Genomic DNA, 72,089 nt, shown 5'->3' with positions numbered 1-72,089 from the left:
TTCAAACATATTACAACTACCTGGAAGAGAATATATTGCGCAGCTTACAAACTAACGAAGAAACTAGAAGGAAACAACATACAATACTTAGCAATCACACAAAACAACTAATCAAGAAACGCACAGAATTAATACAACTTAAAAACAAAACTAAAGATCAAAAAAAGGAACTCACTAAAATGTTTAAAATTACTAACAAAGCAATAAAACAGGACTACAATAATTACAGGGAAGAGATAATTACAAGGAACATACATACACACAGAAGTACCAAAAGAGCTTACAAGGAAATGTCTCTACATAAAAATTGGATACAAAAATTAGAGAACAGCTCAGGCGAGACCAAATCAAGGAAGGAGATATTAGAACACGCAACTAAGTTTTATAGAGAACTCTACAGCAAGAAAGAAAATACACCGTTACAGCAAGAACACAATATCACCAGCAATGGGTGCAACATAGTTAAACCAATTGATGAAGATGAAGTACTCTCTCACATAAAGAAACTGAAAAATGAGAAGAGCCCAGGCCCAGATGGGCTAACAAATGACTGCCTTAAACTAGGAGCTCCAATTTTACTTAAACACTTAAAAAAGCTATTTAATATGATACTAGAATTTGAAATAGTACCAAAACAATGGTGCTCTTCTGATATAGTACTAATATATAAAAAAGGAGACCCATTAGATATTGGAAATTACAGACCCATTAGCCTACTGACAAGTGTCTACAAGCTCTTCACATCGATTATACTGAAAAGAATTGCTATAAAAATCGACACCGCACAACCAAGAGAACAGGCAGGCTTCCGCTCAGGCTTTAGCACAACCGATCATATACATGTAGTGGAACAACTAATTGAAAAATTTAATGAATTCAGGAAACCACTATATGTTGCTTTTGTTGACTACAGCAAAGCCTTTGACAGCATCAGTCACAACTCAATCTGGAACGCATTAAAAGTGTCAGGAGTAGACCGAGTAGAACAGAAATACATAAATATCATCAAACACATATACTCAAATAGCACAAGCAGAGTTAAACTTGAAAGAAGAGGAGATTATATCAAAATTGAAAGAGGAGTAAGGCAAGGCGACCCTCTGTCACCCAAGCTTTTCATTGCCGTACTAGAAAATATTTTTAAAAACATAAACTGGACTGGACATGGTATTAACATTGATGGATGTCGCCTAACGCACCTGCGGTTTGCAGATGACATAATCATATTTGCAGAAAGAGCTAAACAACTAGAAAATATGTTACAGACACTAGACAAGGAAAGCGATGAAGTAGGCTTACAAATGAACAGAAGCAAAACGAAGGTAATGACTAATAGCCTTGACACCCCCATCAATGTAAAAGGAAATACAATTGAATATGTAAAGAAATACATATACCTGGGCAAGCAAATTTCCTTTTCACGGACTAATAACGAGGAAGAGGTAGATAGAAGGAAAAATATTACATGGCGAAAGTTTTGGTCATTCAAAGAAATCCTGAAAGGAAAATTTAGTATGAAGATAAAAAGAATAGTAATGGACACATGCCTTCTGCCTAGTTTATTATACGGATGTCAAACGTGGACTTACACCAACAAGATCAAACAAAAAATAAACACCACACAACGAGCCATGGAAAGAAGCATACTGGGAATAAACAAAATGCACAAAATTAAAAACGACACTATAAGAATAAAAACAAACGTCAAAGATGCGCTCACACAAGCCCTTAAGCTCAAATGGCAATGGGCAGGACATATTTCAAGATATACAGATGACAGATGGACAACACTAACAACAAGATGGAAAGGACCATTACCAGCCAAGAGGAAAGTTGGCAAACCAGTCAAACGGTGGACTGATGACATAGTAGAGGTTGCAGGAAAAGACTGGATGTACAATGCCAAACACAGACGTTTATGGAAGAAATGGGAGGAGGCCTTTACCCAAACGGGATCCATACCTCACGAAAGGAGGAAAAACAACAGAAACAACAGCATAAAAACATATTTTAACAGAAACTAAAAAAGAGTTATGGAAATAAAGAGGCTATAATAATAATAATAATAAGCCCGCAGGGCAGCTTGTGGCGAGCTGTTGGGGAGTAACGACCCCACGGACCCGAGTGCTCCCGAGAGTCGGTCAGGGTCTCCGTCTCCGGCGTGTCTTCATCGGTCGGAGTGGACCCCAAGGGGACCCGCAGGACTCTCAGCTCTGGCTTGCCTTCATTGGCCGTCCAGAGAGGAGTCGTTAGAGCTATATGCTCCAGGGGTGGAAGTGAAAGATGCATAAGACGCGAGTTGGCACAGTGGCTGTTAACAGCCACTGGGTAGAAAGCGGTGCACACCTCTCGACACCCCTGAGCCGCTCCCACCGATGTTGCTCCTGGTCGTCTTCGCGACGGCAGTTTCAGGGGCCCATCTAGTCGGCGGCAAGTCACCACCTGCCTCGATAACGTGTGTTAGCATTGTTATGGCAGGTGTCCGAACTCTTTACAATAGCCCAGTCTCATTGTCCACCCAAACTTCAATCCATAGACCGGTATACTATTCACTTTTGCTACAATAGTCCCAATGCCTGCTGCGACCGGTTCATGGGTGTCTATTGTTGCGCCTGTGAACGGGTTCCAGCAGGCGTTCTACATGACATTAAAGCTCTCCAAGGGGCCTCTACGTGTTGGATCTGTGTCCCCACGCAAGCCTATAAAAAAAAACCGGGATTATAGGCCCGTGATATCCAAAAGGAGATACAAAAATAATAATAATGTCAGTATAAAAAATAAACATACAATTGAAGTTACGTGTTTTTATCTAACATTAACCTGGCCTTTCTTCAGGATTTCCCCGATCTGATCAGAGCAAGTCCGCCGAGGTCTACCCCTTCCAACTCCCACTTCCACTTCTCCCCCATACACTCTCTTTGTCAGCCTTCTTTCACTCATTCTTTCCACATGTCCAAACCATCTCAACATACCTTTCTCAATGTTTGTCACTACATCTACATTCAGTCCACACTTTTCCCTTATCACGCTGTTCCTAATTCTATCTTGCAATATCACACCACACACACTTCTCAACAAATATAAATAGATGGTAAATAGCTCCTCTTTCCAACCTCTGGTAACTAGTAGTCCATTGATATGACAGCTAAGGCCAAAACAGGCATAACCTAAAAAACGGCTTTAGTATTTCATTTTAAAACAAATATTTTGAGTAATGTACGATTCCCACCGACTGGGTAGAGTCAGGCAGCGCCGGAGCGCATTTTCAATGTGCCTAAACAAGTAAACATTATGTGGGTAAGGCAGAAGCGATTGAGTCCGTCTGGACGCGTCCGCGAGTAGCGGACCGGCTTGCGACCGTACAAATGTGAAATGCGCTTCGACTGCGCCCGTTCGGTGGGAATCGTACTTAATACGGCATCTCATTCATTAAACAATACTTACATCAAAGCGAATTTCACAAAACCATATTGTGGAAGTCGGTATGCATCTAGAAGTCAAGTTGACATTCTTGACAATGATTGTTTTTTTTATTCGTCATTCTCGCCAGGTTAAGACCATAGGCCAAACTGCCTCGTCTTCGGTAGGATCATAGATATAAGAATATATACAGATGCCTTCCAAGCGAGCTGTCAGTGGGACCACTTTTTGTTTAGTGTACGATTAACAAAGCGACCCACTTTGCTGTAGCGATGTCGATAAAGTCATATCGATAAACTATCGACATTTCTTGCAATTTTAATTATACTTCAAAGGTTTAACTATACCTTCTTCTTCGACCTAGCGTTTTCCCGGCCTAGCGCCAGGGTCCGCTTTCCTGCTAAGCCTTCTCCACTTTGCCCGGTCTTCGGCATCCTCGGGTGTGAGATTGTTCTCTCCCATCCAAAGGTTTAACTATACCTAAAATGAACAAAAACGCTTTTATTCTTTATTGTGGTTATCAGATCACAATTTTATAGTCACGCCCCAGGAGAGAACCAAGGGAAAGTTCAGATATTTAATTAAAATACATAAATACCTACTAAAATAGGTGGTCCGCAATAATTGAAATATTTTATTACATCATAATATATTCATTATCCATTAGCATTTCAATTATGCTTATGTTTAACGAAGATATTGAAGCTTTAATTAATCGCTATTTCGTTCCGCTGTGTAGCGTTTATCGATATATAACATGATTGATGATGATTTTTAAAAGAGCAAGGAGAGAGAAATGATACTAGTTGCTGCGCCGTGAAAGAGAACCAAGGGCCCAACCTTTTCTGTTCTCTTTCACGACGCAGCAACTAGTATCATTTCTCTCTCCTCGCTCTTTTAAAATGCCGTTTGTCAAAAAAGGACAACCATACTGTTGACAAGATGGACTTCAAATCAAGTGTTGCCTTTCTTGATGCGCCCAGGCTGTGTATGTGTGCGCAAAAGCGTATATGTGTGCTCTTTTAGGGATGTGAAAAGTCGATTTTAATCATGTTATATATCGATAAACGCTACACAGCGGAACGAAATAGCGATTAAGTGAAGCTTCAATATCTTCGTTAAACATAAACATAATTGAAATGCTAATGGATAATGAATATATTATAATATAATAATATAATTCAATTATTGCGGAACACCTATTTTAGGAGGTATTTATGTATTTTAATTAAATATCTGAACTTTCCCTTGGTTCCCTGCTGGGGCGTGACTATAAAATTGTGATCTGATAACCACAATAAAGAATAAAAGCGTTTTTGGTCATTTTAGGTATCGTTAAACCTTTGAAGTAAAATTAAAATTGCAAGAAATGTCGATTGTTAATCGTACACTAAACAAAAGTGGCAACAGTGACAGCTCGCTATGACACCGTCTATATATATTATAAGTCTATGAAGAGAACAGACAGAGTAGGGGGCTTGGGTAGGATTAAAAGTGGTAACACACTATCGCACCGCACCACGTAAAGTGGAGTCCAGAGGAGATGGGCAAATCGACCGATTTGATAAGGAAATAATTGACGCCAATCTCATCTAGCGTCCACACGTACACAAATTTAATCACCAATTTACATTGCATAGATACTAACTTCATTTTTAAGTCCGCACCTGCTGATTTGATCGGACAATTTCATCAGATTGGCGAAAAATTGTACTGTCGAGACTCCACTTTACGACGCTCAGCCATTTCTCGGTAACTCTCGGTCATGAATTTATTATAGTATCTTAACTGGATCTGGCATGAGGGGTGGGGGAAATGACCGAACGGGATAGTCTTATGTATCTTTCAGTAGGAGTAGCAGCGAAAGCGCTATTATTGTTTGTCCTTTTCACAGTCTCACATTTTTTGTTTTTTCCCACCGTAAATTTAGTAAATATACCTTGTCAAGCAGAACTTGTCAGTAAAAGAGGCGGCAAATTTGACAAAAGTAGGCGCGAAGGGATAGCGTCTCATAGAAAATTTGAATTTCGCGCCTTTTTCTACTGACAAGGTTTGCTTGACCAGCTATACCTACAATATACAGAGCGGCTACCGCGAAAACCGAAATTCGCAGAGTGCAGGGATCTTTCTCTTTTACTCCAATGAAGGCGTAATTAGAGTGACAGAGAATAATCCCCACAATTTGCGAACTTCGATTTTCGCGATTATAGCCCAGATTAACTTTCACGGCTTCGGCAAACATTGCCATTCGTCCAGGGAATGGCTGCCAAGGAGGGCCAAAAGATGAAATGGCGATGGCGCTAGGTCCAATGGCGTAAAACAAAAATACAAAACTGATAGCAAGTTATGGAGCCCATCAGTAAGTTACTAATTATACTTCTATGACTTTGGAGATATGCATATTCGGCTCGGAGTAATTAACAATGGAGCCGCCATTAACAGGCCTTCCCCTCTGTCGAAAATAGGCGGCCAATGGTCAACCTCATGTCAACCATATGTATGGACTGACGTTTATCTGACATGACGTACCTATACATTTGATGTGCCCCTCCCCCGCAAAAAACGGCAGACTATTTTGTACCGAAAATTTTAGACATGGCGTCTCCGTTGGTTATATCCTCCAAGATATTCGGGGACTGTTTTTCGGGTAATACCATAGACTTATAATATATATAGACGGGGTCTCAGCGAGCTGTCACTGTTGCCACTTTTGTTTAGTGTACGATTAACAATTTAACACCACCTTGCTGTAGCCATGTCGATAAAGTCATATCGATAAACTATCGACATTTCTTACAATTTTAATTTTACTTCAAAGGTTTGACGATATCTAAAATGAACAAAAACGCTTTTATTCTTTATTGTGGTTATCAGATCATAATTTTATCGTCACGCCCCAGCAGGGAACCAAGGGAAAGTTCAGATATTTAATTAAAATACATAAATACCTACTTAGATATGTGTTCCGCAATAATTGACATATTTTATTATATTCTAACATATTTATTATTCATTAGCATTTCAATTATGTATATGTTTAACGAAGATATTGAAGCTTCAATTAATAGGTATTTCGTTCCGCTGTGTAGCGTTTATCGATATATAACATGATTAAAATCGACTTTTCACATCCCTAAAAGAGCACACATACACGTTTTTACGCACACATACACAGCCTGGATGCATCAAAAAAGGCAACACTTGATTTGAAGTTCACTTTGTCAACAGTATGGTTGTCCTTTTTTGACAAATGGCATTTTAAAAGAGCGTGGAGAGAGAAATGATACTAGTTGCTGCGCCGTCAAAGAGAACAGAAAACGTAGGGGCCTTGGGTAATACGATACGACTCGACCAGGTAGGATTTTTTTCTTCTTGCTGAACAGTCACTATTAAGCCCCCTCCAGACTATGCGCGTGTATCGCGGGCGAAGCCGCGAACGCGAGTGTGGAGTCGATTTCGCTGTCTGCGAAAATCGACTCCACACTCGCGTTCGCGGCTTCGCCCGCGATTCACGCGCATAGTCTGGAGGGGGCTTTAGATTCTCAGATATCAGAATCTGAACAATGTCAATTATAATGAAGTTAAAGTGCATGTTCAGATATTTTTGAGCGACCTTGGCTGCTCCGATATATATCTAATGGAGACTACAAATTCATGAAGCAAATGTACAGTCGGCATCTAATAGATAGTGAAGGCTAAAGTAGCTAACACACTACCGCACCGCACCAAGGTCATTGTGGGACGCACCCATAAGTAAAAGGGAGAAAGCGATATCTCTTTCTCCCTCTTACTTATGGGTGTGTCCCACAATGACCTTGGTGCGGTGCGATAGTGTGTTAGCTACTTAAAGTAGCCAAATATATCGTTTGTTGCCATAGAAGTGAGAGGAGGAGAGCGTACTTGCAGTGTTGCCAGATCTACTGATTAAGCAGTAGATCTATCTGATTTTAAAAATATCTACTGATCTACTGCTTTTTGCTACTGAGCTACTGATTTTTCGAAAACGAATGATTATTCGTAGTGACCGGATCATCTAGTTACTTTATACCGTCGTATCGTATCGTCTAGTGAACAGTGCTCGATAAAAAAGCGCCGCACTTAAAAACCGCCTTCGTGTGAATACATATATTTGGTCAAGCAGGTATTGTCAGTAGAAAAAGGCGGCAATTTTGAAAAATGTAGGCGTGAAGGGATATCTTCCCGTAGAAAATTTGAATTTCGCGCCTTTTTTTACTGACAAAATTTGCTTGACCAGCTATACATGATTATCCATTTGTATCATTCAAACGCTTTATTAACGCGCGGTGAAAAAGCTCCCGTGCGAATGGGGCCTAAAACGGAAAAAAAAAATTCTATGGGAGGTTGGTGTCAGGTCAGAGCATATTTTTTTGTTCAATTTTACCTATTGCAGACATCACTTTTTAAATCTACTGCTTTTTTTCCCCTATTTACTGCTAAACCGATTTTTTTTCTACTGAATATTTCAGATTTCATCTGGCAACACTGCGTACTTGGGACAACCAAATGGGAGACACCCGATTGGACGTCCCGTCCTAGGTATCAGTTGAAACAACGTAGTATAGCTCAAGACCTGCTCAAACTCTGGCATGGCGACTGGCGAGAGCTGTCGCAAGACCGAGAGAGGAACGCTTGGCGTGATCTGGAGTCGGAGGCCAGGGCCTAATTTTATAAAGCTACAAGTTACAATTTACAAGCGGAAGTCTCTTTCTAACACATAGGGTCAGAAAGAGACTTCCGCTTGTAAATTGTAACTTGTAGCTTTATAAAATAGGCCACAGGACTCACTTTTGGTCGTTGCGTCACCGTAGTACGCAACGTAAGTAAGTAAAGTTAATATCTAGGAAGAAAAATGGGGACTACCTACGTTTGTATGAAAAGGCGGTTTATGGGCGGGTCGTTCACTTTCGTCTTAAGGCGGCGATTAATCTAATGAACGGTTTCGAAAATGGGCTTATGAAAATAATGATAATTTATGTTGAAAAGTAAGTAAATAAATACGTGTATGAAAAAATACTATTTGCCTTTTATCAAATCACATCATTTATTGATAAATTTATTTACTAGGTTATCTAAATAAAATAACGGTTACAATTATATAATTAGGAAGTCCATCACAGTTATGAACTCTGGTAGGGTTGAATGCTGATGACGGTTAATTTTTGATTACATAATAATGTCGGTATTTAAGTAAACACAATACAAACTTACGCGAGCGGAGCCGCGGGCCCGTCTAGTTCTATTTAATAGTGAACAGTTAAAAATACAAATATGTAATAAACTTAAATAAAGTAATTTTATTTCTTCCTAAGTTTGTTTTTGAGAATATCACGTGCTTTGAAAGTTAAATAAAATGATATATCATCATTATTCATTATCATCAAGAAATTGAAGTCAAGTTTCGACCTCCAGTCTCAGCATCTTTTAGTGACTACCTATAGTCTTAGTTGAAAGAACGATATAATAACGAAAGCCAATACCGCTGCCGCAGTGGTCTGGTTCACGAGTATGTTGGTTTCATATGACGATTCTTATGGCTCCTCTACACAATGGGCCAGCGCCGGCCACTCCAAGGGACGCAGCCATGCGGTAGAATGAAATAGCAATACCACTTGCTCCCTCTAACGCATATAAATGCGTCCCTTGGAGTGGCCGGCGTTGGCCCATCGTCTAAAGGAGCCATTATATAAATGCATCTATCCTTCGAGCAACACCGGCTTCCTACATGTCGGAAGGGAGGGGCCCAAGCGATATCTCGCCGTACAAATCTTTCTGCCATTTTTCGCGGGGGGAAAGGTGCACACCGTGCACACAGTCGCATGAGTCGCATTTCTCACACACTTACATACAAAATCCAATCTGTAATGACGACACAAATACATAGAAAATGACACACGTCAAAGATAAATCTTGCAAACCTCGATCTCTTTTTGTGTACGGACGAGTGAGTAGTGTCACAACATGCACACTAACACATTTTCGTTGAAGTATGTCATTGTATTCTGAGAGATGAGAAGTCGGATTTGTCGCTCGACCGATCCGCAATTTGTACTGAGCGAGCAAAATCGATAAATCCAACAATTACTTGAGACTAAAATATAATAATTGTATTTAAATGTAATTTAACGTATGATATGTAAAAAAAAAATTACATGTGAAATGTAACACTTTCTTTTTATAAATTTTCTTAATGTCCCCGACCTCTTTTTATAACAAAAAACCGAGCAAACAGGCATTTTTGTGCAGCAGTGTTCACGCGCGCGTCTGGACTCGGTCTAGTGAAAAATCCAAGTGCAACTAGTTTTATTACCCGCGCTAGATTAAATTGACGCGCTAATCTTGTACCTCGGCAGAGGGGAAATAGTGCGAATGCCGCCTCCCTTCCGTGTTGCTCGAAGCATCTATCAAAATAACAACGTGCTTTTATTTTATTGATATTCTGTGCAAAACGATAACCCGGAAACGAAATAGAATTATCAGAAATGCCTTTGGTATTTTTCAATGAACGTTTATAATTATGAGGTGTTATAACTTATAAGTCTTATCGGCGTGGCTTTGATGAAATGAAATAGTAGTCTTAAATATTTTATTAATTATGACTTATGAGTTTTTTTTCTTAACAAGGCCTATAAGTTATAAGTAACCAATGTAAGCATCACTAACTGACTTATAAAATTATATTTTTATAAGATTTTTTTTTAAATAAGCCCTTAAAATTAAGTTATAATTAGAGATGCACCGGATATCCGGTTACTATCCGGTATCCGGCCATTATTTTACTATCGGGCCGGATACCGGATAGTGACCTGCTATCCGGCCGGATACCGGATAGTAACATTGCTTAATTTCGGAGTGAACAAATTGGATTTAAGGACAAACACGTTCATAATCGTACTTGTTTATTATTTTAAAACAATTCTTATTTAAATTTATTTCTGACGATCACAATATAGATTCTTATAAATTGACATTAATGTAATTTGTACTGTAATCATATGTTGTGAAATAAATAAATCTAATCTAATCTAATTTAATCATTCCACTGACTTGCACGCGCACTCATTTCGAACCTAGAAATGAGTCCGCGCGAACGTTTACTAGGAAACAGGTCAAACCTGCAGAATGTACACCTGAAAAACCGAAATGTAGGTACAGTTCCGCCGGCCGAATATCCGGCGGCCGGATACCGGATATTCGGCCAGTGTCCAGGCCGGATATCCGATATCCGGCCAAACAACTATCCGTTGCATCTCTAGTTATAATGAATGAAATAATTAATTTTATTTGCGAAATACAGGTTACATTGGGTTGGTATAAACATAGTATTTACAAGTTCTCCATGTTCTACTTAGACAAGCTTGCAAAAAATAATCTGTATTTTGGTGGATTGTTAGTAAATTAATGATCCAACAAGATACAGAGACTTAGTCTATTTACAAGTCTTATCCTACAACATGCATACCATTATTATATACATTTTACATTGAAAAACTCAGTAATAGAATAGAATACACATTGAAGTCACATATTCAGGCATAACAGCGGTCGGCAACCTTTTAGCAGCCAAGGGCCACATAGCAGTTAACGAAGTGGACGCGGGCCGCACTTTGTTAATATTTATGACTTTATCAGACATTGTCATTTGTCAATATTACATACAAAATAGCTAGGGAGGCTCGCGGGCTGCAAGTGAGAGGTTCGCGGACCGCATGCCGACCGCTGAGGCACACAAACTCGTTTTGAACTGACTAAGAGGTAGATTTATTTATATTTCTTGGAACCTTGTGAAAATATATTTTAACACACATAAAGTATGGACTATTTGTCGTTTGTTTCAAGCGAGCTTTAGGTACACATTATCACAGCTTTAGCTACAGTTTATTGTTTTAGGGTCTTTTTGTCTGGATATCCGGTCATTGTAGGTTATAACTTCACAGTTTTTATTAAAATAATTTTGATTGCTATGCACAAATACAGCTGTTTCGTTGTTTAACAAAAGCTTTTTGTATATCTGAGGAATTTCCCCATATGATAAGACCATAGCGGAGTATAGACATAACGTAGCCGCGGTATGCTACTAGGGCTGCCTCACGTGGTACAGATTCTAGTAACTTTCGGAGTGGTGAGTATAATAAGCGTAAACCTTATTACAAAAGGCATAAGGTCCACCGATGGACACTTAAAGAACAAACAAGGAAAGCTATACAAAAAGTGTTTTTTCACTGTCTTCTCACAATATAATTACATGGTTGGAAAATAACAACCTTAAAATTAATAAACTGAAATAAATGTCATATACTAAGAAAAAATGACCAAGGCCTCCAGTGCCCCAGGCTGGAATCGAACCAGCGTCCTCTGCTATCGCGGCAGGTGCCTGAACCACTCCTATAATATAATATTATATATTATATAATATTTCCTGGAAATAATTTAATTTGTTCAAATACTTCATAGTCTTAAATAGACCAATAGTGGGACCGGATTTTTGCACTAGAAGTTTTGATAATTCTAAAGTTGAAAAAGTGATACTTATCTGATATGGGACATATTTTTAAGCATATTTGCAATATATGATGAAAAGTTAGAACGAGCGTTAGATATAAATTAGGTATTTATATATTTTTAGTAATGATTTTTTAATATTGAATTAAAGTGCAATGTTTAAGTTCCATTGTTTATAATATGTATGACGCTTTATAATGTAAAATTATTAGAAATTTTTTTAACGTGCTTCTTTGTCAAACTACAATTAGCTTATTATTTTGTCGATATTGAATTAAAGTTTAATAAATCCACAACAACATATCTAAATTTTTAAGTTAATAGGCAAGCTAAAAAGCTAGAAGAATAAGATATGAGCTTTAGAATTAATATGCGTTTTTTGTCCTATAAGATCTAATATTGAATTAGAGTCTGTAAAAATAAGTCTATTACTATAAAATAATATACGCAGCCATATTATGGAAAGTAAGAAATTTCTGTGTGTAGCTTGCATTGTAATAGTAAAATCTAGTTAAAAAGGCGCGAAATTCATACATACGCCGCGCTGGTCCGTCAGTCGCCGGCGCGGCGCTCGAGAGCCTATCATAGCCTACCTATACCTCGCCCTTCGCCCCACCTCCCGCTCAGTAACACTGTCTGTCTTTTCTTATCATTCATTTGTTTGTTTACCGTGCACATATATAAATTAGATGCGGACATTACGTGAAATTAAAATATCTTATTACGTAAAAATACCTACAGCTGGTCAATCAGATCTTGTCAGTAGAAAGAGGCGGCAAATTTGAAAAATGTATTCGCGAAGGGATATCGTCCCATAGAAAATTTGAATTTCGCGCCTTTTTTTAGTGACAAGATTTGCTTGACCAGCTATATTTCATTATCTTGACTAATATTGTAATAAAAATGTACAAGATATTCACAACTATTTTTTACTATACATAGTTTGTCAAAGGACTGTCTCGTTTCAAACATAGACGGAGAGAATCATCATACTATCTTCGACTTACACTAGTACTAGCACCCAAAAGAAAAGGATGAATATAGTTTTTTGTTTTTATTTACTGGCAAATTGGTTTGACCAACTATACCTATTTCTGGTTCCTATTGTCATGTCCTGTCCTATTCAACGTCAATATCATAATATGTATATTATAAACTAACTGCTCAATATTACACGGTATACATCCTGAATATACAATAAGGTAAGTGGCCTCACTTACCTTATTGTATATTCCGTGTGGGCCGTTTATGCCTATATACAGCCCACCTTAAATTAAAATGGTTTTTTTTAATGAAAAACTCTCTCAAATAGGTTGCTCATTTATTTAAGTTTCTTCATTAACCAAAATAGTTATAAAAATATTACGATACTCTTGGAAAATATACCTTTTATAAAAGTCCTATTATGGGCCTTATTGAACACTAGCAGTGTATTACTTAATCCCGCAAAAAATAATCATTTTGACAGTAGGTAATAACAGATTTTATTGTTTTTAACTTAAGAGTTATACATATACAAATAACAATATTTGATACTTCATATCAGGAGGATTTATTTATAATAAGTGAAAATAATTATTTTGGACCTTAATAACTAAAGATATAAAAATAGTCTAGTTTACGCGAAAATAGTAGGTAACTAAACATCATTTTTTATTAGTTACAGTAGTATCATCTTTTAACATTTGGGGGCACGGAAGGGGCCGCGCCAAGATGAGCAAAGCGCAAGGGCACTATCTATCTTTTCTCGACGCACTTCGTCGTTTTTTGGAACCCTTGGGGTTGGATTATACCAGATAAACAAAGTTCTCGGACTTATTAAGCATATCAATTGCATAGCTCTTATACTTTAGATTTTATTCATATCTAAAAACTTCGATTTCGTCACTGACTCACTCACTTGATGATCATCAATACCGGGTACTTCCTGAAGTCCTCTAAGAAGCTGAAATTTGGTATGTAAGATAGTTTTAGTACACAAATAACAAATAAATTCAAAAACTTGAAATTTTTTATCCCTAAGGGGATGAAGAGGGGGTTTAATTTTGTATGGGGAATCAATAATCGCTGAACCGATTTAGTTGAAATTTGGTATGTAGATAGGTATTGTTATGGGGAAGGATATAGAATACATTTCAACCTCAAAGTTTACCCTTACGGGGTGAAGGCAGATTTCAACCCCAAAGTTTACCCTTACGGAGTGAAGGGTTTATATGGGGAATCAGTAAGAAGTACATTGTGTAACAGATGCCCCCAGATACTTATTTTAGGATTTATAATAGTAAATCACCCCAACCCTTTAAATTAGGGGATGGAAGATTGTCATAAGCAACTTACAAAAAGAAGTGAAATCCCATCAAAAACATTTTGATGTAAAATGTTGCCCAAACGAAACCATAAGGCTCGCACTGTCAAAAAGTTATCAGATCTCTTGCCAAGCTTCTAACTCTACAAGCCCTCTAACTTTACTAGCTCTACACCAAAAGTATGTGGCTTGGCCGTTTCGTTTCTACAAGAACTATTGTATGTAAGTATAATACAAAAACCGCCCAAATGCGAGTCGGACTCGCGTTCCAAGGGTTCCGTACATTACACAATTTTTAACAATATATATATTTTTTTTTAGAGAAAAGTGAGTAAAATGTCTTTAAAAAACCCGTAGGGATCGGAAAACTAGGTACTTAAGTCCGACTCACGCTTGACTGCACATTTCTAATAGGTTTTCCTGTCATCTAGGTATAGGAAAAGAGCTACTATGTGTATTTTTTTTCATAATTTTAGACCTAGTAGTTTCGGAGATAAGGGGGGGGGGGAATGGTCATTTTTTGTATTTTCTTAAATAACTTCTAAACTATTTATTTTAAAATTATGAAAAAATATGTGACGTCCCACGGTCAAAGGTACCTTATGGCGGGTATGGAGTTATGCATACCCCAGTAATCTACAATAAATAAGCTATCGACAACACAAAAGATCAACCTCCTAAGTTGCGTAGTTACAGAGATATGATTTTTTGAAAATAATGTTGTGAAATGAGCAACTTTACGATAGAGAAGTTTTAAGTTTAGCCGCCTAAAAAACTATGTTCCTGAAGTAAGTTACATAGTTGACTACAAATAATAATACCTTATATATCTGAGATTATAAAAATGTTGCGACTTGTTCTGTAATGCAAATAGAAACCTTTGATATCGACTGATTTATGTGTATACTAACCAGTCTCTTGAAAATAAATTTTTATTTCATTTTCACGATTGATTGCAATGAGCTCTCAAGATTTAAATTTTATCTATTAGAAAACGACACTGAGAGACAGTTTAAGCAAAAAACAATACCGATTTAGAGGTGAAAATGTATTTTCTGACTTTTTCATATAAAATCAGAAAATTGAATATTTTTACTTTTAATGTAACACACAATCAATTTTTCTGAGCACATATGAAAGAAATTCTGTCATTCAAATGAAATAAATCCTAAAATCCCAACTAAATACTATATTTAACCCCTTATGCCACTTTAAACTTACATAACAATAACATTATTTGCTCCATACATTTACTAAAAGGTACCTTATGGAAATAAATCTAATAATACATCACTACAAAACATCAATCACATTGAAGCTTTTATCTTTTATGAATAGAAAATATTAATTTACATTAAACTGCCACAAATTTAATTGGTTCTTCGTCATAATAATCTTAAAAAAGACCAATAATTTGTATGTAATGAAAAGGTACCTTGTGGTTAAGTTACATGATGAGGCATGATGATGATGGAACAGTTAGGATAAACTAATAATATTTTGGGGTAAAGATGTTATAAATCGTCTATTTCTTATCAATAATATATTTTGGTTGCCATTGAAGACAAGCGGCATTGAGGTTCAATGACCTTAGATATTCCATAAGGTAATGCGTCGGGTATTGGCATTTTTCAGCAAACCAATGGCTGATTTATTGCATGCGACCAAACCAAATGAAGATTATTCTAGTTAAGAAAGACTTGACGAGAGTAACTTTAGTATAATAGCAGGCTACTTGGATTTATAATGTCGGTCGATGTACGGTTATAATATTTGCTAGGCGCCCCAACCAGAACTGAAATTATCAAATTAGTTTTGCAGAATGCTAATACAGTTCTCTACCAAACTTCTTTTCCCGTATTGACTAGTTTTTTTGGAAATTTTCAACCTTTTTTCTATAAGGTACCTTTTTACTAAACTCTGAGACGACGTTACTAGGCTTATAACTAACTTATAACAAATATAAAAACAGGTAAATAAACGTTACGCATTAAGGTTTGAGATCACACAATAAAAAAAAATTGAGCATTTTTTCACCTCTTTACAAAACATTTCATAACTCCGAAACTAGAAACCCTCATAAGGTACCTTTTCCCGTGGAACGTCACATATATCTGAGATTCTCACAATGAGCCCCTTCATTTGATATACAACAAGATATAGTTTTTCTTCTATTTATCATTCATCTCAAAAGTGACCTCTTTATTTGAATTTCTGTTATTTACTTTACATGTATGTCCTTGGGTTATAGACTTACATGTGTATACCAAATGTCAACTTATTGGTGCAGTAGTTTCGGAGCAAATAGGCTGTGACAGACGGACAGCCAGACACAGGAGAGATCCTATTAAGGGTTCAGTATTTTTCCTTTTGAGGTACGGAACCCTAAAAATAATGAATTTAATAAATTTTTCACCTTATGCCCATGTGGCGGTAGCGAAACAACCAAGCCACATAGTTTGACTAAGGTGTAGAGTTAGTGAAGTTAGGGCTTGTAGAGTTTGAAGCTTGACTCGACAAGAGATCTGACAACTTTTTGACAGTGCGAGTCTTATGGTTTCGTCTTAGCAACAATTTACATGAAAATGTGTTTGGTGGGATATTTTTTTACAGTATAAATATTTATTCGTATTATCTCTTAACATAATTTTTACAGTACATCTGGTGCTACATTACGACACCGGTGCTATAATAAGCACATTTAAACACTCCCTTTTGCCGTGTTTTAAAATTCGTCACTCGTTGCAAAATATCTATTTTTCGCACGTCTATCGTAAATACCTACCTATGTATTAACAAAAAAAGTCACTTGTAAATAGTTACTGCCTTTAAAAAGTATAAGTGCCTCAATGTTATTAGACTTTTTGATTCTTTAAAACGTCTTTAGCTCAATAAAGCAAGTGAAAACTTATTAGAGTTAGACCAAGAAAATTCTGCAGCAATTTTGACAGCCCACGCAGTGCAAGTGTTATTTATAAGTCATAATTTCATAGAAGTTTCTTCAAATCGACCTTATTAATAAGAAATTAAAAATAATCAAAATTATCTTAAAATATTTTAATCTAATATTTCATCTCATACGTTCAATAAGGCCCGGGACTGGACCTTTTTACATGCACTGACAGTGGGCCTTCTTAGCAATAAGTACAAATTCAGAATAATTGGGAATAATAGGGAGCAACTGCTATTTTTGAATGCTGGGCCTTGTTACCCGCCGGGCCTCATATGCCTGCACCTCACCTACCATAGTTATTTAGTTTTACAGGGGGAAAAGTTGTTGATTAACCGCTCGTGCTAATATTGATACCCAAACAAGCGAAACATTTTTTTTATTCAATAGGAGGCAAACAAGCAGACGGATCAACTGGTGGTTAGCGATTACCGCCGGCCATGGACACCCGCAACATCAGAAGGGTTGCAAGCGCGTTGCCGACCTTTAAGATGGGGGTCTTTGAAGGTTTGAAGGTCGTATCAGACAGTTCATTCCACAGTTTGGCTGTGCGAGGCAGGAAGTACTTTCACAAATTCAAACATTCTAAAATTGAACCACGAGCGTAGCGAGTGGTTCGTAAAGTTGAACCTTGAGCGTAGTGAAGGTTTCAAGGGACGAAGGTTAAATAAAAATTTCACCACATCAGCTGGTAAAGGCCCTCTTGATTGTTCGAAACGGATAAGAAAAGTGGCATTTAATTTGATGCTAATTTTGAGTTGTTTCCGTAGGTAAATTGGATCAGTTGGTGGGTAATATTGACGTTAAAATGATAAATATTGAATAACGTTACTTTGAAATTGTTTTTTTATGATAAAATAAATATTATCGGAGATGATCGCTCTTAAAAAATATATGTCGCTAGTCATTTATAACCTAAAAGCGCCAAATTACGCAAAATTATATTGAAATGACAGCTGTGTATTGAATTTGAAGAATACTTTAACAAGGGTAGTTATCTGCATGACAATGCACCTAAAATAATTTTCAAATGTATCTATTATTTCTATACTTAACACGATAACGAATTCTACGTAAACGAAACCGTGGGCAATCCCTAGTACATATAGAAATAAATAAGGGAAGGTAAGTTTCCATTAGTGTACTGTGTAAAATAACTATTTACCATTGATAATAATTTTATAAACGCTTTGCGTATTTTTAAGGGCACCGCGCTAACCGCTAGCCCGCGACCGTCAATCGCTGCCTCCTGCCACGGCGCACAGCGTGGCGGGCGAAAACGCCGCGCGTTTGAAATGTAACTTAATATAAGCTCGGAATGCATACTTTCGTATCAGTATTTAGTGTCGCCGTGATTTTATATTTCTAATCTTTTGTGTGAGAAGTAAGATCTTTATTATGACCGTGTAATATTAACTCTACAAACTTTAATTCAATATTGGCTATACTGCTTAACCAGAAATCAATATCTAGACAAGCACATTGTCTACATTTCTAACTTTTTACATGTATACTAAGTTGATAGATAATATCCTAATTTTGCAATATCAGTTACTCTAATTCTGTATTTGCATAATAATTCGTGTTTTTATGTTCACCAGAAAGCAGCTGTTCCAGATTTCTAAAAACCGAATATTGTGAATAAATTAAAGTGTTATTGAATATGTTAAAGTTTTTTGTAACTTTAATTTTATATTTACATAGTTATTTAGCAAAAATTGAAATATTTAAATATGGCCGAACGCTCCACCTAAAATTTTCTAACTTTTTATATGAATGTTATTTAACATGCTTACAATAACATATCAAAAAAGAAAAAACTTTAATGTTATCAAAACCCATTTTTGTTCCACCGCTGGTCTAAAAATTAATGTTAATAAAACAAAATTTATGGAGTTTTATGCGCCCCTAGGTAAACCTAAATGTGTTAGACTACTGTGCAATGAAAACTGTAATCAACAAATAGAACAAGTCTCTTCTATTCGTTTCTTAGGAGTTACTGTGGATTGTCATAAAGATTGGAAACAGCACACTGAAAATGTTATTGATAAGTTGAGCCGACTTGTTTTTGCACTTAAGCCACTCAAATCCATCACATCCCAAAACACCGCCCTTCTGGCTTTTCATGGTTACGTGATGTCAAATCTTGGTACCTATGGCCTAATAATATTATGGTGGGGCAACAGTACAAACGTTTCAAAAGTATTTGTTCTCCAATAAAAATGCGTGCGCGCAGTCTATGGGGCTCAACAAACTGACTCGTATCGACTAATTCGTTTTTTTTTTACATATTAACACTTCTTTCACTCTACATTTATGAAGCGAGTCTATTTGTTAAAAATAACATAAGCTCATTCTGTAGCTTTGCTTCAACCTAGGGTTGCCAACCGTACTATATTATATAGTATTGTACTATATTTTGGCTCTCTGTACTATATAGGTACTTTTGGAAAAATATATAGTACGCTAAAATACTATATTTTCGATTAAAAGTATAGTACCCTAAAAAGTCTGCAGCGATTTTGATAGCCCACGCAGTGCAAGTGTCATTTTAAACTTCAAACTTCTATGAAATTATGACGTATACATAACACTTACACTGCGTGAGCTATCAAATCCGCTGCAGACTTTGTTTGGTGCGATTATATTTAGTATTTTATCTATAAAGTACTATATTTTTTTGAAATGTACTATATTTTTGATGCCTTATTCTGGAAAATACTATATTCCACCAAAAAAAAGTTGGCAACCCTACTTCAACCTCAAGATACAATACCAGACATGGTTTAAACCTACATTATCTGGGAACAACCTCTGCCCTTGTTAATAAAAATTTATAACTATCTCCCTAACGGATTAAAGAAATTGGACTTAGGGGTCACTGACCTGTCCCAGTAAACTGAGATAGTGTGCGTGAACTTCGTTTGTGTGTAATTTGACAGAATTTGAAAATTTACCCTTCTCTACCCCTTCTTAATTATATGTAATAAGTGGCTACTATTCATAAAGTGCTTGTTGCTACTTGCTAAGCCTACTTGAATACAGTATATTTGAAGTTAAAGTTGAAATTATAAATAACCACGCTATATCGTGGTCCCACCGGGACCAGGAAACACGGGAAGCCGAAAGAAAGGTGGACCGATGAAATAGTGGCTACAGCCAGGCGTGGCACACTCCGCGATTTCGTCGCTTTGCTACAGGTAGCTAAAAGTACATCCGTATCCGTTCCACACCAATTTTGGTGGCTAGCTATAAGCTGTCGCCACATAGCGGTCATACCTGTCCTGATCGTAACAGACGCATTTTGTTAAAGAGTGGGTCTTCTGTACGTAGTATTATTATTTATTCTGTGCTACAGCTAACTGAAACCAAAATATATCTTTGCTAATCCGCGTTAAAAGATAACGTGCTAGTCAATCAGTGCTAATCCGTTATACTTACTTGCGTATTTTTTGCATGCAATTAATGTTCCCACCCTCCCACCGCATAAATAAATACGCAAATAAATATAACAAACCACCACCAAAAGAATAATACTCGACACGTGTTTCGCCTCCCATATAACCATTCCAGTCGCAGAATCATCAAAGTGGTAACTAAATGTCAGATGTGTCGTAACAGAGTCCACACAATGTGTCTAGAATTGTTTCGAAACAAAGTGTCGTCGCCGTGTGTACACTTTTCCGTAACAAGGTGTCGACACATTTGTGTGCACTTTGCGTGCGGTTTGCGACTAAATCTGACAGCAAATTTATGACAGCAAATGTCAATATAAAATACCTCTTGAAAACCAAGGTTTGTCAAACTACTATTAGTGTCTCGTGTGCTCGTAAGTAATTCTAGTAAGGGCGATGCAAATGATAATAATCGACCAAAACCATATAAACACCCAACACCCGTCAACCTTTTACAGAAAAGTTTTTAAAGAAATGCAATAAGCTACTTAGGTCAGCCAACGAATGCTCAAAAAAGTTGTAGACGGAAATGCTCGGAACACAATTTTTGACTCTGTAACTTGGTGTGGACAAGTTAGGAGGTGAACAAATCAAAAGTTCCCGGCCGTAGCCCTTGAGCGGGGGGAAGAGAGGGGGCTTTGAATGTCCCATTTTCCGGTTTTTCGATTATATCTCGGAAACTATGCATCTTAGCGACATGGCCACTTATACAAAATGAAAGTTAATTTAATTTGTTACAAGTTTATTCAGTCAATTTTTTCGATATGTTGAATAGTTTTTGAGATATCCGCTCTTGAACGTTTATTTAGGGCTCTCAATTTTATCTTGATATATCTACATCAGTGAAGGTGCTAGGCCGTGTATGGTATCGTTTTCGTATAAATCTGGGTTGCTGAATCCATTTAAGGTCACATTGAAACCATTCCACAAAATTAAAAAAAACTTTTTAGGGTTCCGTACCTCAAAAGCAAAAAACGGAATCCTTATAGGATCACTCGTGCGTCTGTATGTCTGTCTGTCTGAATACACAAAATAGTTCTTTACCTATAGATGACAGGAAAACCTATTAGAAATGTGCAGTCAAGCGCGAGTCGGACTTAATGTACGGAACCCTTAATACGCAAGTCCGACTCGCACTTGGTCGGTTTTTTTTAAACTCCTCTTGACGCTTAACCGCTGAACCGATTTCGTTGAAATTTGGTATAGAAATAGTTTGCGTCCCGGAACAGGACATAGGATAGATCTTATAACCAAAATCATCTTTTGAAGGTGTGAAAAGTGGCGTGGAAATTTGTACGGGAAATCAATAACCGCTGAGCCGATTTATATTAAATTTGGGATGGTCTACATCTTTGATTTAGTTAAAAATGATAAAAAAACATGACTTCAAACCTAAACTTAAACTATTAACTTCAAGAAGTCAATTCTGAATTCCCCCCTACACCTCATTTCACACCTTTGAAGGATGATTTTAGATAACTTATTATGTCCTGTCTCGGGACTCAAAATATGTATCATCATCATCATCTCAGCCATAAGACGTCCACTGCTGAACATAGGCCTCCCCCTTGGACCTCCATATGTGCCGGTTGGAAGCGACCCGCATCCAGCGTCTTCCGGCGACCTTAACAAGATCGTCTGTCCATCTTGTGGGTGGACGTCCTACGCTGCGCTTGCTAGTCCGTGGTCTCCACTCGAGCACTTTTCGACCCCATCGGCCATCTTCTCTGCGTGCAATGTGGCCTGCCCATTGCCACTTCAGCTTGCTAATCCGGTGGGCTATGTCGGTGACTTTAGTTCGTCTACGGATCTCCTCATTTCTGATTCGATCACGTAGAGAAACTCCGAGCATAGCCCTCTCCATAGCTCGTTGAGCGACTTTGAGTTTTGAGATGAGGCCGATAGTGAAAGACCACGTTTCGGAGCCGTAAGTCATCACTGGTAACACACATTGATTAAAGACTTTCGTCTTGAGGCACTGAGGTATGTCGGACGAAAAGACATTACGTAGTTTCCCGAACGCTGCCCAACCGAGTTGGATTCGGCGGTTGACCTCTTTCTCGAAGTTGGACCTACCTAATTGGACTACTTGTCCTAGGTAGATGTACGAGTCAACAACTTCGAGTACCGAGTTCCCAACAGAGACTGGGATGGGCACAACATTGGCATTTGACATAAGTTTCGTCTTGTCCATGTTCATTTTCAAGCCCACCCGTTGTGAAACTCGGTTGAGGTCATCGAGCATCATGCTGAGTTCCTCCATCGACTTTGCCATGACTACGATATCGTCGGCAAACCGAAGGTGAGTGATGTATTCGCCGTTGATGTTGATGCCAAGTCCTTCCCATTCCAGGAGCTTGAAGGCGTCTTCCATTACGGCAGTAAACAGTTTCGGAGAGATAACGTCTCCCTGCCTTACGCCTCTTCGCAATGGAATCGCCCTCGTGCTCTGCTCCTGTACTCGGACCGACATGGTGGCGTTACTATACAAACACTTCAACACTTCGATGTACCGATAGTCAATATGGCATCGCTGAAGAGACTCAAGCACCGCCCATGTTTCCACCGAATCGAAGGCTTTCTCATAGTCCACAAACGCTAAGCATAATGGCAAGTTATACTCTTCGGTCTTCTGTATAACTTGCCGCAGCGTATGGATGTGGTCTATGGTACTATAGCCTTTTCGGAAACCGGCTTGTTCGGGAGGCTGGAAGTCATCAAGTCTGTGTTCGAGACGGTTCGTGATGACCCTTGAAAACAGCTTATAGACATGGCTCAGAAGCGTGATGGGTCTGTAGTTCTTCAATAGGTTGTTATCACCTTTTTTGAAGAACAGCACCACCTCGCCTCTATTCCATGTTTCAGGCGTTATGCCCTCAATATATGTATATGTGTACTAAATTTAAATTAAAACTGTTCAGCAGTTTAAGCGTGAAGAGGAGTTTAAAAGAAAGTAAGTTTATATGTTTTTACTTTGGAATGGTGTCAATGTGATACCATAACTAAATTTGGTACTGCGAATTTATACGAAAACGATACCAAACATGGCCTCGTAGCTTTACTGTTGTAGAAGTCAAAATAAAATTGAGAGCCCTAAATTCTTATTACTTGACCAAACTTGTGTAGAAGGAAAAGGAAATATAAAAGTCTTCGGCAGGAATATAAGACACAAATATAATTTTTTTTTCGTTACTATTTCAATTATCAAATATAAACATACCTTGATTATATTATTCTATACTTCGTTTTTTTAGCATTAGAAATTAGGTAAACAATCTTGACGTGTCTTTTAATTGAAAAACAAATTTTAAAAATAAGTTACGGCAAATATGTAACAATTATGAATCTAGTACGATCATTTATATTCGTCTGCTTTCATAAGTAATAGTTATTGATTTTTAAAAAACGTTTTTCAATTATATTAAAAGACATGTCAAGATCGTTTACCTTCTTGCAAGTTCTTTCTAATGCTAAAAAAAACGAACTATAGTGAGATCCTCACAGATAAACAAAAACATTTACTTAAAAAATTACAAGGTCGAAATGTCACGGAACTTGTGAGAGTAATACGTGAAAAATAAAAACTTTTATGACAAAAAAATCTGGACACAATTTAAGAAGCATCCAATTGCGTCGAGGAATCATCTGTATTTTTGCTTGTTTCATTACCTCCTCGCTTCTTTTTTTGTCCTTTGTATTCTGTAGCAATTTGTTAGATCTGAAAATAAAGATAACTTGCGTCGTCACGGATGTCGATTTATAGGTTTTAGGGAGTGCAGAATTCGAAAACGATGATCATTTTATAATCCAAGATGGCCGCTACGTATTTTGTCATAAAAGTCGTCATGAATATCGTTTTATAGGTTTTAGGAAGTGCCGATTTCGAAAATGATGACCAGTTTGGAATCCAAGATGTGTGCCGTGCACTTTGTCATAAAAGTCGTCATGGATATCGTTTTATAGGTTTTAGGGAGTGCAGAATTCGAAAATGATGACCATTCTGGATTCCAAGATGTCTGCCGTGCACTTTGTCATATAAGCCGTCATAGATGTTGATTTGTAGGTGTTAGGAAGAGCAGATTTCGAAAATGATGACCATGACCAACAAAACGACATCCATGTCGACTTTTAACATAGTGCATGGCCGCCATCTTCGATTCCAAAATAGTTATTATTTTCGAAATCTGCGCTCCCTAAAACCTATAAAACGACAGCCATGACGACTTTAATGACATAGTGCATGGCCGCCATCTTGGAATCCAAAATAGTCATCGTTTTCGAAATCTGCGCCCCCTAAAACCTATAAAACGACACCCATGACGACTTTTATGACATAGTGCATGGCCGCCATTTTGGATTCCAAAATGGCCATCATTTTCGAAATCTGCGTCCCCTAAAACCTACAAAACGACATCCATGACGACTTTTATGACATAGTGCATGGCCGCCATCTTGGAATCCAAAATGGTCATCGTTTTCGAAATCTGCGCCCCCTAAAACCTATAAAACGACACCCATGACGACTTTTATGACATAGTGCATGGCCACCATTTTGGAATCCAAAATGGTCATCATTTTCTAAATCTGCGCCCCCCAAAACCTATAAAACGACACCCATGACAACTTTTATGACAGTGCATGGCCGCCATTTTTCAAAATGGTCATCATTTTCTAAATCGGGGCCCCCTAAAACCTATAAAACGACATCCATGACGACTTTTATGACATAGTGCATGGCCGCCATCTTGGAATCCAAATTGGTCATCGTTTTCGAAATCTGCGCCCCCTAAAACCTATAAAACGACATTCATGACGACTTTTATGACATAATGCATGGCCGCCATCTTGGAATCCAAAATGGTCATCATTTTTCAAATCTGCGCCTCCTAAAACCTATAAAACGACACCCCTGACGACTTTTATGGCATAGTGCATGGCCGCCATTTTGGATTCCAAAATGGTCATCATTTTCAAAATTGGGGCCCCCTAAAACGTATAAAACGACATCCATGACGACTTTTATGACACAGTGCATGGCCGCCATTTTGGATTCCAAAATGGTCATCATTTTCGAAATCGGCACTCCCTAAAACCTATAAATCGACACCCATCTCGACTTTTATGACAAAGTGTTTGGCTACCATCTGCATGCAAGACATTTCTATTATTTTTACGTACAAAAATGGCCCCCTGTCAACTTCCAACCGAGATTTAATCGATAATTTATTCGATTAATGTTCAGATTAATTCAATTTCAATCTATGTCAGGTCGACTAAACTAATCGTGATTAAAATTTGAGGATTAACTTTTTTCATTCCATTAATTAGTCGACTAAACAGTTAATCTATTAAGTCCCATCTCTGACCACGTCATTTTTACACTTTGAGAATATCTGAAAACAAATGAACACAAGGAGCCATTTTGCAAATCCAGTAACTTTGTTATTACTTTTGACAGCACCTGTCATGTGTCTACACAGAGTCTACACAAAGTCGAAACATTTGCGACTACTTTGTGACTGCAATATTTCTCAGCCTTAAACCATATTTATACATCATAATTAACAAGTTTCGTAGTATGTAAAGCGTTATTTCTGTTATTTAAGTATAGTATACGCATCGAAGTACTAAAAATGCATCAAATAATATATTTATGAACACAAGCACTGAGAAGTAAACAATTTCATTTCCGGCTAAACTAAAACAATGTGGTGGCGCGTTGATTATATTACACTTAGTTTATCAAATCACTCGAGCAGTTTAATTCCCCATAATAATTTAAGTCCTATTGTAATATAAATGCAAACAATATATAATTACGTCTTGTAATCCGTTTTAGAGATGGCGTATTAATGTCACTTATTTTTATTTAAGCATTTTTCCATCTGACAGTTTCCATTTGACAGGAACAAAATGAACGAATGAACGAATGATTTTGGCATAAAGTAGTCGCAAACCCGAAACAATGTGTGCACACGGCGACCACACTTTATGTCACTTTGTGTCATGTGTCGACCCTTCCCCATTTCTGGTAACTGTGTCGACACGGCGACGACTCTGCGACTGGAATTGTGACCGAAACAGACGGTGTCGACACAAGATGTGTCTACACCGCGTCGTAACGGCGACTGGAAATGGTTGTATGGGCTCTCTACGAGGCATCCTCAGGAGCTGTTGACGGTCTGACGTCCGGCAACGGAATGACATGACGTGTCCAGAATGGTCGGCCATATTTATACCTTGACCACTCCCCCTACTGTGCAAAAGTGAGTGAGATGGAAAAATTCGTAATAACGGCGATGACGCAACATTCAATGGTTCGTTAAGAATCATGCCCCTATTGTTGTACCTAATTATTTCCAGTTGTTCCAGAACACCCAAACGCAATCCCTTCTCGCAAACATGCAAAACATCAAAAGAATGATTCTCAGATAAAGTGTGGCCTGTATCTAAAAGTGCTTTGCAAAATTGGATTTTTCTGGATGGTTATGTCTATATGACGCAACATGCTCTTTATATCTAGTAGTGAAATTACGGCCCGTTTGCCCCACACACACTTTATTACAATCGTCACAGGTAAGCTTATAACTCCGCTCCCGTATGGCTTAGTATGTGTCTGTTCAAACTGCCCTTTTGCGAGAACCGTTTTTTGCAGATACCGCAAGAATAAGGCTTAGCTCCAGTATGGCTTAGTATGTGTGTGTGCAAATGGCCTTTTTGCTCGAACCATTTTTTGGCAGATTTCGCAAGAATAAGGCTTCGCTCCAGTATGGCTTAGTATCCCTAGCCCTATTGCGCGAAACGTGTTTTGCACATACCACTAGAATATGGCTTCGCTCCAGTATGGCTTCGTAAGTGTCTGTTCAAACTGCCCTTATGCGCCAACCGTTTTTTGCAGATTTCGCAAGAATAAGGCTTCGGTCCAGTATGGCTTCGTATGTGTGTGTTTAAATTGCCCTTTAACGCGAACCGTTTGTTGCAGATTTCGCAAGAATAAGGCTTCGCTCCAGTATGGATTCGTATGTGTGTGTTCAAATTGAACTTTCGCGCGAACCGTTTTTTGCAGATTTCGCAAGAATAAGGCTTCGCTCCAGTATGGCTTAGTATGTGTCTGTTCAAACTGCTCCTTTGCGCGAACCGTTTTTTGCAAATTTCGCAAGAATAAGGCTTCGCTCCAGTATGGCTTATTATGTGTGTTTTCAAACTGCCCTTATGCGCGAACCGTTTTTTGCAGATTTCGCAAGAATAAGGCTCCGCTCCAGTATGGCTTAGTATGTGTGTGTTCAAATTGCTCTTATGCGCGAACCGTTGTTTGCAGATTTCGCAAGAATAAGGCTTCGCTCCAGTATGGCTTCGTATGTGTGTGTTCAAATTGCCCTTTAACGCGAACCGTTTTTTGCAGATTTCGCAAGAATAAGGCTCCGCTCCAGTATGGCTTCGTATGTGTATGTTCAAATAGCTCTTTTGCGCGAACCGTTTTTTGCAGATTTCGCAAGAATAAGGCTTCGCTCCAGTATGGCTTAGTACGTGTATGTTCAAATAGCCCTTTTGCACGAACCGTTTTTTGCAGATTTCGCAAGAATAAGGCTTCGCTCCAGTATGGCTTCGTATGTGTGTGTTCAAACTGCTCTTATGCGCGAACCGTTTTTTGCAGATTTCGCAAGAATAAGGCTTCGCTCCAGTATGGCTTATTATGTGTGTTTTCAAACTGCTCTTATGCACGAACCGTTTTTTGCAGATTTCGCAAAAATAAGGCTTCGCTCCAGTATGGCTTAGTATGTGTTTGCTCAAAGAATCTTGTTCCGAATACTTCTTATCACACATCTTGGAGGAGAACGGTTTTTCACCAGTGTGATACCAATTATGTCTCGTTAAATGAGAAGCTCGTGTATACCGCTTTCCACATATTCCACATGCGTATGGCGTCTCGTTTGTATGTGTTCGTTTGTGCGCTTTGAATTTCCAGACACTTGCAAACTTCATATTACACAGCGTGCACGTATATATCGTCCCGCCTGTGTGAGTTCGCTTATGAATTCGAAATTTTTCCCATTGCCTAAAATGTTCCTTACAAATTTCACACGTAATACCCGTGTGGGTAACTTTGTGTATATTTAAAAACTGTATGTTCGAAAACTGTTTTTTACATATTTCGCACATGTATGGTTTTTCACCTGTATGAACTTTTTTATGTTTGTTTAATAGTCGCACATCCTGAAACTGCTTGTTACACGGTTCGCCCGAATATAGCTTTACACCAGTATGAAAACGTTCATGAATTTTCAAACAACCAGAAGTTTTAAAACGTTTTTCACATATTTTACACGAATAAGGCCTTTTGTCTGTGTGAATTCGTTCATGTGTAATCAAATACATTTTTTGTGTAAATTGTATTCCACATGTCTCGCAGGAATATGTTTTCTTACCTTCTTTATTACATTCATAGACCGTTGGCTCTGGTTTTATTATTTTAGAACTTGTTTGCGTGTGCGTGTTTTGTATATGACGAATCAAGTCATATTTGCGGCGAAATGTTTTTCTGCAAGTGTCACACACATATTCATCTATATCTGAGTTTTCATTCAAGATATTTATGCTTACTTTGTATTGTGAATTATTTGGCTCAATCGATCCGGCGTTAGTAGGTACATGTATATGGATTACAACATGTTTCATTAAACCCGCCTTCAAAGCGAACTTTTTGCCACAAAGATCGCATATAAACATCCTCTTACAGTCTCTAGCATATATATTTTCATTATCATTGTCTGTGCCACTAGTTGTTGTACGATTGTTAATGATACAGTCTCTAGCATATATGCTTTCAGTATCAGATTCCGTGTCAGTACGAGTAGTGTCGTTGCCGGCGAGCGCCTCGTGGTGTTGGAGGTGTTCGAGCCGCACGCAGCAGTCTCGGAGCGCGAGCGGAGAGTCTCCACTAAGGACGCGCTCCTGTAACGGCCTTTCTTCAAACACTGAAACCACATTGTTAAGTCATCGGTTAATTAACTCCGTAGGTATAAGTAAAGTTTAAGGAAAACACGTGCCTCGGAAATCAAGAAAAAGTTATGCTCGAATAGATGGCGCCACAGCTTTGGCCTATACTCGTGTATATGGCTTTGGCGACACCGATGGATATTTAACAACATATCAGTGAAAAAACATGGGTCAGTCATTACATATGGCATTCTAAAAAAATAAAATCATTTACCCATATAATGTTTTTGATAATTTTATACAATATTTTCGTTTTAGTTTTTATCCTGCGTCGATAGATGGCAGTAAATTTACTGGGACTACAAAATATAAAACAAAGCCGCTTCCCACTGTCTGTCTGTCCCTGTATGCTTAGATCTTTAAAACTACGCAACGGATTTCGATGCGGTTTTTTTAATAGATAGAGTGATTCAGGAGGAAGGTTTGTGTATAATTTGTTAACCCATCCGAAGCATGGGCGGGTCGCTAGGTACCACTATATGAGGCCTGCTTGCAGCCATTTTTGAATTTTATCAAGAACTTACCGTAATCAGCGACAACAGGCCGGCTGCCTTCTTGCTGCACACTAGACGTGTGAATGTGGGTCATGACATGCTTCAATAAATCAGAGTTCAGAGAAAACTTCTTGCCACAAAGATCACACACCGGTTCAGTCACTCTCTCACAGTCAACTTTAGTGTACATTTCTTCTTCAGAATAAGGTTCACTGTCAGTGTGAGTGGTGTCTTGTATGGTGTGCTTGGCAGGGGCTCCGTAGTGGAGGCGCTCGAGCCTCACGCAGCAGTCCTTCAGTGCCGGCTGTGAGGTATGCTCCTGAGACTCCTGCAGGCAACCATCCTCGTCAGCTAGCGCCCAGTCTGCTCAGAATAAAACCATGAAGTTAGAAGACTGACTGAAGACTAGGTTGATTCGTGTAAGAACACAAATCAACCTAGTCCCTGTTAGGCCTGTGTACAGTCGCCACCAGATATATCGGACAATAGAGGCGTGTTCGGATATTTGTCAGCGTCTTGATGAGCGCTCCGATATGTCTGATGCCGACTGTACTAGACAAAAATAGATAAACAGATACATATACGTATATAGTTACATAACAGATGATTTTCAGGAACAAATATTCATGTTTAAATTTTTTTAATATATTTACATAATTGGTTTAAGCCAAAAAATTTGGTTAACCACACAATATTTTTGGCTTAAGTTAGTATGACCAGAGATATATATAACTCCGTATAAGATAAATAAAGTCTAAGAAAAAAACGTGCCTCGGACGGCCAAGGAAAAGTCGTTCTCGAATAGATGGCGCCATTACCTTTTTACTATTTTCGGCTAGGTGGCGGTAACGACACCGTTTGGTATTTGACAATTTTAACACATATCAGTGAAAGAACATGGGTCAGTAGGGAACAATAAAAATTAAGAATCATTTATCCGTAAACATATTTTGATTATTTTATACATTTTCAATTTTATTTTAAGTTTTAATCGTGTGTCGATAGATGGCAGTAAATGTACCGTGACTACAAAATTGACAATGACAGGACCCCCCTATACTATCTATTCTTTTTGGTATGACTTATAGACTGGTCATATTTTTCATCAAAACGATTTCGACTGGCAAAGCATATTACTTTTTGGCAACCGAGTTTTTTAACCTAATTAGACCCCGCTGAATCCGAATTTGCCGGTTGCTCGATCGAAATCTTGACCGGAAGTGAGATATTTGACATTAAAGGTCCCTTTTTTTAGTTTTTCGTAAATAACTCTTAAACGGAGGCGCATAGCAAAAAATCTTCTATTACATAAGTAATCTGCATAAAATTGCCTACAAGAAAGATTTAATACAATTTTTCGCTAGGATCAATATTCAAAGAGATATTAACGCGGGAAATTTAATTATAATCACTTCTAAGGTCCCTTTTTTTAGTTTTTCGTAAATAACTCATAAACGGTGGCCAATATCAAAAAATGTTGTTCAACGATAATAATTTACACAAAATTTCGAACAAAACAGATTCAGTACACTTTTCGCAGGGATCAATATTTAAGAAGATAATAAAGAGGGAAAGTTCTAGTATAATGAATTCTAAGTTTCCTTGTTTTTATTTATTCGTTAATAATTTGAAAAGTATGACTCATAGCAAACAAAATCTTATACCTAAATAATAAACATAAAATTTCCTACAAGAAACATGTAGAACACTTTTCGCTAGGATCAATATTTAAAAAGACAAAACAGCGGGTAAGTTAATTATAAATGATTTTAAAGTCCCTTTTTAGTTATTTGTAAATAACTCGTAAACGGTGTCCCATAACAGAATAGGTTTTTAAAAATAAATTATCTACATAAAATTCCCTCAAAAAAACATCTGGAACACTTTTCTCTAGGATCAATATTTAAAGCGATATTAATGGAAGAAAGTTAATTACAATCAGTTCACAGGTCACTTTTTATTAGTTTTTCGTAAATAACTCGTAAACGGTGGCCCTTTGCAAAATAATATTCTACATGAATATTAAACATAAAATTGTACACAAAAAAGGTTCTGTACACTTTTTCGCTACGATCAATATTTAAAGAGGTATTAAAGGGGGTAAGTTCAATAATCAATAATAATGAATTTCCAAGTCCCTATTTTCAGGTTTTCGTAAATGACTCGTAAACGGATAAATGGGGGGGGGGGGGAATGGTCATTGTTTGGCTATGGGGGGGGGGGTGCTTTATCTCCGAAACTACTGGGTTTACGTATAGATGACAGGAAAACCTATTAGAAATGTGCAGTCAAGCGCGAGTCGCACATTACTTAGTTTTTGAACCGACCCCTACGGGTTTTTTAATGGCAATTCACTCGCGTTTCACATATAAAGAATACGTTGTTGAAATTTGGGTAATGTACGGAACCCTTGCAACGCGAGTCCGACTCGCGCTTGGCCGGTTTTTTCCTTTTGAGGTACGGAACCCTAAAAACTAAAAAGAAGTGACCTGTGAATTGATCGTAATCAACTTTCTTTCTTTAATATCGTTTCAAATATTTCATCATCATCATCATCATTTCAGCCTATATACGTCCCACTGCTGAGCACAGGCCTCCTCTCATGCGCGAGAGGGCTTGGGCTATAGTCCCCACGCTAGCCCAATGCGGATTGGGGACTTCACATACACCTTTGAATTTCTTCGCAGATGTATGCAGGTTTCCTCACGATGTTTTCCTTCACCGAAAAGCTAGTGGTAAATATCAAATGATATTTCGTACATAAGTTCCGAAAAACTCATTGGTACGAGCCAGGATTTGAACCCGCGACCTCCGGATTGAAAGTCAGACGTCATATCCACTCGGCCACCACTTGCTCCAAATATTTATCCCACAGGAAAGTGTTCATTATGTTTTCGTAGAAAATTTTATGCCGATTTTTTATTTACAAGAACTTTAAGGACTTATTTTGCTATGAGCCTTATTTTACGAGTCATTTACGAAAACCTAAAAATATGGACCTGGAAATTGATTATAATTAACTTACACCCTTTAATACCTCTTTAAATATTGAACGTAGCAAAAAAGTGTACAGAACCTTTTTGTGGACAATTTTATGTTTAATATTTATGTAGAATATTATTTTGCAAAGGGCCACCGTTTACGAGTTACTTACGAAAAACTAATGAAAAGTGACCAGTGAACTGATTGTAATTAACTTTCTTCCATTAATATCGCTTTAAATATTGATCCTAGAGAAAAGTGTTCCAGATGTTTTTTTGAGGGAATTTTATGTAGATAATTTATTTTTAAAAACCTATTCTGTTATGGGACACCGTTTACGAGTTATTTACAAATAACTAAAAAGGGACTTTAAAATCATTTATAATTAACTTACCCGCTGTTTTGTCTTTTTAAATATTGATCCTAGCGAAAAGTGTTCTACATGTTTCTTGTAGGAAATTTTATGTTTATTATTTAGGTATAAGATTTTGTTTGCTATGAGTCATACTTTTCAAATTATTAACGAATAAATAAAAACAAGGAAACTTAGAATTCATTGTACTAGAACTTTCCCTCTTTATTATCTTCTTAAATATTGATCCCTGCGAAAAGTGTACTGAATCTGTTTTGTTCAAAATTTTGTGTAAATTATTATCGTTGAACAACATTTTTTGATATTGGCCACCGTTTATGAGTTATTTACGAAAAACTAAAAAAAGGGACCTTAGAAGTGATTATAATTAAATTTCCCGCGTTAATATCTCTTTGAATATTGATCCTAGCGAAAAATTGTATTAAATCTTTCTTGTAGGCAATTTTATGCAGATTACTTATGTAATAGAAGATTTTTTGCTATGCGCCTCCGTTTAAGAGTTATTTACGAAAAACTAAAAAAAGGGACCTTTAATGTCAAATATCTCACTTCCGGTCATGATTTCGATCGAGCAACCGGCAAATTCGGATTCAGCGGGGTCTAATTAGGTTAAAAAACCCGGTTGCCAAAAAGTAATATGATTTGCCAGTCGAATCAAGAAGGAGAGCGATTTTGAATTTTTATGTCTAGTCTATTATGACTTACGACAGAACATATTCGATTAAATAACTGGTATTGACATTTGTTATAAAAATAGGTATTACCTTTTTAGCGGTTCTTGAAAAATTTTAGTATTGACTATCTCACAAATACATACAACTCAGGATAACTTACCGAGGGCTACCAGAGAAACATCTGGCCGATGTGGATGCTCCGGCCCCAGCACTAACTCATCCTTTACGACGTGGTCAGCGTATAGGTCTGCCAGCATGGCCGCCTCACTCATTCCATACTCTACGCTCTCTGACAATGAAGGCTCTTCCTTCACATGCTCTGATCCGAGCACAAACTCATCCTTTACATCATGGTCAGTATCCACAACAGCCAGCATGGTTGACTCGCTCATGCCAGTCATGCCACACTCCATGCCGTCTGAACACAGTGCCTCCTCCTTTAGCTCATCAGCGAGCTTTTCTGCCTCGCTTACACCATAGCCTGTGCTGTCGGAACATAAGGGTTTGTGTTCGGTGCATAGGCTAGCCGGCATAGCTGCCTTACTCGTGCTGCATTCCTCACTCTCCGAGCATGAGGACTCCTCTTTAATTTGTTCCGCACACTGTGTCTCCATCTGACAGTCAGAATGCTGCATATAGTCTGTCTCCTCCTTAATGTGCACTGCCAAGTTAAAAAGCATTTAAATTAGACGAGTAAGTATTACATTTCTGCCCAAAAATATGTATACTTGTAAAATTTCGGAAACAAGGTTAAAATTGAAATTGAAGATTTTATTTCATAGTTTGTTACAAGTAAAACTAATTATGTTAGCTAAGGTCTCCATTTCAGCTTGGGCAAAAATGGTTTCTTATGTACAGTTCTCCTCTACAGGTCGCATTTCTCAACAGATTTTTGTGAAATTTTGTGAGCAGGTTGGATGATTAAATAAATTTCTGAAATAAGTAAATAATATATGCAAAAAGTTATAAATTAAAATTAAAAACTACAACTAACTACAATAACTAAATTTATAAATAAAAAACCGGCCCCATGATTAAATAGAATTTATTTGTTTATTCAGTTTTTGGAATCATTTCAAAATAGCGGAGCCATACATTTATTCCGTTTTAAGTTACGCTCGCGAGGTCTACAGCTCACAGTATTTCCAACAACAACCTTGATGAAACAAGAAATAAATATATTATGAAATATCTGGGAGACCGAGCTATGCTAAGAGTTATTCTCTTGTCGGTGGAGTATCTTCCAGCATTTCCTATCTTGCACCAGCTCATTGACTCTTTGATAGGACACAACCCCTACTGTTTCTTTCACTTGTTCTAAAAAGCTGCCTCTGGGTTTTCTTCTACCCCTTTTGCGTCCTATCCCCCCTCCAGGACAGTTTTAAAGAAGTGGTTGTGTCATATTAAGTATCCAATCATAAAAACATACAAATGTCAAAAATGCGCGTTTTCACAGAATTAAGACCTAAGTAGATCAATTTTTTGTTCCCGAAAACCATGAGGGTTAGCAAATTGCATTGAAATTGTTAGAGCCGTTTTGGAAATTCCCGAAATATACATAGAAATACATAAGAATTGCTTGTTTAAAGGTGTAAGATGTACCTGGACTTTTAAATTGGTCCCCATACTGCAAAGAGGATTGACATCCTGTAATAACTTGCTCTCTGTCTGGTGGACATGCAAATTTCGTGGGAACACATCCTGGTTTCATGTTCACTTGTGATACCCGACCCCTTCACATGATACCGCATGTAATTTTCCATATCATTTAGCAAATGAAAAGAACAAAAATATGTAGTTGTAGTAGATATGAGCGCCGATTGGCATTTAGCCGGCGGCGGCGCGCCGGTCAAAATCGGTCGGCGGCGGCGGCGAATCGGCGGCGTGGCCTTGAAACACCTTTGATTAATGAAGAAATAATTCAAACCGAAATTTTACCGAAAAAACATGTTTTTGCTGTAACAAAGTTATAAAATAAGTGGATTTTTCAATTTCAAGGATAATTTATTGAATAAACGTACGAAAATAGTTTAATATCAGTAAGTATAAACACTCGCATAAACGGTATAGCGCTGCATCAGAGCCGGTCTTAATCTTGGTGAGGCCCTGGCCGGAAGATCTTTGCGAGGCCCTTATCTCTTGTGCTAACTAAACAGTAGCGGATTGACTGTATCATCAGGAAAACGTCTGGTCGATATTCTAAAGAGCCGAAGTGAGGAAAATCAAGCTTTGTCGTTAACCAAAATCAACCCAACAAAACCGATTTATGTCTAAAGGTCAGTGGCGGTACTTCCATACAAGCCCAAAAGCCGGGCTTGCCTTAGTTGCCTTACCGAAATTACGTAGTGTAAGATCAATAATCCATACCTATAGATTATTTTTAAACCGCGCGCCAAATGAACCCGTATTATTAAATTCAAGCCACAGCGCGCGGACCGCGGCGCCAGCCGCTAGCGTGTTGCAAAATTTTGCCGTGGCGCCTCCTCCGCGCGAAAGAAATCAGGCGTAGGATGAATATATCTGCTGAGAATTTAGCTATCCTGCTCGCACTCGTCGGATTGCGGTTGCAAGCCGACGAGTGCGAGGTTGCTTTTTCGTCCCGCTCTAGGCGGTCTAAGCCTACAAACGCCATAGAACGATGTAATTATTTGTTGGTATGTATAGCAATTTTATAAGGCGATTTAAGCCGAGCTTTTGGTGTGAAGTTAGCTGCATAAGTTCACACGGGCACGCGTTTACTTCAAGTGTATCTAGACACGCGGCAGCGTGTCAAGCCAAGTTCAAGCAAAGGAACTGGCTAGCCAGCGCCGAGTGTAATATTACACGAACCACTTGGTGCCACTTTTGACCCTTCTATAACTCAAAACATCTTTGACGTAAACACATAAAACTACGTGTGTTTAATTATATCCATAAGGATATCTAGAAGCCCAAATTTCATGAAGCTAGCTCAAACGGTTATAAAGGTATGAAGGTCAAAAAGTCGTAAATTTTAAGACTGACTTATGACTTATAGTACCTAAACCTAACCTACTTCCAGATGACCTAGAAGGATGAAATTTGGAATCCAGCTTGGTTATTGTGTGTAACCGTAGGAAAAAATCTAAAAATAAAATAAAGTTATAAAATAGGGGGGGTCCCCATACAAAAAAACCACTTTTTATTGGGACTGACATATAAGTACCTAAACCTAACCTACTTCCAGATGACCTAGAAGGATGAAATTTGGAATCCAGCTCGGTTATTGTGTGTAACCGTAGGAAAAAATCTAAAAATAAAATAAAATTTAAAAATAGGGGGGGTCCCCATACAAAAAAATATTTTTTTATTGTAGCGTTGGAACCGTTACAAGCAGATATTTGAAACTACCCCAATATATGTATTATTATATTTGCTATATTAAAATAAAGTTTAGTCAAAAAATAAGTGGTGTCCCCATACAAAAAACTTTTAATACGCAACCGGCCAACGGTGTGTCGTCGGCGGCGCGCGGTACCACATAATTATACAAAGAACAGAAGTAAAAACCATACAGCGGAAACACAAGAAAAAACATTAAATCTCAATACCTGCCTAGTTTTCTTTACAAAAAGTATTGATATCCCACCAAAAACATAAATGTAAAAAAGGAGAGCCAAGTTCAATACAAAAATTATGCTTGGCTGTGGGGCTCGCCGCAAAAAGAATGGAGATCTAAATGAGTGCCACTGCCAAGTTCTATGCAAAATCCAAATATGTATTTATAGGAACAAAATAACATTATAAACAAGTATTAAACTCTATTTCTTTGCTTTATTGGATACCTATAACAATTGCTGTTATTTAAAAAAATATGAGATCTTAAAGTAGGTTAGATTTGGCTTGGGCAGGTTTTATCAGAATTACAATATATATAAAATGATTGATATAATGAAAACTGGCCAAGCCAAATCTAACCTACTTTAAGATCTCACATTTTTTTAAATAACAGCAATTGTTATAGGTATCCAATAAAGCAAAGAAATAGAGTTTAATACTTGTTTATAATGTTATTTTGTTCCTATAAATACATATTTGGATTTTGCATAGAACTTGGCAGTGGCACTCATTTAGATCTCCATTCTTTTTGCGGCGAGCCCCACAGCCAAGCATAATTTTTGTATTGAACTTGGCTCTCCTTTTTTACATTTATGTTTTTGGTGGTTATTATTTAGTCGAGTCGAAAGTAACGAAAGGTCAATTTATTTAAGTGAATTTGAATTAAGTAGTGAATGTGGATTTGTTCGTTTGTTGTGACGTTTATAAGTGTTAACAATGGATAAAGTTGTTCCTTGTGATGGTATGAGATGCGTCCACGTATTACTCAACGAAAGCAAGGTAAAATCGTTAAACTTTGTAGAAAAACGGGATATATATCATTTCCGCGTGAAAACCAACACCCGACTTGTGTATACTCAGATAAGTTAGTCGCATTAAGAGAAAATTATGTACGGCCGTTTACAAAACACAAGGATTGTTGGTTTACTCCTATTAAGGCGTAATTAGAGTGACAGAGAAAGAAGCATGCAATTTGCAAATTTCAGTGTACGCGGTAGGCCCTCTGATCATCATCATCATCATCATATCAGCCAGAGGACGTCCACTGCTGGACATAGGCCTCCCCCAAAGAGTGCCACAATGACCGGTCTTGCGCCACCCGCATCCAGCGGACTCCCGCGACCTTCACCAGGTCATCAGTCCACCTTGTGGGCCCTCTGATATGTTTGTAAAATTCTATCTAGTAGTTATGGTAGTACCTAGTATGCCCTGTGCTGTGCGCTATGATAGCTCGCCGCGATACGCTAGCAAATTCATTTGAGTCCAACGAGTGAGATTGGACATTTATTACGAAAACATATCTTTCGGCTTGCCTTACTCCGAAACCCTAGGCACGCCACTGCTAAAGGTGAGGCTCGAGGCCGAGCTCCACCTAGCACCGAAGACCACATTCCGACGCCTTCCCATGTGAGCATGCGAGGCCAGAGACTGAGCTGCTGGTATTAAGAAGACAGCTTAGAATCGAACGCCAATTGTGAGCTTGGCTGACGGCCGAATGCCTGGAGCGCCGATTGCGGCGCGCTTCTGTGCAAGGCCGAAGACCAAGCTGCAAGAGAGCAGAGCTTAGAAGTGAACTAGTGGTCCAGTGTAAGCAAGTCCGAAAGCCGATAAAGACCGAGACCATAATGTTAAAAACTTGGAGATGCAGGCGCATTCGTGCGAGGCCAAAGTCCGTGCTGCAGTGGAGCTAAGAATCGGACAAAAACCAGTGACCAAACATTTTAAATGCTAGGCCGAAAGCTCCAAACAGAGCCGAAAACTTGGTGGTTCAGATAGCGGCATACTTTCCATGCGAGCCATGCGAGGCTAAAGATCGAGCTTCGAGAGAGCAAAGTTTGAAATTTGAACAATGGCCAAGTTTAAATGAGAGCCGTTTCTGTTTCCGACGCCCTTCCTTTGGACGTGAAAACGCTTAATATCTGAAATTAACCCCTTTTTATACATTTCAAAAACATTCAGCCATGCTTGCAATGGTTAATTTCGCGGTGAATGACGGATTACCTAACCAGCTGGCAATATTTGTAATTTCGTTGTCCTACGACTAGTAGCGCGGTTACCAGACAGAAAAGTTTGAATTTACCTACCTTTTGAATGTCTATTAGCTATTCAGAGTGGCGCCGTTAAAGATCTAAACTAGATAAAATCTCATTCTGAAAGTAGTAGTATCTAACAAGGTCACGCCGATGCCACGCCGATAGCGCAGCGTCGGCGGCGGCGGCGCGCCGGCGCGGCGCTCATATCTAAGTTGTAGTAGTCAAAGGTCGGCAAGGGTGCGCTATAGTGTGTCAAAGGACTGTCTCATTTCAAATATAGACTGAGAGAATCATACTATCTTTGTCTTAAACTAGTACCCAAAAGGATGAGTATAGTTTTTTTGGTTCCTATTTATTGACAATTGGTTTGACCAACTATATTTGCCTTATAATATGACGTAAGGCATGTCAAATTATAAGGTAAATATAAATCCCATCAAAAACATAAATGTAAAAAAGGAGAGCCAAGTTCAATACAAAAATTATGCTTGGCTGTGGGGTTCGCCGCAAAAAGAATGGAGATTTAAATGAGTGCCAAGTTCTATGCAAAATCCAAATATGTATTTATAGGAACAAAATAACATTATAAACAAGTATTAAACTCTATTTCTTTGCTTTATTGGATACCTATAACAATTGCTGTTATTTAAAAAAAATGCGAGATCTTAAAGCAGGTTAGATTTGACTTGGCCAGTTTTCATTACATCAGTCATTTTATAAAGTTATTCAACATATATATTTTGTAATTCTGATAAAAACTGGCCAAGCCAAATCTAACCTACTTTAAGATCTCACATTTTTTTTAAATAACAGCAATTGTTATAGGTATCCAATAAAGCAAAGAAATAGAGTTTAATACTTGTTTATAATGTTATTTTGTTCCTATAAATACATATTTGGATTTTGCATAGAACTTGGCACTCATTTAAATCTCCATTCTTTTTGCGGCGAACCCCACAGCCAAGCATAATTTTTGTATTGAACTTGGCTCTCCTTTTTTACATTTATGTTTTTGATGGGATATCAATACTTTTTGTAAAGAAAACTAGGCAGGTATTGAGATTTAATGTTTTTTCTTGTGTTTTCGCTGCATGTTTTTTACTTCTGTTCTTTGTATTAATTATGTGGTGCCGCGCGCCGCCAACGACACACCGTTGGCCGGTTGTTTAGCGCGTATTACAGGTTTTTTGTATGGGGACCCCCCCTATTTTTTAACTTTTTTATTTTTAGATTTTTTCCTACGCTTACACACAATTACCGAGCTGGATTCCAAATTTCATCCTTCTAGGTCATCTGGAAGTAGGTTAGGTTTAGGTACTATATGTCAGTCACAATAAAAAAGAAATTTGTATGGGAACCCCCCCTATTTATTAACTTTTTTTTTGTTTTTAGATTTTTTCCTACGCTTACACACAATAACCGAGCTGGATTCCAAATTTCATCCTTCTAGGTCATCTGGAAGTAGGTTAGGTTTAGGTACTTATATGTCAGTCACAATAAAAAATGGTTTTTTTTGTATGGGGACCCCCCCTATTTTATAACTTTTTTTAATTTTTAGATTTTTTCCTACGCTTTCACACAATAACTGAGCTGGATTCCAAATTTCATCCTTCTAGGTCATCTGGAAGTAGGTTAGGTTTAGGTACTATAGGTATGTCAGTCAGTCTTAAAATTTACGACTTTTTGACCTTCATATCTTTATAACCGTTTGAGCTAGCTTCATGAAATTTGGGCTTCTAGATGTCCTTATGGATATAATTAAACACACGTAGTTTTATGTGTTTACGTTAAAGATGTTTTGAGTTATAGAAGGGTCAAAAGTGGCACCAAGTGGTTCGTGTAATATTACACTTGGCGCTGGCTAGCCAGTTCCTTTGCTTGAACTTGGCTTGACACGCTGCCGCGTGTCTAGATAGATGGTAAATAGCTCACCCTCTCCAACCTCTGGTAACTAGTAGTCCATTGAAATGATAGCTAAGACCAAAACAGGCATAACCTAATAAATGGCCTAAGTATTTCATTTTAAAATAAAGATTTTGAGTAATGTACGATTCCCACCGACTGGGCAGAGTCGGGCAGCGCTGGAGCGCATTTTCAGTGTGCCTAAATATTATGTGGGTAAGGCAGAAGCGATTGAGTCCGTCTGGACGCGTCCGCGAGTAGCGGACCGGCTTGCGGCCGTACAAATGTGAAATGCGCTTCGACTGCGCCCGTTCGGTGGGAATCGTACTTAATACGGCATCTCATTCATTAAACAATACTTACATCAAAGTGATCTTCACAAAACGTGCACAAAACACACTGAAATATGAAACCTAACCTACAGGTCTATGACAAAACAATATTGTGGAAGTTTGACATTCTTGACAATGATTTTTTTTTATTTGTCCTTCTAGACAGGTTAAGACCATAGGCCAAACTGCCTCGTCTTCGGTAGGATTAAAAGTGATAACACACTATCGCACCGCATCGCGTAAAGTAGAGTCCAGAGGAGATGGGCAAATCGACCGATTTGATTAGGAAATAATTGACGCCAATCTCATCTAGCGTCCACACAAATTTAATCACCAATTTGCATTCCATAGATACTAATTCAATTTTTGAGTCCGCACCTGCTGATTTGATCGGACAATTTCATCAGATTGGCGAAAAATTGTCTCGGGACTCCACTTTACGACGATCGGCCATTTCTCGGTAACTCTCGGTCAAAGAATATAATAGTGGTAACAGACTATCGCACCGCACCAAGGTCATTGTGCGACGCACCCATAAGTAAGAGCGAGAAAGCGATATCTCGTCCTCGCTCTTACTTATCGGTTAATCTATTATAGTATCTTAACTAAATCTGGCCTGGCATGAGGGGTGGGGGGAAATGACCGAACGGGATAGTCTTATGTATCTTTCAGTAGGAGTAGCAGCGACAGCGCTATTATTGTTTGTCCTTTTCACAGTCTCACATTTTTTGTTATTTCCCACCGTAACTTTAGAAAGTATACCTGGTCAAGCAGATCTTGTCAGTAGAAAAAGGCGGCAAATTTGAAAAAGTAGGCGCGAAGGGATAGCGTCTTAAGAAAATTTGAATTTCGCGCCTTTTTCTACTGACCAGATTTGCTTGACCATCTTTATTATAGTGGGCAACAAATAAATTCGACCAATCATAGTGTCGCATTGCCTATGTTGAGTCCCTCACGGAGGCACGCGTATACCAATTTTATTCTATCCTACCTTCTATGCTCTCGGTTGTCTTCCTTGGACGTTGATGCTACAGATAAAATTATGTGACGTGGTCCTACAGACATACTTTCGTATTTTGTTGTTTTAAATCTCTGATTGAGTTTACTAGTAGTTCGCCCCGAACTGTGAACTCGCGGTTCGCCAAAAAGATCAATTGAATGCAGTGCTACTTAGTCCGAGATGGGCATTTCGTAATTGATTCCTGATTCCACGATTACCTACTTGAAATTACTTTGTAAACTTTTAAATTATGACATAGTGCATGGCAGCCAGTTTGGAATTCATAAAGGTCATCATTTTCGAAATCGGGGCCCCCTAAAACCTATAAAATGACATCCATGATGACTTTTATGACATAGTGCATGGCCGCCATGTTGGATTCCAAAATGGTCATCATTTTCAAAATCTGCGCCCCCTAAAACCTATAAAATGACATCCATGACGACTTTTATGACAAAGTGCATGGCCGCCATGTTGGATTCCAAAATGGGCATCATTTTCGAAATCTGCGCCCCCCAAAACCTATAAAACGACACCCATGACGACTTTTACGACATAGTGCATGGCCGCCATCTTGAATTCCAAAATGGTCATCAAGTCATCATTTTCGAAATCTGCGCCCCCCCAAAACCTATAAAACGACACCCATGACGACTTTTATGACAAAGTGCATGGCCGCCATTTTGGAATCCAAAATGGTCATCATTTTCGAAATCTGCGCCCCCCAAAACCTATAAAACGACATCCATGACCACTTTTATGACATAGAGCATGGCCGCCATTTTGAAATCGTAAATGGGCATCATTTTCGAAATCTGCGCCCCCCAAAACCTATAAAACGACACCCATGACGACTTTTACGACATAGTGCATGGCCGCCATCTTGAATTCCAAAATGGTCATCAAGTCATCATTTTCGAAATCTGCGCCCCCCAAAACCTATAAAACGACACCCATGACGACTTTTATGACAAAGTGCATGGCCGCCATTTTGGAATCCAAAATGGTCATCATTTTCGAAATCTGCGCCCCCCAAAACCTATAAAACGACAACCATGACCACTTTTATGACATAGTGCATGGCCGCCATTTTGAAATCGTAAATGGTCATCATTTTCGAAATCTGTGCCCCCTAAAACCTATAAAACGACTTTTATGACATAGTGCATGGCCGCCATCTCGGATTCCAATATGGTCATCGTTTTCGAAATCTGCGCCTACAAAACCTATAAAACGACATCCATGACGACTTTTATGACATAGTGCATGGCCGCCATGTTGGTTTCCAAAATGGTCATCAATTTCGAAATCTGCGCCCCCTAAAACCTATAAAACGACATCCATGACGACTTTTATGACATAGTGCATGGCCGCCATTTTGGAATCCAAAATGGTCATCATTTTCGAAATCTGCGCCCCCCAAAACCTAAAAAACGACATCCATGACGACTTTTATGACAAAGTGCATAGCCGCCATGTTGGATTCCAAAATGGTCATCATTTTCGAAATCTGCGCCCCCTAAAGCCTATAAAACGACATCCATGACGACTTTTATGACATAGTGCATGGCCGCCATCTTGAATTCCAAAATAGTCATCATTTTTGAAAAAACCCTAAAATTAAAAAGACAATATTATAAATGTGTAACAAACCGAGCACTTTCATTTGATACCTAACTCGACCATTATGGTAAGAAAGTATGATACTTTCTTTGAATAAAAGCGACCAGAATAGCTAGACCCCTCACAAATGGCTTTTTAGCATTTTAAGCTCTTCTACCTCAATAACCTCTTGTTCTAGCCTGCTCAAAATTTAATGACTAAAATATAATGCCCTCAACTACACGTTTACTCAATTTAATTTAAATTAGAACAAATTTACTTAAGTTCTTGAGTATCAAACTATCTTCTGACAGTTCAGCTTAAAAACATCGAAATGCCGGGACGTGCCGCTAGCCAGCCGCGTGATCCAAGTCGAATGTAAGAACTTCGCAACGCTTCGCTCGCTCGTTCGATTATACATGGTGAAGCAAATATTGTCAGTAGAACAAGGCGGCAAATTTAAAAAATGGAAAACCCGGGCAAGTGCGAGTCGGACTCGCGCACGAAGGGTTCCGTACCATAAAGCAAAAAAAAAAAACAAAAAAAAGCAAAAAGAAAACGGTCACCCATCCAAGTACTGACCACTCCCGACGTTACGTTGCTTAACTTTGGTCAAAAATCACGTTTGTTGTATGGGAGCCCCATTTAAATCTTTATTTTATTCTGTTTTTAGTATTTGTTGTTATAGCGGCAACAGAAATACATCATCTGTGAAAATTTCAACTGTCTAGCTATCACGGTTCGTGAGATACAGCCTGGTGACAGACGGACGGACGGACGGACGGACGGGCGGACAGCGAAGTCTTAGTAATATGGTCCCGTATTACCCTTTGGGTACGGAACCCTAAAAATGTAGGCGCGACGGGTTATCTTCCCATAGAAAATTTGAATTTCGCGCCTTTTTCTACTAACAAGATTTGCTTGACCAGCTATACCTACAATATTCAGATTAAGTTTCACGGCTTCGGCAAACATTGCCATTCGTCCAGGGAATGGCTGCCAAGGAGGGCCAAAAGATGAAATGGCGAAGGCGATAGGTACAATGGCGTAAAACAAAAATACAAAACTGATAGCAGGTTATGGAGCCCATCATAGTAGGAGATCCCACATATATGGTCGACCTTCACCAATCTGTGTGACGGATGAAACTATGAAAATATGAAAGAAAATGTATTTCAGAACATAAATAAATAGGGTTGCCTAAAGAAATATGGTCAAGGATATTTTTAATAAATTTTTGAATAAAAAATTTTTTTTCGGCCAATTTCACCGATTTGTCTGACGAACGAAACAAATTTCAATGGAAAGTATACAACTTGTACAACATAAATCATCTAGGTTGCCTATCTTTTTCCGGTCACTATTATGTGGTTGCCGTGTTTAAAGAGGTGTCTAATAAAGATGTTTTTTAAAACCTTATTTTTAATAAAGCCCTAAAAATTTAGTTATAATGAATTCATTAATTAATTTAATTTGCGGAATACGGGTTACATAGGGTTGGTATAAACATACTGTTTACAAGTTCTCCATATTCTACTTAGACAAGCATGCAAAAAATAATCTGTATTTTGGTGGATTGTTAGTATATTAATGATCCAACAAGATACAGAGACTTAGTCTATTTACAAGTCTTATCCTACAACATACCATTATTATATACATTTTACATTAAAAAACTCATTATTGGTATACAAATATCTAAGTCACATATCCAGGCATACAAACTCGTTTTAAACTGATTAAGAGGTAGATTTTTAGATGGTGTTTAGAAAAAATGTATTATAACAATTCGGAACACTTTGCCATTCCGCAATGAAGCAATAATGTAAATATAGATAAAAAGTTCTGTAAATATAGTTGTAAGGTTATTTAATTTGTATGTCTGTAATAGGTTGAAAATGGAGACACTGTCTATAAAATAAGATCATTTATGTATACCCATTTCTTTACAAATAAATATTTCATTTCATTTCATTTCAAGGAACGCTTTGCCAGTTTCAATTCCTCAAAGGAGGCCAGTGGTTAATACCAAACTCGAAACAGCACCGTTAAAAAAACATTAGGGGTCATTGACCTGTCCCAGTGAATTGAGGTAGTGTGCGTGAACTGCGTTTGTGTGTAATGAGATAATTTGACAGAATCTGAAAATTTACCCTCCTCTACCCCCTCTTAAGATAATATAATAATTGCTTGTTGCTACTTGCTAGGCCGACATGAATAGAGTATATTTGAAGTTAAAGTTGAAGTCAATAATAACCACGCTATGGCGTGGTCCCACCGGGACCAGGAAACACGGGAAGCCGAAAGAAAGGTGGACCGATGAAATAGTGGCTACAGCGGGCAGGGACTGGCCACAGAAGGCCAAGGATAGAAAAACTTGGCGAAAACTGGAGAAGGCGCTCAGCCAAACAGGGCCCAGGGGGGCGATTTTTGAAGTTCGACCACTTGATTTCGCGTATTTCGTTCAATAATATCTCCACTACATTGCATTTAAATTCTACTAATATAATTTAAAACGAGTGGTCAATACCACTTGACTCCCAATTTCTATCGGTCGTATTTCAAAAATTAGCATTTCGCCCTTTTCCACCGATTTCCGTGTGACGAAATCGAGCGAAATTCGAAAACGAACGAAACTCGAAATTCAAAAATCTGCCCCCTGGGGTCTTTACGAACAAACTTTTTTAAAACATACTTAATGATATTCCATACAACATACTTTAATTTCGTAGAGAATAGGGAATATTACGCCAAACAGCGTAGGTGGCGTCGCTCCCACAATAAGTCAAAATCTAACGGACTACCGCAAACGAAGAGAGTCGAAATGTTGTTATCTAACCTCTAAGAGTGATAGAGACCACTCTTGCATATTCGAGTGATAAAGAGGCAGGTAGCTGAAGTTCGATTTCGCGTTTCCCGGTAGGCCCTTTGTAAACAAACCGCCTTGATGTATCAATGTCATATTTGATTAATGGTTGTCTGTGAAAACTTGTCAAAAACAGTTTAAGGTACAGTATGTATAAGTTACTCTATGGTATACTTAAGTCACTAGTGCTGCACTCTGGCGGCAAAACATTGCAGTAATACTCCCTATTAGTAAAGGCTTTTTATTTTATTTTATCTATTTATTTATTTTAAATGTACTCTAAACGTGGCGAGTGCTAAAAGTTCATTTAACGTACATCGCATATTATGGTTTTTTAAATTCTTAAAATATCTGATCTTAAGCAAGAATAGTAGCAGCAGAAGCAGCAGTATGGCTTAGTATGTGTTTGTTCAAATAGCCCTTTTGCGTGAACCATTTTTTGCAGATACCGCAAGAATAAGGCTTCGCTCCAGTATGGGTTAGTATGTGTGTATTCAAATTGCTCTTTTGCGCGAACCGTTTGTTGCAGATTTCGCAAGAATAAGGCTTCGCTCCAGTATGGCTTATTATGTGTGTTTTCAAACTGCTCTTATGCGCCAACCGTTTTTTGCAGATTTCGCAAGAATAAGGCTTCGCTCCAGTATGGCTTATTATGTGTGTTTTCAAACTGCTCTTATGCGCGAACCGTTTTTTGCAGATTTTGCAAGCATAAGGCTCCGCTCCAGTATGGCTTAGTATGTGTGTTTTTAAACTGCCCTTGTGTGCGAACCGCTTTTTGCAGAATTCGCAGGAATAAGGCTTCGCTCCAGTATGGCTTCGTATGTGTGTATTCAAATTGAACTTTAGCGCGAACCGTTTGTTGCAGATTTCGCAAGAATAAGGCTTCGCTCCAGTATGGCTTAGTATGTGTGTGTTCAAACTGCACTTATGCGCGAACCGTTTTTTGCAGATTTCGCAAGAATAAGGCTTCGCTCCAGTATGGCTTCGTATGTGTGTGTTCAAATTGCACTTATGCGCGAACCGTTTTTTGCAGATTTCGCAAGAATAAGGCTTCGCTCCAGTATGGCTTATTACGTGTGTTTTCAAATTGCCCTTTTGCGCAAACCGTTTTTTGCAGATTTCGCAAGAATAAGGCTTCGCTCCAGTATGGCTTCGTATGTGTGTGTTCAAATTGCACTTATGCGCGAACCGTTTTTTGCAGATTTCGCAAGAATAAGGCTTCGCTCCAGTATGGCTTATTACGTGTGTTTTCAAATTGCCCTTTTTCGCGAACCGTTTTTTGCAGATTTTGCAAGCATAAGGCTCCGCTCCAGTATGGCTTAGTATGTGTTTGTTCAAATAGCCCTTATCCGCGAACCGTTTTTTGCAGACATAGCAAGAATAAGGCTTCACTCTAGTATGGCTTAGTATGTGTTTGCTCAAAGAATCTTGTTCCGAATATTTCTTATCACACATCTTGCAGGAGAACGGTTTTTCACCAGTGTGATACCGATTATGTCTCGTTAAATGAGAAGCTCGTGTATACCGCTTTCCACATATTCCACATGCGTATGGCGTCTCGTTTGTATGTGTCCGATTGTGCGCATTGAATTTCCAGACACTTGCAAACTTCATATTACACACCGCGCACGTATATATCGTCCCGCCTGTGTGAGTTCGCTTATGAATTCGAAATTTTTCCCATAGCCTAAAATGTTCCTTACAAATTTCACACGTAATACCCGTGTGGGTAACTTTGTGTATATTTAAAAACTGTATGCTCGAAAACTGTTTTTTACATATTTCGCACATGTATGGTTTTTCACCTGTATGAACTTTTTTATGTTTGTTTAATAGTCGCACATCCTGAAACTGCTTGTTACACGGTTCGCCCGAATATAGCTTTACACCAGTATGAATACGTTCATGAATTTTCAAACAACCAGAAGTTTTAAAACGTTTTTCACATGTTTTACACGAATAAGGCCTTTTGTCTGTGTGAATTCGTTTATGTGTAATCAAATACATTTTTTGTGTAAATTGTATTCCACATGTGGCGCAGGAATATGTTTTCTTACCTTCTTTATTACATTCATAGACCGTTGGCTCTGGTTTTATTATTTTAGAACTTGTTTGCGTGTGCGTGTTTTGTATATGGCGAATCAAGTCATATTTGCGGCGAAATGTTTTTCTGCAAGTGTCACACACATATTCATCTATATCTGAATTTTCATTCAAGATATTTATGCTTACTTTGTATTGTGAATTATTTGGCTCAATCGATCCAGCGTTAGTAGGTACATGTATATGGATTACAACATGTTTCATTAAACCCGCCTTCAAAGCGAACTTTTTGCCACAAAGATCGCATATAAACATCCTCTTACAGTCTCTAGCATATATATTTTCATTATCATTGTCTGTGCCACTAGTTGTTGTACGATTGTTAATGATACAGTGTCTAGTATATATGTTTTCAGTATCAGATTCCGTGTCAGTATGTGTTATGTCGTTGCCGGCGAGCGCCTCGTGGTGTTGGAGGTGTTCGAGCCGCACGCAGCAGTCTCGGAGCGCGAGCGGAGAGTCTCCACTAAGGACGCGCTCCTCTAACGGCTTTTCTTCAAATACTGAAACCACATTGTAAAGTCATAACTCCGTATAAGTAACGTCTAAGGAAAAAACGTGCCTCGGAAACCAAGAAAAAGTTATGCTCGAATAGATGGCGCCACACCTTAGGCCTTTACTGATGTAGATGGCGTTGGTGACGCCGATGGATATTTAACAACATATCAGTGAAAGAACATGGGTCAGTTATATGGCGTTATAAAAAAATTAAAAATCATTTATCAATATAATCTTTTCGATACTTTTATACATTTTCATTTCAGTTTTAATCATGTGTCGATAGATGGCAGTAAATTTACTGTAACTACAAAATATAAAACAAAGCCGCTTCCCGCTGTCTGTCTGTCCCTATGTATGCTCAGATCTTTAAAACTACGCAACGGAATTTGATGCGGTTTTTTTAAATAGATAGAGTGATTCAAGAGGAAGGTTTGTGTATAATTTGTTAACCCGTCCGAAGCCGGGGCGGGTCGCTAGGTATCACTATATGAGGCCTGCTGCAGCCATTTTTGAATTTTATCAAGAACTCACCATAGTCAGCGACAACAGGCCGGCTGCCTTCTTGCTCCACACTAGACGTATGAATGTGAGTCATGACATGCTTCAATAAATCAGACTTTAGAGAAAACTTCTTGCCACAAAGATCACACACCGGTTCAGTCACACTCTCACAGTCAACTTTAGTGTACATTTCATCTTCAGAATACGGTTCACTGTCAGTGCGAGTGGTGTCTTGTATGGTGTGCTTGGCAGGGGCTCCGTAGTGGAGGCGCTCGAGCCTCACGCAGCAGTCCTTCAGTGCCGGCTGTGAGGTATGCTCCTGAGACTCCTGCAGGCAACCATCCTCGTCAGCTAGCGCCCAGTCTGCTCAGAATAAAACCATGAAGTTAGAAGACTGACTGAAGACTAGGTTGATTCGTGTAAGAACACAAATCAACCTAGTCCCTGTTAGGCCTGTGTACAGTCGCCACCAGATATATCGGACAATAGAGGCGTGTTCGGATATTTGTCAGCGTCTTGATGAGCGCTCCGATATGTCTGATGCCGACTGTACTAGACAAAAATAGATAAACAGATACATATACGTATATAGTTACATAACAGATGATTTTCAGGAACAAATATTCATGTTTAAATTTTTTTAATATATTTACATAATTGGTTTAAGCCAAAAAATTTGGTTAACCACACAATATTTTTGGCTTAAGTTAGTATGACTTATGACTTACGACAGAACATATTCGGATTAAATAACTGGTATTGACATTTGTTATAAAAATATTACCTTTTTAGCGGTTCTTGAAAAATTTTAGTATTGACTATCTCACAAATACATACAACTCAGGATAACTTACCGAGGGCTACCAGAGAAACATCTGGCCGATGTGGATGCTCCGGCCCCAGCACTAACTCATCCTTTACGACGTGGTCAGCGTATAGGTCTGCCAGCATGGCCGCCTCACTCATTCCATACTCTACGCTCTCTGACAATGAAGGCTCTTCCTTCACATGCTCTGATCCGAGCACAAACTCATCCTTTACATCATGGTCAGTATCCACACCAGCCAGCATGGTTGACTCGCTCATGCCAGTCATGCCACACTCCATGCCGTCTGAACACAGTGCCTCCTCCTTAAGCTCATCAGCGAGCTTTTCTGCCTCGCTTACACCATAGCCTGTGCTGTCGGAACATAAGGGTTTGTGTTCGGTGCACAGGCTAGCCGGCATAGCTGCCTTACTCGTGCTGCATTCCTCACTCTCCGAGCATGAGGACTCCTCTTTAATTTGTTCCGCACACTGTGTCTCCATCTGACAATCAGAATGCTGCATATAGTCTGTCTCCTCCTTAATGTGCACTGCCAAGTTAAAAAGCATTTAAATTAGACGAGTAAGTATTACATTTCTGCCCAAAAATATGTATACTTGTAAAATTTCGGAAACAAGGTTAAAATTGAAATTGAAGATTTTATTTCATAGTTTGTTACAAGTAAAACTAATTATGTTAGCTAAGGTCTCCATTTCAGCTTGGGCAAAAATGGTTTCTTATGTACAGTTCTCCTCTACAGGTCGCATTTCTCAACAGATTTTTGTGAAATTTTGTGAGCAGGTTGGATGATTAAATAAATTTATGAAATAAGTAAATAATATATGCAAAAAGTTATAAATTAAAATTAAAAACTACAACTAACTACAATAACTAGAGAGCCTGGTCGCCGAGAACAACAGCCTCAAACAATTTGCGTTGTTAAACAATATTGAAATATCGGGTGTCCCGCTTACTAAAGGCGAAAATTTAAACACCATTTTTCACAACATTTGTTCTAAGGTTGGTTACACTCCTTTAGATACCGATGTCGACACGATTCATCGAGTACGTCGCTTTCAAGCTCTGCATAGCAACTCGCAAACTAATGTACGCCCACCCGCCATCATTCGTGAAGTTCACACAACGCAGGCGAAAAGATGAACTACTAGCTGCTGTACGAGCGAGACGCGGCCTTACTACTGTTGACATAGAACTGCCCGGACCCGCATCTACGTTGTACCTGAGCGATCACCTTACGCCTTCAAATAAATTATTGTTAAAACTCGCAAGACAATTTAAAACGGAGCGTGATTATCAATTTTTGTGGACGAGGGACTGTAAAATATTTTTACGTAAAAACGAAAAATGCAAAGTTATCCATATTGCCAACGAGTCTGTTCTAAAGAACCTTACCTGACTCATTCTCCTTTTTTTCATCGGTGTTACAATAAACAATGGTATACTTATATATACTTATCCACCCTTGTACTCTCTAATTACCACGCAAATGTTATATTACCGCTGCATACAACTTAAATTACTGTTTTTGTTTACTGTCGTCTTTATAATACCTAACTTAATTATCCTGATTTATTGTTACATACAATATAAATACTCTCACTCGCGTTGCTATGTAAGTAATAATGTTATTTCCACACCTGTGCCACCGCCTGCATTTCAATTGTGTTGTTTACATCTCGCTTTAAGTACCTACCAATTACACTTATTGTTGTACATTATAAACGCTCGCTTGCTCCCGTCTTTGCAAAAAAATGTTGTTATAGACATTAAAAAACTTAAGGACTGTGTCGGTGGGTCCCTCTGTATAGAACTTTTCATACAGGGTGGCCCATTTTCATTGCCCTTGAGTGTATTATACTTCAATTGTTTAAAGTGAATAGAATATTATTTTCAGGTTATTATCTAAATGTTAGGGGCTTAAGAACAAAGTCTCATGATTTTTTCTCACAAGTTACTAAATCTGACTATGACTTTATTTGCTTAACGGAGACGTGGCTGACGGCTGACTTTTACGACTTAGAGTACTTTGATAATAGGTATAGCGTTTTTCGTTGTGATCGGTCAGCAGAGGCGAGTGGTGCATCGCGGGGCGGAGGGGTCGCGGTTGCTGTGCGCTCAGAGTACCAGCCACTGCGCCGCGACTGGCCTGTTCCATCGCTCGCCCATTGTGAATGTTTATGGGTTTCACTTCCCATTGCACGTAATAAACACGACATGACATCTTCGTTCCCTTATCATAATGAAAAACAATCTTATCTTAACATAGCCTGTATTTATATTCCTAATGGACCCAATTACCGAGATGCACTGACCACATTCGTTGACCTTGCTAGTCAAATAATTGTCGATCGGCCGGATGACCTGTTTTTAATTTCTGGTGATTTCAATATACCTGAGGCGAACTGGGCTATGAATTCAACATCTGGGATGGATCTGACGGTGTGTTGTGGTTTTGGTACTCAATTAATATATGAATTTTTATCATATACGGGAACTAAACAGTATAACTCCGTAACTAATATCAATGGCCGAATATTAGATTTAATTTTTTCTAACACTGACTGCCGCTTATCAGCTTGCGATTCACCACTCACGCCGGAAGATGCACACCACAGAGCTATTTGTTTAGACTTAAAATTTAATACTTCATCTCACTTAAAGCCGGCGCCTCACTTCGTTTATAACTTTCATGCTGGTAATTTTGAAATAATTAATGCTGAACTTTCGGTTATTAATTGGTTTAATTTCTTTAATAACATGAATATAGATGACTGTCTAACTAAATTTAATAACTTGATTAAAACTTTAATTTCCAAGTATATTCCACAACGAATTGTTCGTCAGCCTACTTGTTCCGCCCCTGTTTGGCATAGCTCACCCCTACGTAAGATATTAAGAGAAAAACGAAAATATCATAAACGTTGGAAATTATACGGCAACCCCTTAGACTATCAGACTTTTAGTACTCTGCGCAAACGAGCCAACAAATTAGAGCTGGAATGTTATAATAATTATATATCTTATTCAGAAAGTAAAATCAAAAGTCATCCTAATTTTTTCTGGTCTTACGTAAAGTCTATATTCTCTAAAAATAAACCACCTCAATCAATGCACTATAAAGGCATAACTAGTTCTGACGGCGAACAGATATGTAATTTTTTCAATTGTCATTTTCAATCAGTTTTTGAAAAACCTATTAATCTAGACCTGGGTGACATAATAAATAGTCCAGCGCCTGATTCTATTATCGATCTAGGTACCATAGAGATAAATTACAACACAGTTTTACAATATTTAAAAATAAGTTCAAAAACTAAAACCCGACTACTGCAAATCGCGCTCTAAAAAGTATGAAACAAGATAGAATTCTTATCTAAAATTATCAAGCTGAAAATATTATATATGTTACCATTTTTTTATATAAAAATACAACGTAATATAATTTACTGATTTTTTTATATATTTACAGAGATTCAGAGGATCGCCGTGGTCGTATGCCACGATTATAAACTTAAAAGTAATGTGGCATACGACCACGGCTATCCTCTGAATCTCTGTAAATATATTACTTACTTAAATACTTTAGAGCGCGATTTGCAGTAGTCGGGTTTTAGTTTTTGAACTTATTTTTTATTTAATTAATTTTGGGGTCATGATTTCGTTACTAACTTTTTGAAGTCACTTTATATTACTTTTGCGAGGGCGTCCTCAGTACAGAAATACACGCAGAGCGCCGTCTATATCGGGCTACGCCCGACTCCTTTAGTGCCTATGAGGGCGCCGATGGCGGCCGTCTTTGGACCGCGTACGTCGGGTTACGCTCGACACTTTTAGTATGAGGGCGCCGAAGGCGCCCGGTTTTGGAACGCGTACGTCGGGCTACGCCCGACTCTTTTAGTATGAGGGCGCCGAAGGCCCCCGGCTTTGGAACTCGTACATCGGGCTACGCCCGACACTTTTAGTGTGAGGGCGCCGAAGGCGCCCGGCTTTGGAACGCGTATGTCGGGCTACGCCCGACTCTTTTAGTATGAGGGCGCCGAAGGCGCCCGGCTTTGGAACGCGTACGTCGGGCTACGCCCGACAGTTTTAGTGTGAGGGCGCCGAAGGCGCCCGGCTTTGGAACACGTACGTCGGGCTACACCCGACACTTTTAGTATGGGGGCGCCGAAGGCGCCCGGCTTTGGAACGCGTACGTCGAGCTACGCCCGACAGTTTTAGTGTAAGGGCGCCGAAGGCGCCCGGCTTTGGAACGCGTACGTCGGGCTACGCCCGACACTTTTAGTATGAGGGCGCCGAAGGCGCCCGGCTTTGGAACGCGTATGTCGGGCTACGCCCGACTCTTTTAGTATGGGGGCGCCGAAGGCGCCCGGCTTTGGAACGCGTACGTCGGGCTACGCCCGACACTTTTAGTGTGAGGACGCCGAAGGTGCCCGGCTTTGGAACGCGTATGTCGGGCTACGCCCGACTCTTTTAGTATGAGGGCGCCAAAGGCGCCCGGTTTTGGAACGCGTACGTCGGGCTACGCTCGACACTTTTAGTATGAGAGCGCCGAAGGCGCCCGGTTTTAGAACGCGTACGTCGGGCTACGCCCGACTCTTTTAGTATGAGGGCGCCGAAGGCCCCCGGCTTTGGAACTCGTACATCGGGCTACGCCCGACACTTTTAGTGTGAGGGCGCCGTTCGGCGCCCGGCTTTGGAACGCGTATGTCGGGCTACGCCCGACTCTTTTAGTATGAGGGCGCCGAAGGCGCCCGGTTTTGGAACGCGAACGTCGGGCTACGCCCGACTCTTTTAGTATGAGGGCGCCGAAGGCCCCCGGCTTTGGAACTCGTACATCGGGCTACGCCCGACACTTTTAGTGTGAGGGCGCCGTTCGGCGCCCGGCTTTGGAACGCGTATGTCGGGCTACGCCCGACTCTTTTAGTATGAGGGCGCCGAAGGCGCCCGGCTTTGGAACGCGTACGTCGGGCTACGCCCGACAGTTTTAGTGTGAGGGCGCCGAAGGCGCCCGGCTTTGGAACGCGTATGTCGGGCTACGCCCGACACTTTTAGTATGAGGGCGCCGAAGGCGCCCGGCTTTGGAACGCGTATGTCGGGCTACGCCCGACTCTTTTAGTATGAGGGCGCCGAAGTCGCCCGGTTTTGGAACGCGTACGTCGGGCTACGCCCGACTCTTTTAGTATGAGGGCGCCGAAGGCCCCCGGCTTTGGAACTCGTACATCGGGCTACGCCCGACACTTTTAGTGTGAGGGCGCCGTTCGGCGCCCGGCTTTGGAACGCGTATGTCGGGCTACGCCCGACTCTTTTAGTATGAGGGCGCCGAAGGCGCCCGGCTTTGGAACGCGTACGTCGGGCTACGCCCGACAGTTTTAGTGTGAGGGCGCCGAAGGCGCCCGGCTTTGGAACGCGTATGTCGGGCTACGCCCGACACTTTTAGTATGAGGGCGCCGAAGGCGCCCGGCTTTGGAACGCGTATGTCGGGCTACGCCCGACTCTTTTAGTATGAGGGCGCCGAAGGCGCCCGGTTTTGGAACGCGTACGTCGGGCTACGCCCGACTCTTTTAGTATGAGGGCGCCGAAGGCCCCCGGCTTTGGAACTCGTACATCGGGCTACGCCCGACACTTTTAGTGTGAGGGCGCCGTTCGGCGCCCGGCTTTGGAACGCGTATGTCGGGCTACGCCCGACTCTTTTAGTATGAGGGCGCCGAAGGCGCCCGGCTTTGGAACGCGTACGTCGGGCTACGCCCGACAGTTTTAGTGTGAGGGCGCCGAAGGCGCCCGGCTTTGGAACGCGTATGTCGGGCTACGCCCGACACTTTTAGTATGAGGGCGCCGAAGGCGCCCGGCTTTGGAACGCGTATGTCGGGCTACGCCCGACTCTTTTAGTATGGGGGCGCCGAAGGCGCCCGGCTTTGGAACGCGTACGTCGGGCTACGCCCGACACTTTTAGTGTGAGGGCGCCGAAGGCGCCCGGCTTTGGAACGCGTATGTCGGGCTACGCCCGACTCTTTTAGTATGAGGGCGCCGAAGGCGCCCGGCTTTGGAACGCGTACGTCGGGCTACGCCCGACACTTTTAGTATGAGGGCGCCGAAGGCGCCCGGCTTTGCAACGCGTACGTCGGGCTCCGACCGACTCTTTTAGTATGAGGGCGCCGAAGGCGCCCGGCTTTGGAACGCGTATGTCGGGCTACGCCCGACTCTTTTAGTATGAGGGCGCCGAAGGCGCCCGGCTTTGGAACGCGTACGTCGGGCTACGCCCGACACTTTTAGTATGAGGGCGCCGAAGGCGCCCGGCTTTGGAACGCGTACGTCGGGCTACGCCCGACACTCTTAGTATGAGGGCGCCGAAGGCGCCCGGCTTTGGAACGCGTACGTCGGGCTACGCCCGACACTTTTAGTATGAGGGCGCCGAAGGCGCCCGGCTTTGCAACGCGTACGTCGGGCTCCGACCGACTCTTTTAGTATGAGGGCGCCGAAGGCACCCGGCTTTGGAACGCGTTTGTCGGGCTACGCCCGACTCTTTTAGTATGAGGCTTCGGAACGCGCACGTATCTTGTAAAAAAATTGACTGTTTCATACATTTTGGCTGATCAGGACTTCTATACCTATTCACGTTATAAAATGTTGCAGGACATTAAAAAAACACCATGTATAGCGGCCAAACAAATTTCTTTTGCAAAAACCTTCTTGTATCGCCGTAGTCGCGTAACACGCGGATAGAATTCAGAGCGCTTGTAGATTCATAGTTCGAATGACCTAACCGATAAATTAATGTTTTATCTGGCGCATGCAAGCAAAGCCGGGTGCAAAAGCTAACAATATTTATATATTTGAAATGTGCTATTTGAGCTCTTTCCAATGATGTATAACACATCATCATTACTTAATTTTAGTTTTTTGGTTCGTGACTTTATGACCTCTAGAGGGCGCAATGTTCATTTTTTTGTGACGCCATATAGCCTATAACCAGCGGACGATTAAGACGATTCGAATGACACATCGTTTGTTAAATTATAATAAGTACTTTAGAAGTTATGAGGGAACAGATGAACATACATACATACATACATACATACCCACATACATACCGGTCAAAATCATAACCCTCCTTTTGCGTTGCCGTAGTCGGGTAAAAACAGTTAATGTCCATAAAGGTGCTGGACCCGATGGCATTCATCCGCTTCTAATCAAATCTTGCAGTTCTACCCTTGCAACTCCTATCACCTTACTATATACTAAGTCAATTAAAGACGGCGTTGTGCCCAAAACTTGGAAACAAGCATGGGTCACTCCTATTCCCAAGGGTTCAGTAACTAGTGATGTTGTAAATTACCGTCCCATTTCTAAATTATGTATTCTTGGTAAGTTACTTGAAAAAATTGTTACTGACCAATTATTTAATGTTGTACGTCGCCATATAGTTCCAAATCAGCATGGTTTTTATAAGGGTAGATCTGTTGACAGTAATTTACTAACCTTTACTGATGAAATTTATAGTGCAATGGATGATGGTTATAGTGTGGACGCTATTTATACTGATTTTTCCAAGGCATTCGACAAAATTTGTCACTATACGCTATTGTCTAAGCTTTGGAGTCTTGGTATACATGGCGACCTCTTTCGCTGGATCAAATCCTACGTTGAAAACAGGAGTCAGGCGGTTGTCTTGTTGGGCTATCAATCTCAATGGATGTCTGTCAGTTCTGGAGTGCCTCAGGGCTCTCACTTAGGTCCTTTGCTTTTTACTCTTTATGTGAATGACATGACTAATCACATCCAGAACTCTAAAGTATTACTTTACGCAGATGACACAAAGATTTTTAGGATAGTTAAAAATATTAGCGATTGCGAAAAATTGCAAGATGATTTAAACAACTTAGTTAGCTACTGTGAAATAAATAACCTGTTTCTTAACTTAGATAAATGCAATGTCATCACTTTCTCAAAAAAGAAAAATGTAATTAATTATTCCTACACTCTATCCGGTAAAACCTTAAACAGAGTAACCGAAATCAGAGATCTCGGTGTGATTATGGATAGCAAACTCACTTTTATCCCACACATTGACAAAATGCTAGCAAAATCATACAAACAGTTAGGATTCATTATGCGTGTTGGCAAACCATTTAAAAGCCGCCTAACATATAAAATTCTTTACAATAGTTTTGTTCGAAGTCACCTTGAATTTTGTAGCTCAGTATGGAAACCTTTTTACAAAGTACACATTGACAGAATTGAGCGACTCCAGAAAAGATTTATTAAATCACTGGCCTTCAGGACTGGACTAACCTATACCGCTGACTATACTGATACTTGTAAACGTCTAAATATACAAACTCTTAGTGACCGTCGTGATGCTAATGATTCCGTTTTGCTCTTCAAAATTTTCCGTTCACAATTAGATGCCCCTATTCTTTTACATAAAATCTGTTTTAGAGTTCCGCGAAGACGAGAGCGCCGTTGTCGTAAAAGAAACTTATTTTCTATACCATTCTGCAGGACTGGCTACGGTAGAAACGTATTCATTAAACGCGCATGTAAACTATTTAATGAAAACCTTAAACTTAATGATGTAGACTTCTTTCACTGTACACTAACACAACTTAAGAATGCATTTAAATATTGAATTTAACTAAATTTATAACTTGCTTAACGCACTTAAAATGTATTTTTTGACAAAGTATCAAATCATAGATTTACAAATTTCTAGTATATAGTAATTGCAATAATACAAATTAAGTCTTTCTCTTATATAGTTAATAGCCACGGACCTATTTATATGTTTTTCTGTTATGAAACTATAGGTCTATTCTTATTGTCTTTAAAATATGTTCATAATCCATGTATGACTGTTTGTTTCTGAATAAATAAAAAAAAAAAAAAAAAAACTAAATTTATAAATAAAAAACCGGCTCCATGATTAAATAGAATTTATTTGTTTATTCAGTTTTTGGAATCATTTCAAAATAGCGGAGCCATACATTTATTCCGTTTTAAGTTACGCTCGCGAGGTCTACAGCTCACAGTATTTCCAACAACAACCTTGATGAAACAAGAAATAAATATATTATGAAATATCTGGGAGACCGAGCTATGCTAAGAGTTATTCTCTTGTCGGTGGAGTATCTTCCAGCATTTCCTATCTTGCACCAGCTCATTGACTCTTTGATAGGACACAACCCCTACTGTTTCTTTCACTTGTTCTAAAAAGCTGCCTCTGGGTTTTCTTCTACCCCTTTTGCGTCCTATCCCCCCTCCAGGACAGTTTTAAAGAAGTGGTTGTGTCATATTAAGTATCCAATCATAAAAACATACAAATGTCAAAAATGCGCGTTTTCACAGAATTAAGACCTAAGTAGATCAATTTTTTGTTCCCGAAAACCATGAGGGTTAGCAAATTGCATTGAAATTGTTAGAGCCGTTTTGGAAATTCCCGAAATATACATAGAAATACATAAGAATTGCTTGTTTAAAGGTGTAAGATGTACCTGGACTTTTAAATTGGTCCCCATACTGCAAAGAGGATTGACATCCTGTAATAACTTGCTCTCTGTCTGGTGGACATGCAAATTTCGTGGGAACACATCCTGGTTTCATGTTCACTTGTGATACCCGACCCCTTCACATGATACCGCATGTAATTTTCCATATCATTTAGCAAATGAAAAGAACAAAAATATGTAGTTGTAGTAGATATGAGCGCCGATTGGCATTTAGCCGGCGGCGGCGCGCCGGTCAAAATCGGTCGGCGGCGGCGGCGAATCGGCGGCGTGGCCTTGAAACACCTTTGATTAATGAAGAAATAATTCAAACCGAAATTTTACCGAAAAAACATGTTTTTGCTGTAACAAAGTTATAAAATAAGTGGATTTTTCAATTTCAAGGATAATTTATTGAATAAACGTACGAAAATAGTTTAATATCAGTAAGTATAAACACTCGCATAAACGGTATAGCGCTGCATCAGAGCCGGTCTTAATCTTGGTGAGGCCCTGGCCGGAAGATCTTTGCGAGGCCCTTATCTCTTGTGCTAACTAAACAGTAGCGGATTGACTGTATCATCAGGAAAACGTCTGGTCGATATTCTAAAGAGCCGAAGTGAGGAAAATCAAGCTTTGTCGTTAACCAAAATCAACCCAACAAAACCGATTTATGTCTAAAGGTCAGTGGCGGTACTTCCATACAAGCCCAAAAGCCGGGCTTGCCTTAGTTGCCTTACCGAAATTACGTAGTGTAAGATCAATAATCCATACCTATAGATTATTTTTAAACCGCGCGCCAAATGAACCCGTATTATTAAATTCAAGCCACAGCGCGCGGACCGCGGCGCCAGCCGCTAGCGTGTTGCAAAATTTTGCCGTGGCGCCTCCTCCGCGCGAAAGAAATCAGGCGTAGGATGAATATATCTGCTGAGAATTTAGCTATCCTGCTCGCACTCGTCGGATTGCGGTTGCAAGCCGACGAGTGCGAGGTTGCTTTTTCGTCCCGCTCTAGGCGGTCTAAGCCTACAAACGCCATAGAACGATGTAATTATTTGTTGGTATGTATAGCAATTTTATAAGGCGATTTAAGCCGAGCTTTTGGTGTGAAGTTAGCTGCATAAGTTCACACGGGCACGCGTTTACTTCAAGTGTATCTAGACACGCGGCAGCGTGTCAAGCCAAGTTCAAGCAAAGGAACTGGCTAGCCAGCGCCGAGTGTAATATTACACGAACCACTTGGTGCCACTTTTGACCCTTCTATAACTCAAAACATCTTTGACGTAAACACATAAAACTACGTGTGTTTAATTATATCCATAAGGATATCTAGAAGCCCAAATTTCATGAAGCTAGCTCAAACGGTTATAAAGGTATGAAGGTCAAAAAGTCGTAAATTTTAAGACTGACTTATGACTTATAGTACCTAAACCTAACCTACTTCCAGATGACCTAGAAGGATGAAATTTGGAATCCAGCTTGGTTATTGTGTGTAACCGTAGGAAAAAATCTAAAAATAAAATAAAGTTATAAAATAGGGGGGGTCCCCATACAAAAAAACCACTTTTTATTGGGACTGACATATAAGTACCTAAACCTAACCTACTTCCAGATGACCTAGAAGGATGAAATTTGGAATCCAGCTCGGTTATTGTGTGTAACCGTAGGAAAAAATCTAAAAATAAAATAAAATTTAAAAATAGGGGGGGTCCCCATACAAAAAAATATTTTTTTATTGTAGCGTTGGAACCGTTACAAGCAGATATTTGAAACTACCCCAATATATGTATTATTATATTTGCTATATTAAAATAAAGTTTAGTCAAAAAATAAGTGGTGTCCCCATACAAAAAACTTTTAATACGCAACCGGCCAACGGTGTGTCGTCGGCGGCGCGCGGTACCACATAATTATACAAAGAACAGAAGTAAAAACCATACAGCGGAAACACAAGAAAAAACATTAAATCTCAATACCTGCCTAGTTTTCTTTACAAAAAGTATTGATATCCCACCAAAAACATAAATGTAAAAAAGGAGAGCCAAGTTCAATACAAAAATTATGCTTGGCTGTGGGGCTCGCCGCAAAAAGAATGGAGATCTAAATGAGTGCCACTGCCAAGTTCTATGCAAAATCCAAATATGTATTTATAGGAACAAAATAACATTATAAACAAGTATTAAACTCTATTTCTTTGCTTTATTGGATACCTATAACAATTGCTGTTATTTAAAAAAATATGAGATCTTAAAGTAGGTTAGATTTGGCTTGGGCAGGTTTTATCAGAATTACAATATATATAAAATGATTGATATAATGAAAACTGGCCAAGCCAAATCTAACCTACTTTAAGATCTCACATTTTTTTAAATAACAGCAATTGTTATAGGTATCCAATAAAGCAAAGAAATAGAGTTTAATACTTGTTTATAATGTTATTTTGTTCCTATAAATACATATTTGGATTTTGCATAGAACTTGGCAGTGGCACTCATTTAGATCTCCATTCTTTTTGCGGCGAGCCCCACAGCCAAGCATAATTTTTGTATTGAACTTGGCTCTCCTTTTTTACATTTATGTTTTTGGTGGTTATTATTTAGTCGAGTCGAAAGTAACGAAAGGTCAATTTATTTAAGTGAATTTGAATTAAGTAGTGAATGTGGATTTGTTCGTTTGTTGTGACGTTTATAAGTGTTAACAATGGATAAAGTTGTTCCTTGTGATGGTATGAGATGCGTCCACGTATTACTCAACGAAAGCAAGGTAAAATCGTTAAACTTTGTAGAAAAACGGGATATATATCATTTCCGCGTGAAAACCAACACCCGACTTGTGTATACTCAGATAAGTTAGTCGCATTAAGAGAAAATTATGTACGGCCGTTTACAAAACACAAGGATTGTTGGTTTACTCCTATTAAGGCGTAATTAGAGTGACAGAGAAAGAAGCATGCAATTTGCAAATTTCAGTGTACGCGGTAGGCCCTCTGATCATCATCATCATCATCATATCAGCCAGAGGACGTCCACTGCTGGACATAGGCCTCCCCCAAAGAGTGCCACAATGACCGGTCTTGCGCCACCCGCATCCAGCGGACTCCCGCGACCTTCACCAGGTCATCAGTCCACCTTGTGGGCCCTCTGATATGTTTGTAAAATTCTATCTAGTAGTTATGGTAGTACCTAGTATGCCCTGTGCTGTGCGCTATGATAGCTCGCCGCGATACGCTAGCAAATTCATTTGAGTCCAACGAGTGAGATTGGACATTTATTACGAAAACATATCTTTCGGCTTGCCTTACTCCGAAACCCTAGGCACGCCACTGCTAAAGGTGAGGCTCGAGGCCGAGCTCCACCTAGCACCGAAGACCACATTCCGACGCCTTCCCATGTGAGCATGCGAGGCCAGAGACTGAGCTGCTGGTATTAAGAAGACAGCTTAGAATCGAACGCCAATTGTGAGCTTGGCTGACGGCCGAATGCCTGGAGCGCCGATTGCGGCGCGCTTCTGTGCAAGGCCGAAGACCAAGCTGCAAGAGAGCAGAGCTTAGAAGTGAACTAGTGGTCCAGTGTAAGCAAGTCCGAAAGCCGATAAAGACCGAGACCATAATGTTAAAAACTTGGAGATGCAGGCGCATTCGTGCGAGGCCAAAGTCCGTGCTGCAGTGGAGCTAAGAATCGGACAAAAACCAGTGACCAAACATTTTAAATGCTAGGCCGAAAGCTCCAAACAGAGCCGAAAACTTGGTGGTTCAGATAGCGGCATACTTTCCATGCGAGCCATGCGAGGCTAAAGATCGAGCTTCGAGAGAGCAAAGTTTGAAATTTGAACAATGGCCAAGTTTAAATGAGAGCCGTTTCTGTTTCCGACGCCCTTCCTTTGGACGTGAAAACGCTTAATATCTGAAATTAACCCCTTTTTATACATTTCAAAAACATTCAGCCATGCTTGCAATGGTTAATTTCGCGGTGAATGACGGATTACCTAACCAGCTGGCAATATTTGTAATTTCGTTGTCCTACGACTAGTAGCGCGGTTACCAGACAGAAAAGTTTGAATTTACCTACCTTTTGAATGTCTATTAGCTATTCAGAGTGGCGCCGTTAAAGATCTAAACTAGATAAAATCTCATTCTGAAAGTAGTAGTATCTAACAAGGTCACGCCGATGCCACGCCGATAGCGCAGCGTCGGCGGCGGCGGCGCGCCGGCGCGGCGCTCATATCTAAGTTGTAGTAGTCAAAGGTCGGCAAGGGTGCGCTATAGTGTGTCAAAGGACTGTCTCATTTCAAATATAGACTGAGAGAATCATACTATCTTTGTCTTAAACTAGTACCCAAAAGGATGAGTATAGTTTTTTTGGTTCCTATTTATTGACAATTGGTTTGACCAACTATATTTGCCTTATAATATGACGTAAGGCATGTCAAATTATAAGGTAAATATAAATCCCATCAAAAACATAAATGTAAAAAAGGAGAGCCAAGTTCAATACAAAAATTATGCTTGGCTGTGGGGTTCGCCGCAAAAAGAATGGAGATTTAAATGAGTGCCAAGTTCTATGCAAAATCCAAATATGTATTTATAGGAACAAAATAACATTATAAACAAGTATTAAACTCTATTTCTTTGCTTTATTGGATACCTATAACAATTGCTGTTATTTAAAAAAAATGCGAGATCTTAAAGCAGGTTAGATTTGACTTGGCCAGTTTTCATTACATCAGTCATTTTATAAAGTTATTCAACATATATATTTTGTAATTCTGATAAAAACTGGCCAAGCCAAATCTAACCTACTTTAAGATCTCACATTTTTTTTAAATAACAGCAATTGTTATAGGTATCCAATAAAGCAAAGAAATAGAGTTTAATACTTGTTTATAATGTTATTTTGTTCCTATAAATACATATTTGGATTTTGCATAGAACTTGGCACTCATTTAAATCTCCATTCTTTTTGCGGCGAACCCCACAGCCAAGCATAATTTTTGTATTGAACTTGGCTCTCCTTTTTTACATTTATGTTTTTGATGGGATATCAATACTTTTTGTAAAGAAAACTAGGCAGGTATTGAGATTTAATGTTTTTTCTTGTGTTTTCGCTGCATGTTTTTTACTTCTGTTCTTTGTATTAATTATGTGGTGCCGCGCGCCGCCAACGACACACCGTTGGCCGGTTGTTTAGCGCGTATTACAGGTTTTTTGTATGGGGACCCCCCCTATTTTTTAACTTTTTTATTTTTAGATTTTTTCCTACGCTTACACACAATTACCGAGCTGGATTCCAAATTTCATCCTTCTAGGTCATCTGGAAGTAGGTTAGGTTTAGGTACTATATGTCAGTCACAATAAAAAAGAAATTTGTATGGGAACCCCCCCTATTTATTAACTTTTTTTTTGTTTTTAGATTTTTTCCTACGCTTACACACAATAACCGAGCTGGATTCCAAATTTCATCCTTCTAGGTCATCTGGAAGTAGGTTAGGTTTAGGTACTTATATGTCAGTCACAATAAAAAATGGTTTTTTTTGTATGGGGACCCCCCCTATTTTATAACTTTTTTTAATTTTTAGATTTTTTCCTACGCTTTCACACAATAACTGAGCTGGATTCCAAATTTCATCCTTCTAGGTCATCTGGAAGTAGGTTAGGTTTAGGTACTATAGGTATGTCAGTCAGTCTTAAAATTTACGACTTTTTGACCTTCATATCTTTATAACCGTTTGAGCTAGCTTCATGAAATTTGGGCTTCTAGATGTCCTTATGGATATAATTAAACACACGTAGTTTTATGTGTTTACGTTAAAGATGTTTTGAGTTATAGAAGGGTCAAAAGTGGCACCAAGTGGTTCGTGTAATATTACACTTGGCGCTGGCTAGCCAGTTCCTTTGCTTGAACTTGGCTTGACACGCTGCCGCGTGTCTAGATAGATGGTAAATAGCTCACCCTCTCCAACCTCTGGTAACTAGTAGTCCATTGAAATGATAGCTAAGACCAAAACAGGCATAACCTAATAAATGGCCTAAGTATTTCATTTTAAAATAAAGATTTTGAGTAATGTACGATTCCCACCGACTGGGCAGAGTCGGGCAGCGCTGGAGCGCATTTTCAGTGTGCCTAAATATTATGTGGGTAAGGCAGAAGCGATTGAGTCCGTCTGGACGCGTCCGCGAGTAGCGGACCGGCTTGCGGCCGTACAAATGTGAAATGCGCTTCGACTGCGCCCGTTCGGTGGGAATCGTACTTAATACGGCATCTCATTCATTAAACAATACTTACATCAAAGTGATCTTCACAAAACGTGCACAAAACACACTGAAATATGAAACCTAACCTACAGGTCTATGACAAAACAATATTGTGGAAGTTTGACATTCTTGACAATGATTTTTTTTTATTTGTCCTTCTAGACAGGTTAAGACCATAGGCCAAACTGCCTCGTCTTCGGTAGGATTAAAAGTGATAACACACTATCGCACCGCATCGCGTAAAGTAGAGTCCAGAGGAGATGGGCAAATCGACCGATTTGATTAGGAAATAATTGACGCCAATCTCATCTAGCGTCCACACAAATTTAATCACCAATTTGCATTCCATAGATACTAATTCAATTTTTGAGTCCGCACCTGCTGATTTGATCGGACAATTTCATCAGATTGGCGAAAAATTGTCTCGGGACTCCACTTTACGACGATCGGCCATTTCTCGGTAACTCTCGGTCAAAGAATATAATAGTGGTAACAGACTATCGCACCGCACCAAGGTCATTGTGCGACGCACCCATAAGTAAGAGCGAGAAAGCGATATCTCGTCCTCGCTCTTACTTATCGGTTAATCTATTATAGTATCTTAACTAAATCTGGCCTGGCATGAGGGGTGGGGGGAAATGACCGAACGGGATAGTCTTATGTATCTTTCAGTAGGAGTAGCAGCGACAGCGCTATTATTGTTTGTCCTTTTCACAGTCTCACATTTTTTGTTATTTCCCACCGTAACTTTAGAAAGTATACCTGGTCAAGCAGATCTTGTCAGTAGAAAAAGGCGGCAAATTTGAAAAAGTAGGCGCGAAGGGATAGCGTCTTAAGAAAATTTGAATTTCGCGCCTTTTTCTACTGACCAGATTTGCTTGACCATCTTTATTATAGTGGGCAACAAATAAATTCGACCAATCATAGTGTCGCATTGCCTATGTTGAGTCCCTCACGGAGGCACGCGTATACCAATTTTATTCTATCCTACCTTCTATGCTCTCGGTTGTCTTCCTTGGACGTTGATGCTACAGATAAAATTATGTGACGTGGTCCTACAGACATACTTTCGTATTTTGTTGTTTTAAATCTCTGATTGAGTTTACTAGTAGTTCGCCCCGAACTGTGAACTCGCGGTTCGCCAAAAAGATCAATTGAATGCAGTGCTACTTAGTCCGAGATGGGCATTTCGTAATTGATTCCTGATTCCACGATTACCTACTTGAAATTACTTTGTAAACTTTTAAATTATGACATAGTGCATGGCAGCCAGTTTGGAATTCATAAAGGTCATCATTTTCGAAATCGGGGCCCCCTAAAACCTATAAAATGACATCCATGATGACTTTTATGACATAGTGCATGGCCGCCATGTTGGATTCCAAAATGGTCATCATTTTCAAAATCTGCGCCCCCTAAAACCTATAAAATGACATCCATGACGACTTTTATGACAAAGTGCATGGCCGCCATGTTGGATTCCAAAATGGGCATCATTTTCGAAATCTGCGCCCCCCAAAACCTATAAAACGACACCCATGACGACTTTTACGACATAGTGCATGGCCGCCATCTTGAATTCCAAAATGGTCATCAAGTCATCATTTTCGAAATCTGCGCCCCCCCAAAACCTATAAAACGACACCCATGACGACTTTTATGACAAAGTGCATGGCCGCCATTTTGGAATCCAAAATGGTCATCATTTTCGAAATCTGCGCCCCCCAAAACCTATAAAACGACATCCATGACCACTTTTATGACATAGAGCATGGCCGCCATTTTGAAATCGTAAATGGGCATCATTTTCGAAATCTGCGCCCCCCAAAACCTATAAAACGACACCCATGACGACTTTTACGACATAGTGCATGGCCGCCATCTTGAATTCCAAAATGGTCATCAAGTCATCATTTTCGAAATCTGCGCCCCCCAAAACCTATAAAACGACACCCATGACGACTTTTATGACAAAGTGCATGGCCGCCATTTTGGAATCCAAAATGGTCATCATTTTCGAAATCTGCGCCCCCCAAAACCTATAAAACGACAACCATGACCACTTTTATGACATAGTGCATGGCCGCCATTTTGAAATCGTAAATGGTCATCATTTTCGAAATCTGTGCCCCCTAAAACCTATAAAACGACTTTTATGACATAGTGCATGGCCGCCATCTCGGATTCCAATATGGTCATCGTTTTCGAAATCTGCGCCTACAAAACCTATAAAACGACATCCATGACGACTTTTATGACATAGTGCATGGCCGCCATGTTGGTTTCCAAAATGGTCATCAATTTCGAAATCTGCGCCCCCTAAAACCTATAAAACGACATCCATGACGACTTTTATGACATAGTGCATGGCCGCCATTTTGGAATCCAAAATGGTCATCATTTTCGAAATCTGCGCCCCCCAAAACCTAAAAAACGACATCCATGACGACTTTTATGACAAAGTGCATAGCCGCCATGTTGGATTCCAAAATGGTCATCATTTTCGAAATCTGCGCCCCCTAAAGCCTATAAAACGACATCCATGACGACTTTTATGACATAGTGCATGGCCGCCATCTTGAATTCCAAAATAGTCATCATTTTTGAAAAAACCCTAAAATTAAAAAGACAATATTATAAATGTGTAACAAACCGAGCACTTTCATTTGATACCTAACTCGACCATTATGGTAAGAAAGTATGATACTTTCTTTGAATAAAAGCGACCAGAATAGCTAGACCCCTCACAAATGGCTTTTTAGCATTTTAAGCTCTTCTACCTCAATAACCTCTTGTTCTAGCCTGCTCAAAATTTAATGACTAAAATATAATGCCCTCAACTACACGTTTACTCAATTTAATTTAAATTAGAACAAATTTACTTAAGTTCTTGAGTATCAAACTATCTTCTGACAGTTCAGCTTAAAAACATCGAAATGCCGGGACGTGCCGCTAGCCAGCCGCGTGATCCAAGTCGAATGTAAGAACTTCGCAACGCTTCGCTCGCTCGTTCGATTATAGATGGTGAAGCAAATATTGTCAGTAGAACAAGGCGGCAAATTTAAAAAATGGAAAACCCGGGCAAGTGCGAGTCGGACTCGCGCACGAAGGGTTCCGTACCATAAAGCAAAAAAAAAAACAAAAAAAAGCAAAAAGAAAACGGTCACCCATCCAAGTACTGACCACTCCCGACGTTACGTTGCTTAACTTTGGTCAAAAATCACGTTTGTTGTATGGGAGCCCCATTTAAATCTTTATTTTATTCTGTTTTTAGTATTTGTTGTTATAGCGGCAACAGAAATACATCATCTGTGAAAATTTCAACTGTCTAGCTATCACGGTTCGTGAGATACAGCCTGGTGACAGACGGACGGACGGACGGACGGACGGGCGGACAGCGAAGTCTTAGTAATATGGTCCCGTATTACCCTTTGGGTACGGAACCCTAAAAATGTAGGCGCGACGGGTTATCTTCCCATAGAAAATTTGAATTTCGCGCCTTTTTCTACTAACAAGATTTGCTTGACCAGCTATACCTACAATATTCAGATTAAGTTTCACGGCTTCGGCAAACATTGCCATTCGTCCAGGGAATGGCTGCCAAGGAGGGCCAAAAGATGAAATGGCGAAGGCGATAGGTACAATGGCGTAAAACAAAAATACAAAACTGATAGCAGGTTATGGAGCCCATCATAGTAGGAGATCCCACATATATGGTCGACCTTCACCAATCTGTGTGACGGATGAAACTATGAAAATATGAAAGAAAATGTATTTCAGAACATAAATAAATAGGGTTGCCTAAAGAAATATGGTCAAGGATATTTTTAATACATTTTTGAATAAAAAAATTTTTTTCGGCCAATTTCACCGATTTGTCTGACGAACGAAACAAATTTCAATGGAAAGTATACAACTTGTACAACATAAATCATCTAGGTTGCCTATCTTTTTCCGGTCACTATTATGTGGTTGCCGTGTTTAAAGAGGTGTCTAATAAAGATGTTTTTTAAAACCTTATTTTTAATAAAGCCCTAAAAATTTAGTTATAATGAATTCATTAATTAATTTAATTTGCGGAATACGGGTTACATAGGGTTGGTATAAACATACTGTTTACAAGTTCTCCATATTCTACTTAGACAAGCATGCAAAAAATAATCTGTATTTTGGTGGATTGTTAGTATATTAATGATCCAACAAGATACAGAGACTTAGTCTATTTACAAGTCTTATCCTACAACATACCATTATTATATACATTTTACATTAAAAAACTCATTATTGGTATACAAATATCTAAGTCACATATCCAGGCATACAAACTCGTTTTAAACTGATTAAGAGGTAGATTTTTAGATGGTGTTTAGAAAAAATGTATTATAACAATTCGGAACACTTTGCCATTCCGCAATGAAGCAATAATGTAAATATAGATAAAAAGTTCTGTAAATATAGTTGTAAGGTTATTTAATTTGTATGTCTGTAATAGGTTGAAAATGGAGACACTGTCTATAAAATAAGATCATTTATGTATACCCATTTCTTTACAAATAAATATTTCATTTCATTTCATTTCAAGGAACGCTTTGCCAGTTTCAATTCCTCAAAGGAGGCCAGTGGTTAATACCAAACTCGAAACAGCACCGTTAAAAAAACATTAGGGGTCATTGACCTGTCCCAGTGAATTGAGGTAGTGTGCGTGAACTGCGTTTGTGTGTAATGAGATAATTTGACAGAATCTGAAAATTTACCCTCCTCTACCCCCTCTTAAGATAATATAATAATTGCTTGTTGCTACTTGCTAGGCCGACATGAATAGAGTATATTTGAAGTTAAAGTTGAAGTCAATAATAACCACGCTATGGCGTGGTCCCACCGGGACCAGGAAACACGGGAAGCCGAAAGAAAGGTGGACCGATGAAATAGTGGCTACAGCGGGCAGGGA

The 72,089-nt window shown here is 39.2% G+C and overlaps 2 protein-coding genes across 2 annotated transcripts; both read right to left on the bottom strand.

Moving 5' to 3' along the window:
* Positions 1-26,909: 26,909 nt before the first annotated feature.
* On the bottom strand, positions 26,910-34,850 carry LOC134676737 (zinc finger protein 260-like). The gene is made up of 4 exons (XM_063535121.1): positions 34,331-34,850; positions 30,172-30,504; positions 29,386-29,625; positions 26,910-28,665 (listed from the first exon to the last, which is right to left on the bottom strand). The coding sequence occupies exons 1-4, from the start codon at positions 34,848-34,850 to the stop codon at positions 27,440-27,442; spliced, it is 2,319 nt and encodes a 772-aa protein (XP_063391191.1). The 3' UTR covers positions 26,910-27,439.
* A 12,912-nt stretch (positions 34,851-47,762) lies between these two features.
* Positions 47,763-49,992, bottom strand: LOC134676972 (gastrula zinc finger protein XlCGF57.1-like). Its single transcript, XM_063535348.1, has one exon. The coding sequence runs from the start codon at positions 49,837-49,839 to the stop codon at positions 47,839-47,841; it is 2,001 nt and encodes a 666-aa protein (XP_063391418.1). The 5' UTR covers positions 49,840-49,992; the 3' UTR covers positions 47,763-47,838.
* Between the last annotated feature and the right edge of the window lie 22,097 nt (positions 49,993-72,089).

The sequence above is a fragment of the Cydia fagiglandana genome, chromosome 25 (assembly GCF_963556715.1).
Source record: "Cydia fagiglandana chromosome 25, ilCydFagi1.1, whole genome shotgun sequence".
Taxonomy (NCBI): Eukaryota; Metazoa; Arthropoda; class Insecta; order Lepidoptera; family Tortricidae; genus Cydia; species Cydia fagiglandana.
Note: the sequence above shows the minus strand (reverse complement) of the source record. Positions and strands in the feature narration are given on the sequence as shown.

What these genes read in the sequence shown, in the direction of transcription:
- LOC134676737 (XM_063535121.1), bottom strand. Translation starts at nt 34,850, where the DNA reads ATGCTTTTTAACTTGGCAGTGCACATTAAGGAGGAGACAGACTATATG. An exon ending in TGTTTCTCTGGTAGCCCTCG is followed by an intron (nt 30,505 to 34,330) that starts GTAAGTTATCCT and finishes TATTCTGAGCAG; the next exon opens with ACTGGGCGCTAGCTGACGAG. An exon ending in AAATATATATGCTAGAGACT is followed by an intron (nt 28,666 to 29,385) that starts GTAAGAGGATGT and finishes GAACTCACACAG; the next exon opens with GCGGGACGATATATACGTGC.
- LOC134676972 (XM_063535348.1), bottom strand. Translation starts at nt 49,839, where the DNA reads ATGTTTATATGCGATCTTTGTGGCAAAAAGTTCGCTTTGAAGGCGGGT.